The 71,521-nt window shown below is 47.3% G+C and overlaps 1 protein-coding gene across 1 annotated transcript; it reads right to left on the reverse strand.

Moving 5' to 3' along the window:
* Positions 1–2,469: 2,469 nt before the first annotated feature.
* On the reverse strand, positions 2,470–37,637 carry LOC134491076 (uncharacterized). The gene is made up of 7 exons (XM_063294588.1): positions 37,317–37,637; positions 18,279–18,560; positions 15,950–16,231; positions 12,522–12,776; positions 10,931–11,014; positions 7,669–7,751; positions 2,470–3,323 (listed from the first exon to the last, which is right to left on the reverse strand). Exons 1-6 carry the CDS (start codon positions 37,381–37,383, stop codon positions 7,687–7,689), a joined length of 1,035 nt encoding a protein of 344 aa, XP_063150658.1. The 5' UTR covers positions 37,384–37,637; the 3' UTR covers positions 2,470–3,323; positions 7,669–7,686.
* Between the last annotated feature and the right edge of the window lie 33,884 nt (positions 37,638–71,521).

A 71,521-nucleotide genomic window follows, 5' to 3' on the forward strand; every position in this document is an offset into this window, starting at 1 on the left:
TCAGTCTTTGCAAGACATTACGTACATGGGTTACATGAGTTGTAGCATCCTCAGAGAAAATTAATATGTCATCTAGATAAATGACCAGATACTTATCTAGTAAATCAGAGAAAACTTGATTCATAAATCTGGAAAATATGACTCCTGCATTAGACAAGCCAAAGGGCATAATGAGGTACTCAAATTTACCAAACCTGGTGTTGAAGGCAGTCAGATATTCGTGCCCCTCTTTCACCCGGATCAGATTGTACGCCCTCCTGAGATCCAACCTGGTAAAAATGCGTGCCTTCTGTAAGCGATCTAGCAGATCCGAGATTAAGGGCAGAGGATAGGATTCTCTTTTTATTTAAAAAACTGAAGTCGTGGACCACTCTCATGGGTGTCTCCTGGGTTGCAGGTGCCAACGGGTCAGGCTTCTTTGGTACGAAGAAGGTAGGAGCAGATGCTGGGGAAGTAGATGGTCGGATGAAACCCTTTTGGAGATTGGAGTCCAAGTAATCCTTTAAGGTGGCTAGTTCCTTGGGAGACATGGGATATTGTTTCCTTGCTGGAACCCTGGCTCCTGGTATCAACTCAATGGTGCAGTCACAGTCCCTATGGGGGGGTAGTGCTGTGGCCTCTTGTTCGCTGAAAATGTCTGCAAAATCTGCATACTTGGCTGGCAACTGGACCCCCCCTGCTTCCGTGACTGCGTTGGTTGCTGGAGAGCGTGGAGCGGCTTGAATCTTGTGGTGCTGGCATTCCTTAGCTGGGAAGGAGATTGCTCCTGTAGTCCAGTTCAGCAACGGGTTGTGGATCCTCAGCCAAGGTGTGCCTAGGATTACCGGCACATTAAGCGATGCAGTAACATAAAGCTGGATCCACTCAGTGTGGTCTCCCATTGTCAGTTGCACCGGTTCTGTGAGTCTTCTAATCGGTCCTGCCTTGAGGGGCTGGCCTTCAATGGTCTCCACTTCTATGGGGCATGGCAATTCTCTGGTCGGGATGTTGAAGTCTTGTACGGTCTGCACATCAATAAAATTTGTTGAAGCTCCAGAATCCACGATGGCCTCTAGCTTGACCTGGTGCTCTGGGCTGATGTGCATGATTACGGGTAAGTAGTAAAAGGCTTGCCTGGAATCCTCGGAATGAGCCCTCCTTAATTGATTGATGGTCTCCCTGCTGAGCTCTGTGGAGGGAGACCGACGGAGTTTCCCTGGTTGGAAGTAGAGGCGGAGATGGTTCCTGTTTCAGCTGCTTGCCTTGGGAGTCTTACTGGAGTTGCTTGGCCTCTCGCTGGGCAAGCTCTCACCATGTGCCCCTGGGCTCCGCAGTAGAAACACAGGGCTCTCTCTCTCCTTCTCTGCCTCTCAGCCTCGGAAATCAGTCTCCTGCTCGCCCCAATCTGCATTGGTTCCTCTTGTGCTGAGTGAGTGGATGCTACGGAGAGAGCTGGAAATCCTGGAAACGCTCTGAGGGTCCTGCTTCTCCCCGGTTGCATCTGCCTGAGCTCCTCTAGTCTGGCATCTATGACCACTGATAACTGATATAAGGCTTCTAGGGTAGCTGGTGTTCCCTGGCGCACTAATTCATTCTTAATTTCCTCATCCAGCCCCTGTTTGAATTGGTCTTTTAATGCACTCTCATTCCAGTCCAGATCTCCTGCTAACAACTTGAAATCAGCAATGTAGATTCCCACCCTCTTGTTAACTTGCTTGAGCTTCCGAATTTCCCGGCTGGCCGTGGCTTCTCTGATGGGGTCGTCAAAGTGTGCTCGGAACCCTGCCAAAAAGTTCTGGTAGTCATTGAGAATCGGGTCGTTGTTCTCCACCATGGGAATAGCCCATTTGGCTGCTGGGCCCTTTAGCAGGCTTAGGATGAAGGTGACTCTGGTTCTGTCTGTGGGAAACTCTGCGGGTCTGCTATCGAAGAACATAGTACACTGTGTGAGAAAGATTCTCAACTGTCCTGCTTCTCCTCCAAACTTCTCTGGTAGACTGCCCTGGGATCTCAAGACTACTGGCGGGCATGCTGCTGCTGCTGCTGGAGCCGGTTGTGGGTTAATCGGAACTGGTTGTTGTAACTGCTGTAGCCCAGCTGCTTGTAATGTGTTGATCTGGAGATCTACCTGTTGTTGGTGTTGCTGCAGGGCTGCTGCCAATTGTTGGATGGCGAGCTGCATTTCTTGGTTTTCTGAAGACATTTCCAAATGTCTCTCCTTAATTTCTTGTTCCTCCCTCTTTCGATGGGAGTAGGAGTGTTAGGATTGATGTCCTAACAGCCAGGAAACACGCTGAGACAAGGAACTGGTCTCTAATGTTTTATTGCTAGTACATAACAGGAATCCTAACAAACTGAAGAAGCGTGGGAAAAACCCAGCCATATAAACCCCAAAGGTTAAGGCGGGCCCGATCTGTGTCTCTTGGAATGGCTACCTAATTCCTCAGTGCTACGCATGCGCTTAACGGTCTGGATGGGAGCCCCCTGCTCGCCATCCTTACTCATGACACATACAGTCAGAAAAGTGCAACTGGAGTAAGCCCCTGAGTCAGGCAACTGGAAGAGAAGTATTTTGGAACATGGAGGGGCCTCAGCTGTGATGATGTCAACAAATGACACCATGCATGCAGTGGCATTATCACACTGCCAACATGTATTGTGACCAACATCTGATACAAGTACCTAAGCCATGGCATTTGCATGATAACTTCATCATTTGCCCCCCAGAGCAAGACCTCAATCTTAATACATTGAAAGAGAAATAGCACCCATTTTGCTTTTATTGTTGCTTTTACATTTAATTTAATTTAATTTAATTTAATAGTAACAAAAACCTAATTTACAGTGCAATATGTCAGAATTAACATTTTACAATTCTGCTCATTTAAGTTCTTTGAAAAGAAATACAACCTGTAGGAATCATCACATTGTTTTTCCTTCCATTTAGTGCAGATAAGAAATTAGTGCTGAATTTCTACTTCTTTTCTGTGTAAAAAATAAAATGTCCAGAGCAATGCACTAATTGCCTTCTATTCAGGTCTCCCTGATGAGATCATTTTGGGAACAAAACTGTGCTAGTTTTTGGTATCACAGACTTTTGATATGTTTTTGTTTGCACTTATGCATGCATGCACACACACACTTGTTTGTTCCTTTGCTCCTTCTATTAATAGTCCCAGAGTTAAGAAAAAAAATATTTGTTGGCTTTCTGGAATGGTTACTACTACTCATAGCCTTCCACAAAAACCTCATAAAAGCTAAAGATAGCTAATCCTGAAGTTCTTTGACTTCCTGTTTCCAAATCTTCATTCTGCACCCATGGGTATTTTTTCTGGTTCAGAACTCTATAATATAGAGAAGGAAAATAATATGTAGGAATAAGATTGTTGCCCATCAGACTAAAGACACAGACTTTATTCCCATTTCTCTGCCTTTGTCTAAGTATCCATTCTCACTCCAGAAATAAATTTCATACAGGAAATCTAGAATTTTGCATTTTAAATTCAAAATTATTGGAGATATATTCTACTATTACAACAGTCACTTAAATTTAGATTTCAGTCTTTTTTCATAGATTTAATAGCATTTATTATTTTCTAAAGATATATTATTTAAAATACTGTTAATTTCTTTCCCACTATTCTTTGACTCAGTATTATAAATTCAAGAACAAAAATAAAGCTTTGCTAATTGAGTAGGTCAGAATCATATATTTTGCCCTTAGAATCCTTAACAGTAGAACTGATATTACTTTATTATTGCTGCTTTTGCTGACAAGCCCTACCAGGATTTCCCTTGCTCTCTGATTCCATATTCCAAGTCCTGAAAAAGTTGTTCCGGGTGTGGTTTTTATCTATATGAATTCAATCCTCTGTAAATCACGAGAGCGCGCTTTTAAAGTGATAAGCAACTCCACAGTACTTTCTTCCCATGTACCTTTCTCTGCTACTTTCTCTTTCTCTTCTCTGAAATAACTTCAGTTTTGGGGTGTTCTTTCATATTAGTTGCAAGAAGTTGTTCCCCTTCAGAAGAACAGATGCTTCCCATTTTCTCTGTCTTCTTGACTTCAGACCCATAACTAATTATTGCAATAACTATGCAATAAGTTAAGTGAAGAAAGACAAAAAGAGTTTCCCACTTACTTATTAAGCAATACTATAGTCAAAAGTTGAGACCTCACTTAAAACTGGTGGAAGACCAAGTTAAACGCCACCATGCCAAATTGGCAATTGGCATCCATAAGCCAATGCAGCATGAGAGAGAGAAATTTGCATCCTACAGGGAACACTGTAGCAATACACTGGAAAATCATGTGGAGGGAAAGGGCAATGGCTGCCTAGATTATCACGGCATCTGAGCAGCAGAAATTCATCTTGGAGGTTTTTCCCATGACTACGAGAACTAGGAACCAGCTTTAAAAACACAAACGTTTTAAAAACCAAAGCTATCTGTGCTAATCAGTGGAGTGTTTATAAAGTAAAAAACATGTATCTCTGAGAAACTATCGGTTTTAGTAAAAAAAATATAATTGTTTTATCTCTGGCATACTTTATAATTCTTGAGAAAGTCATACCTCTGTGAACATCAGTGCAAACGTGTTTGAAGGAGGCATTGAATATGAAAAAGTATATTTAAAAGAGTCCCATCTTCAAAGTTTCATATACAGATTTAGTGCAAAGGGGTAAAGAAAACTTTTCAAGGCTATTAAGAACAGGCAGACAAAACCTGTATGAAGACTTATGGTATGGATTATGGCTTTTACAAAGTAATCCATATGTGGATGAAGAGCAAGAAAAATGCAGGGTGTTGTCCTGTAGAATTCTACAGCCTTCATGTCCGAATTCTTCTGCCTCTTAGAATTAAAACAGGCGATTTACTCTCCTCCATCGTGCCTCCTCAGACTTTGGATTTTTTCTTACAACCAACAATACTCAGTGGGACAAGTAGTCTTCATGCCGGTATTTATGGTTTCCTCTCTGTTTTGCTTTCTTCTGTATTGTCATGCGCTGCCTACCTCTGAATAATGCTCAGACACTGGTTCGATGGATCAGGCTCTGGTTTATTCACAGCGCGGGTACAGCATCGGAAAAAAGCTGAGAGTGACAGGAGCGCGCCGGTGCGGGGTTTAAATACCCCGCGCCGGTCAGCGCCCCCTCACTCGCGGTCACGTCACCCCCCTTTGTCCAACACGTTGACCTGCCGGTGGGTGAGGGGTTGCGAGGCCCCGCTGGCGTTCCGGGATCGCCCATCATCGGTTTCTCTATTCCTCCGGTGATTGCTGTCAGCTGGGCGATCTCCGTTGTATTAGCACTGATGGCTTGGGTGTGTTCCGTGATCCGTTTAGCTATTGTTTCTTGACCGTTAGTCGTTATGGGTTGATGGCTACTTATCTTGAGCCCCTTCCCCTGTTTCCTTGCTATTGTCATGTGTGCCATTGCGCTGATGACTTCAGCTCAACGGCACTCATGACATGTATACTTTGGCATTCCCCCTATCGTGAGAGTACCTCTTGTGGCTTTTGTCTGCTTTTCCGTTGGTGCTCATTACCCAAGTTCAAGGGAGGGAGAATCATGTGCTGCGACGTTCCTCCCCTTCCCCTTCTCTCTTCTTTTCTTCCACACTCTCCAATTCAAGCCTTGATTCAGTAAAAGACTTTCTTTCTTCTGGCAACTCAGAAATCTCTGTCAAATGGCAGGGGGCGGGGCGGGAGGGGGGGGGGAAGGAAACCATTTGAAACAACCCTAATCATACTTACTAAATTCATCACTACATTTATATTTATGTAGCAGTTCATCAAACACAACCAGTGTCATTGTTCAGGAACACATACACACAAATTAGAAAAGGGAATTTAGAAACAACAACGATCCTTTAAATTATTGACTACGCATACTTTCAAAAGCATTGATGTGCAAAAGGCTCTTCTGGTTAACAAAGGCACACATCTGCAGAAAACCAGACGTAAGGCCTTACTTGTGAGGTTGGACTTGAGTGACATGTTGGGATCGATGCTGTTCTGCTGCCAAGCTATATGCAGAGAGCAAGGGAGGTGACCTTGACAGAAATATGCAAGAACTGTTACCTGGCAAAGGAGGCTGAAATACCCTTTAAGTCCTGGGAAGCAAGATTATATTCAGAAGTGGCTCAGGCAGATACCTCACTGATCACTGGAGTATAAGGCAGAATGGAGGCACAGCACAAGCAGATTTGCAAGGTTCTACTACTGTAGCCAATGTCAATAAAAGTAGTTCTAGTCGTCCTGTAGAGTTGATTTGCTGAACTGGTCTACCTAGTGCAGCTGATACTACATCACTCTTTGAGTTGGTGGACCTCATGACTGGATTGATGATGGATTTCATGTGCTGGGAGACTTGAACTTATGCTGCGGAAGAGGTTAAAGGTAGTTTGTGAGTCCGTGGGCTATTACAGGCACGATGTAAAGCCACATATTGCATCTGGTTTTCATCTTAGAGCAAATGAGATCCAAAGGTGAGGGACATTAATGTCAGTCCTTGTCATGGTTAAATCATTCTTTGCTTTCCGTAGAGCTGACTGGTACCACCAACTCATACAGGGATCCATTCAGTTAATCTGCCTCAGATGTCTTATGGAATTCCTTGGTTTCCAGAGAATGCTTGAGTTTCCCAAGGACTTGATGGGCAGTTCTGTTGATCTCCTAGTTGAGTAGTCTTTCCCTATACAGGTAGTCCTCGTTTAGTGACCACAGTTGGGACCAGGATCTTGGTTGTTAAGCAAAGCAGTCGCTAAGTGAAACACAACTGTACTTATGATCTTACTCCAGCTTTCCTTTGCTTTACAGACCTGCGAAGGTCATAAATGTGAGGATTGGTTGCAAAGTTACTTTTTCATCACCATCATAACTGTGGTCACTATACAACAGTCACTAAATAAGGACTGCCTGTACAGCAATTGGGGGTGGGGAGGTGCCTCAGTATACTGAGGAATTCTTGAAAATGAAGTTTCTGCAGCAATGCTGGTGAACAATAAAGAGTGAATATGACCAAATATGGTACAAGCTCAGGTTCAATGTTTCACAGTGACAATTGGCAAGTGGCAAAACATATGTACTTTACATGTGTAGGTTACTATCCAGTAGCCTTCCCTAAGACGACCTGGACTCTTTTAGGGAAGGATGGGACAGAAGATTGGTTATTGTGATGAATTTGCAAAACATCTACAGGATAAAATCCCTTATATTCGTTTGAGCTGGACATTGGCTGGGCAAGTCCAATAGAGATGCAAAGGCAATGTCTTGTGGGGTCATAGGGGATCAATCACCTGTGAATTGGAACCCATGGAGATGACAAGGTTGCCTAGGAACAGTGGTTAATAGATCCTTGAGAAGCAGAGTGGTGCATCAGCCTTGAAGAACAGAGTAATTCGTCCCCTTCCTCAAGAAGAAGCCATTTCTTGACCCAATTATTTTGGATACTGGTCTCTCTCCAGTCTTTCCTTTTTAGGAGAGGTTATTCAGAGGATGCAGTTTGGATCATTAAGATGTCTTCCTTTTAGAAGATACTTAGAACCCTCCAATACAGTGAACAAATGAAAGTTAAAAAAGTAAGCATATCAAAACAAACTCTAAAGCGTATTTATGAAAGGAAAGGTTATTATGCAAAGTAAAATTCTATTCTATTCTATGAAATGCAACAGATACAATCTTATTACCTTCTTCATAATTTTCTCTTATAATCCTTGCTCCAGATTCTTATTAAGGGTCCTGCTTTCTTCATTTCTTCCTGGAATCTTCACTAACAGAAAACAAAAGGAGCCAATTCAGAATAAGCCATTGAATAGTATTTATTAAAGGGAATCCTGATGCTAAAAGACAGTAAATTTTTGCTCTTTAATTCACTTTTTAATATTGAAGTTTACATGTTTCAAATGTATTGGACTGAGGGAAAGAGAGAAATGTACTTACTTACTTAGAAATTAGTATGTTTCAATTCTAATGTCTCATGCACCCACCTTAAGTCATAAACATAATTTATGAATTGTGAATTGTGAATTCGGCTAGAGGCAAGAGCTGTCTCCACAGCTGATTTCCCACCCAAAGACATATGTGGCCATTACTTTTCCCCGATGAAGAAAAGCAGGTTGAATATGATTATACATTGCTGCAGGGGTCATTTAGGCTGTACTCCTGCTCAGTACAGAAATTAAAAATGAACACATCCCAGACAGATGTGAAATTTGGGGCAAACAGAAAAAAAGGAAAAAATTAAACAGAGTATTTGTACCCATCGCTTATTTTCTCTAAAGATCTTTCAATCAACACAGTCTCTGGAAATTGATCAGCAAGACAGAAAGTTAGTATTAGAATTTTCATGTAAATCAGTGTCTATATAAGCCATGTCTGCCACAGGCAGTATGAAAATTTGGTGACCAGTTCCTGGTCATATCTCAAAAACTAGTCACTGAAGGAATCAGATTAAGAGGGAGTGATTACTAATATTTACCTTCATCCCACCATCATTTTCACATCCCATCCATTCAGATTCCCCGAGTAATATGAAGACTTCAGGGGAATTTTGCAGCCTGGGTAACTCTACTGAAAAGATGCTCCTGCAAAACATAGGGCCAACTGCATTTCCAGTGGTGGCTGGAGGCAGGACATGCACTGAGGCTTGGCCCAAAGAATAGCGTGCTCTAGGGATGACGACACTTTGAATTGTGCTCAGAAATGATCTGGAGCTAATGCAGATTAAACAGCCTTATTCTTCTATAGCACCTGATATATTGAATTTCAGCACTGCAAACTGTACCGGTAGTCCTCGCTTAGCAACCGCAATTGGACCGGCAATTCCATTGCTAACTGCTGCAGTCTCTACGTGGAAAAATCACATGGCCATGACAGACTTGCAACATCACTTCTCATTCAGTTGCTAAGCAAGTCACAGTGGTCATTAGGCGAGACATCATGTGACTGTGACTTGGAATTTTACTTCCACATTCTCCATTAACTCTGCTTGTCAGAAGCCATGGAATTTAACTGCAATCGGTTGATGATCGCTGTCCTCCCTCACGTGAACTTGAATGTCTGAGAATAAGTTCGTTTTGTCTGTTGAGACACATATGTAATCCAAAACACTGCTAGCATTCCCAGCATGGAAGGTAAAGGGATATGTGAAGCCAGCTGCAAAGTAGGCACATGGGGATTGTGGGACTGCGGGATGTTGTGATGGCTGTAAATGCACACTGGTTGTGAAGCACCCAAATGGCGATCACATGACCATGGGACACTGCAACAGTTGTAAATGCAAGCTGTTTTTTTTAAACACTGTTGTAACTTTGAATGGTCGCTAAATGAGGCAGTTGGTAAGCGAGGACTATCTGTAGTTGCCAAATGCTTTCCAGAGGTAGCCTCACATAGAGCTGCCACATGGGTACATGAATAGGCTGGCAGCTGCCCGCAGATACTTGGGATACCTTTCTCGTAATCACTTTTCATTGGATACATTGGCTGGAATTTATAGTTGGAGTGTACTCTCCCCACTAGGAAGTCCATTCCCAAATACTTAAAATATTGTTTGACAAAACTGCCATCTAGTTATCACCTACATAATTTTGTTTTTTTTAAATGAATTTGTTCTTGTATATATACGGTGCTGCTCAATCTGACAGGAGGTATCTTGTCTTGTGGACTGATGTCACTTAGAAGATGGCTACAGCTTCTGCATATGATATGTAAGATTCTGCTGGCCAGCATGAGGACTGCTATTTCCATTATGCTTATGATTTTTTAAGAAACATCTTCTTGGGGGTAAGATTCTCATAAGAAACAATGGAAGGATTCATTAAATAGAAACAATCATGCTTTTTACGGCCTCCCTGCACAATGTTTTATTGAAAAAATCATCACCTTTTTCGGTCCCTGTTGTTGTAGATTAGGTGGTAGGTAGCACTCTACCTCCCTCCCTATTTTTATGATTCTAGGACAAAAAGTATGGAATTCAGAGACATGTTTTCCATTCTCATGGTTCCGTATAGTAGACCATTCTAAACATCTCAAGTTCCGTTCCACTGGAGCAAGGGGCAGTGGAAGGATGAACTGCCCTGAATCAGAAAAATGTTAAGGTCAAAGTTTTTTCTCTGTGGTGGTTTGACTGTCGCCTGCCCACTTAGCCAGATGGGCACTTGCAGAGACAAGGGGGGGGAAAGCTTAAAACGTCATAGAATCACCTGCAAGCTGGCACATACGGTAGGTTTCAAAAGAAAGAACTAAAAGCAGTCACAGCAGGTAGACAGAGGGAGAGGATGTTTCTTCTAGGTTTGGCAGGAGATGCTGCTGTAACAAGAGATGACCAGATGGGACATGTAGCAAAGGAGGCAGGAGCCAGACGATCCCTGGGCCCAGGGAGGAACCAAGAGGGAGCCCCAGGCAGCTGAAGCCAAAGAACCTGCAGAGAAGAGCCAGCAGAGCAACTCCAGGTGGTGGCAGAGTGAACTCCAAGTGGTTCAGGTGCTGGATAATTGGGCAAGAGAGTATTAAGGAGAGAAGTTAGTAGCATTCCTTAGCCTGCAGATAAGGAAGAGTGAGAGGGAGCGAAGCAGTGAAACATCCTTGCAGTAGAAGCAAAGCAGTAGAAATTTAAGTCATTTAGTTAAGTTCTAAGAACTAAGGTGTGTATTTATAGTACATACTATGTAGTACGTATTTATACTTAGTCACTATAGATAAATATGCATGTATATAAACACTTATATACATAAAGTCTTGTAAGAACACTTTGCGCTGTGTTTGTGTAGTATTAAGCAACATTGACTTCACTTGCTAGCTGCATATGTGTGTGGGGGGGCTTATGATGAAGGGTTTCAATTTTTTTTTCTTTGAGCTCAGAACAAAACTATGATTTCATGCACATTTCTAGAAATAGATACAGATTTTTCTAATAGATATAGAAAAATTAACTGCAAAAAATACACTTACCTTTTAGCCAGCAGATAAGTATTACTACAGGTGTGATTATTACTAGGATTAAATATATCCTATTTCTTGACTGATGACCAGGTTCTTAAAAAACAAATAAAAAAAATTAAAATTTAAAAAGCAAGTTTAAAAAGCAAAAGCTCCTATAATCATTGGGTCAGAAGGGGCTAATTAGGCTAATTGAGTCCTCCCCCTAGGAATCTAAATTAGTTCCACTGTCCTACAGCTCTCAGTATTTCTCTAACAATCAATCAAAATATGCCTTCCTGTAACCTAAATCCATGACTTCATGTCCATCCAGGACCAGACTGAGAGAGAACAGATATTGACTTCCTTTGAAGAATGCTATCAGATACCCCCTCAGTCATGTTGTTTCAAGGCTAAACCTATCCAGCTTCTTCTAGTTTCCTTCAGACTTGTTAGGTTCTAGTCCCCTGGTCATTCTCTGAACCTGCTTCAGTTTCTCTTTAAAATGCATTGCCTAGAACTGGACACAGTAACAAGTGGGGTCTAACCAAAGAAGAATAAACTGGAACAACTACATCCCATGATGTAGATATTATACTTTTGTTGATGCAGCCTAAAATTTCATTTGCCTTTTTTACAGCCACATCACACTGCTGTCTCATATTCAGTTTGCAGTCAACTACTTTTCCAAGTAGACTGCAAACTATTTTTACTTTTTACAAGTTACCTTTATCAACCAGGTATTCTACATCCTTACACTTATACCTTTTCACTACACTTATACCTTTCAACTACATTTCATTCGTTAATTTCCAGCCCACCTCTGTAACCTATAAACGATGTTTTGATTTTTATTTCTATCTATTCCATCCATTTTTTAGTTATCTGCAAATTGAATGAACACTTCCTCCATCTTTTCACCTGGTGTGTTGTTCCTGCTTGTGTAAAAACCCTGAAACCCTGACCTTTGGACTGGCTGACAATCCTGACTTGGCTCTCTCAACTGTGGTCTGGATTTTGACGTCTCTTCTGCGTGTTCCTTTTGAAAGCAAAACTACCGAGGCAAACTTTCTTTCCAGAAGACTCTGTTTCGATTTACATTCCTTTCGTTGTCTGTCATTATCCACTCAGCCCTGAGTAAATTGCTGTTCTCACTTAGCAGCTGTGAGTGTGTGTGTGTGAGAGAGAGAGAGTTTGAAACCTGCAACTTCCTGCCAGCTTCTCCTTTGACTTTGCTGGCAGGGAAGGTTGCAAATGGCAATCATATGACCGCAGCCACAATTATGTGACTGAAGCCCCTCCCCTTTTTATGTGCCCTTTCACTTTAGACTCTTTAATTCTTCATTCAAAATTATTTTTCCTTTAGCCTAAATAGCACCTTGTCTTTGCTATTGTGGGAAGTGAATGTTTAGTGACTGGACATCTCCATCATGTCAACCATTTATGTGAATCTTCTTTGAATAGGCAAGATACATCTCTAGCCTATTCAATGTCCTTCACCAACCCCCAAAACTAGAAACTGCCATGTTTCCGTGATACCAGTTAATCAGACTGCAACCTCCTTGTGTGGGTTTTAACCAACTTCCTGAAAAGGAACCATAGACTATATAATCCAAAAACCTACCTTCTGGAATACAGTCACTCAGATTGATGGATTTGCTAGCTGAAACCAAAGAACCAAAAGCTGAAATATAGCATGTAATTTTCTGAAAACGGTCCGAGTTCCTCCGAAGCTGAATAACTGACTGGTGGTTCTCATTGATAATTTCTTTATATCCGATGTAATCCCAAGAGTAAGACAAAGACAGACCCTGACTTGCCGATGTACAGCTTAATTGAATGGTATCATTGTTGACAGTGCAGTTTATATCAGGCAGTACTTGAGATTCAAGAGAAGGACAAAGAGATAAATAAAACAGAAGCTTGAGTTATTCAAGGGGTTTATATGAGAATATTTCCATGGCTTCATTTTAAATTACGTTTTGGGCCAAAAAAACAAACAAACCCTCACTTCTTTGAACAGATGTTCATTTTTCTATCCAATTAAAAATAATATACTGATTTATTCAAAACAGCTTTAAAATTCTACCATGGGAAAGCCACGTGCTATTAGGTTTGATTTTAACAGTTCAAATTTGAGCAGAAAACAGTACAAGTAACCACATGGAAAGCTATATAGAACTTGATTAGATAGTTCAATAAACAGAGGATTTTAAAAAATCAAAGGGGGGAGAGTTAAAACCCCCAAAGCGCTATTCAAAGACATTTGGGCCTTGCAGTCATTATTTAGAAACAAGTACGATGAAATCTCAGTGTAATGGGCCCTTATTTACAAGATTCCAGATGCGATGGACAAAATTTCCATCTGGGCAGCCCCCTGAAATAACAAACATTTACATCAATTTGCATCACTAGAGTAATGATGTCATTATCCAATTGATGTAAATATCTGTGATGAGGTTATGATACTGATTGGACTTTTGGGAAGAACAGAAGCCCTCCTCAGCAATGGTCCATCAAATCAAGTTTTCACTCAAATTTAGGAATGTCTTTGCTTTAAATCTATTCAAAGAGAATTGACATCATTCAGATCAGAAGCAGGTAGTGCCTGGACTAAAGGAAGTGGTGCCTGGTGCAGCCTTTCCCAAAGTTGATGTCCGTAGACCTGAAGGCATGTGAGAATTGCCACCCTATGTCATGACCTCGTTGCAAGGCACAAAGAGCCTCACAACATAGATCATGATCATTAAGAAATAGAGGAAGGAGATAATTAAACCAGGGATTAACACAAGCACCCAAAAGCACCCACACCCATGGACCCATAGACAGCTGAAAAGAAGGGTGTCGGAAGAACGGAGATAAGCCGCACCTGGTGCCCTGGAGGACACAACCGAATCCGGGGGACAAAGGAAGACACCGGGAAAACGCCCAGGCAGCCATCAAGGGTCCCATCAAGAGGGATCGGGACAATGCAGGGTGGAGGAGCCCGGGGCACCACAAGAGGGTATAAAAGGGGCACCTCCACATCACCACCCCCGTTCCCGTTTTTCGTTCTGTCAGCCATCATTCCAATAAACCAGAAATCCTTAATATCCATTAAGTGAGTCTGTGTCTTATTGCGAAGCGAGACTGACCCTGACACCCTATCACAAGTATCACCTTTTTTGAGCAAGATACATGGCAGAGTGGTGGCTGATCAGCCTCATGAGTTCTGGGAGGATTTGGATTATCTGGACTGGTTCCAGTCAAGTTTCAGACTTGTTTCTGGCACCCAAGCTGTCTTGTTTGCCCTGACAGACAGATGGTGTACAACTTGGTTGATCCTCCTGGATCTCTTGGCATCAACCATAGTGTGTAATGAGTTGACAATCTGATGTTGGAGTTTCCCCTCCCCTCCCCTCCCCTCCCCTTTTGTCTCTTTCTGATCTACTTTTGTTAATTTGATCACCTTTTTGTTTTTTGTCCCCCATTTTTTCAAGATGGGATTACCTGGACTAGTAATATTTTTCCTCAGGTCAGAAACCTCTTCTAAAAAGAAAATAAAACCTTGCTTCTTCTTGCTCTGCTCAGTTATGCTCTCCTCTTCTTCTCTTTCCAACTCCATGCAAAGCTAATGTCACCCAGGAAAATTTTAGGATTTTCACTCTCACTTGTAAGTTTTTTGTTTATTCCAGAGAGAAACCACTTTGAGACCTCTGAAGCCAAGCCCCACCCTGAATGGAACTGGAGCTCAACCAAGGTGAACCTCATATGGGTGGAGGTCCATCAGGATCCTCCACTGGGTTGGATTTGCAGTACAGCCCCAAGTAACTTGCTAGGCCTTACTGGAACTGAATTGACCCTTCTAACACATTGCCTTCTGAGAGGGCAAGCTTTCCTGGGAAGCAGCCTGGCTGAATGGGGGTTTCATAGCCTGGAAGAGCCAGCCACCTTCACCTGATCAGCTGCATCCAGAATCAGACAAAGAGGAGGTATGCCTGTACCCACCTCTTGAACTGAACTGAATTCTAGTTCCAGACAGCCATGGTTTCAGAAAGCCAAGGAGCATGATTAACCAACTCAGCCAAAAAGTACTGGCAAAGCAGTTACTGAAAGGGGTCCCATGTTTTCCTTCCAACTGTTTGAGGATCCATCTAATCCTTATCGTTGAAGATGAGAACTCTGTACCCAACTGCAAAAGAAAGATGATTCTCCATTCTTGATCCAGAAAGATTCTATTTTAATTTTTCATTTTCAAATGAAGAGGTATTTCTTAGCATTTGTGTATGAGCGAGACTGCTACATCCTATTGTTGTTGTTTTCTCTCTCTCTCTTGAGTGTGGTAATACAACTTTGGGTATTACTGACTGATCTGTACAGATCTGCTTCTGTCAGAACCCAAACCCATGAAAATGGCCTGAAACTGCCACCCAAATGTTGATTTCAGGCCTAGGTGAGTGGGTAAAGAATGGTGATGAGAGCAGTTTGTCCCCAGGAGTCTTCTGCTGATGTACCTTTCCATAAAATCCTGAAAAAAATGTCAAAAATATGCCAAATACCCATCCATGGCCGCTTTTAGATTTTGGGAGGTGAAAGGAATGGGAGGCCTCCTGCTCCCATTCTCATTCTCAATTTTGAATACCCCCCACACAAAAAAATCCCACTGCTTAAATCTGGCCACTTTGCTGCTGAATTTTGGTGATATAATCTTGACAGAAGTTTGCCGCTTCTGTGGATAATCAGCTGCATTGTTGAGAGGTACATATAGAAATCAGTAGAGACGTTCCAGATTTTGCTGTAGCTCAACTGACAGCAGTCCAATCTACCTTCCCCCACAAAGACTGGAACAGTAATTTCTATTTTAATTAACTTGGATTTTACAATTATGCCAAATATTCATTTCTATAGTTCTGACGTCGATTAGCACCATTATAACACAACAGTACAGAATATGGCATGTTACTTTACACTGTGACAATATAAGCATTCCCATAATGTACATTCAGAAGAAAAATAGAACTGTTCTGCCTATCTCTTACTCTTTAGTATATAATCCAGTGTACTGCTACTTACCTAGTACTTTCAGAACAAAACAAGTTTTCTTAATTCTCTCATTAATGAAAGCTTGTGCAGTGTAATTTCCAGAATCCTGCTGTGAAAGGTTTTTGAGAAACAAACGACCAGAGGAAGAGTCAAGACTGATTCTTTGTTTTTCCTTTCCAGTTGTAAACTTGGAGTCAGCCACTAGACTTTCTTCTTTCTTCCAAGAAATTCCTGTCAGACTGTCTATAACTAATGGTGACAAAACAATGTCTTCTCCTTCAATACCGACTACGGCTGTATAATTCTTGCAACCTACAATCAAAGAAACAGAAAAATAGAAAATAAGCTGCCTGTGATATTCTAAATACAGATTTGTCATATCCATCACATTACCCTTTTAGGGTAAGCAGTATTATACAAGTACAGAAAGGGAGTAAGAAGTTGTGTGTGTGAATCTGGGCATGTCCCTATGATATGACCAGCATAGACCAGAAATGGAAATATCTAACGGGTGAGATACTGAGAAGAGTCAGATCTGCATACTGCACTTCAGGAGAACAGAGTAGGTCAGTTCCAATGGCTTTAAATCCTGGAGATGGGAAAACCTATGAATCCTATGAGATACCGAAAGGACAATCGCTGCTGAATCTTAACAAGGGGTAAAAATAGGAGGAATGTACAGAGACCACCATGGATACACGCAGAACTCTCTGAAATGTTCAACATAAAAAGGGACATATATAAGAAATAGGAGAAGGGGCTCACAACCAAAGGAAAAAACAGGGGGATCTCTAGAAGCTATAGGACCTGTATCAGAAAGGCCATGTTCAGGCTGCAAAGAAGTGTTATTTGAGTACATTAGAAAGAAAAGGCCACAGAGGACTCAGGGGAATGTTGATGGGAAGAAGGCAGAGCTTCATAACTCCTGTTGATGGGAAGAAGGCAGAGCTTCCTGACTCCTGTCTTGCATCTATGTTCTTGCAGAAGCGAAACAGAACTTTAGCAGAAGGGAAACTTTAACTTTAACTTTGAATCAGCATTCAAAGGATGATAGGGCTTTTGTTGTTGTGGGGGGTGTTGCCTTTGAGTCCGTGTTGGCTCCTGGTGACTGCCTGAACAAGTCTCTGCAGTTTTCTTGGCAAGGTTTCAGAAGTGTTTTCTGCTACTTTCCCATTATTTAGAGGAACTAGACAAGGATGTCCCTTGCTTTTCGATATTTGCATGGAACCCTTGGCTTGTGCTGTTAGACAAGATGGGGGGATTCAGTTGAACATAAACTGGTTTTATTTGCAGATGACATTCTTTTGTTCATTTCTAAGCTTCATACTACTATTCCAATGTTGATGCAAATATTAGATGCCTTCAGTAAAAATTAACTAGTCCAAATCGGAGTTGATGCCAATAGGTGAAAATTTGGTCACCCATCCATTTAAGGAATATCAATTCCGAATTTCTACCGAATCCATTAAATATTTAGGTATGTGCATAGCAAAAGTTATAACTCAGTAACATGTAATATAAATAAAATAAAATAGGTAAGGATGTTCCTTCAGATATGGAGAGTTGGGAGTCATTAAACTTCACCTTCTGGGGAAAGATGAATGCTCTCAAAATGAATATTATTCCCAGATTAATTTATATTCTGAGAGGAATTCCTGTTCAAATACCTGGAAAACATTTTCAAAAACTAAATTCTTTGTTTAGAAAATTCTTATGGGGTTCTTCAATTCTGACAATATCTTTACAGAAAATGCAATTACCGAATAATTAGGAAGGATTCAGTTTTCCGCATCTGGAGCTACAGGTAGTTCTCACTTAACAACCATTTGTTTACTGATGGTTCAGACTTACAACAATTCTGAAAAACCGACTTACATCAGTCCTCACACTTACAACCGTTGCAGCGTCCCTGTGGTCATGTGGTCATGATTTGGGGCGCTTGACAACTGATTCACATTTATGACCATCACAGCATCCCGTAGTCACATGATTGCCATTTTCAACCTTCCCAGCCGGCTTCTGGCAAGCACACTCAATGGGGAACTGTGTGATTTGCTTAATGACCATGTGGTTTGCTTAATGCCTGCAGTGGTTCGCTTAATGACTACCACAAAAAACGTTGTAAAATCGGGTTGGATTTGCTTCAGTTGCTTCGCTTAGCAACCAAAACTCCGGTCCCAATTGGGAACATTAAGTGAGGACTACCTGTATATCATCAAGCTTAATGTAGCTTAAATAGTACAGAATACTTTACACTGTGACAATATAAGCATTCCTATAATGTACATTCAGAATGAAAATAGAACTGTTCTGCCTATCTCTTACTCTTTAGTATATAATCCAATGTACTGCTACTTACCTAGTACTTTCAGAACAAAACAAGTTTCCATAATTCTCTCATTAATGAAAGCTTGTGCAGTGTAATTTCCAGAATCCTGCTGTGAAAGGTTTTTGAGAAACAAACGACCAGAGGAAGAGTCAAGACTGATTCTTTGTTTTTCCTTTCCAGTTGTAAACTTGGAGTCAGCCACTAGATTTTCTTCTTTCTTCCAAGAAATTCCTGTCAGACTGCCTATAACTAATGGTGACAAAACAATGTCTTCTCCTTCAATACCGACTACGGCTGTATAATTCTTGCAACCTACAATCAAAGAAACAGAAAAATAGAAAATAAGCTGCCTGTGATATTCTAAATACAGATCTGTCATATCCATCACATTACCTGTAATGATTGCCTATTCCAATAAAAGGAGTCTCATCAGTAGTTACTATAGAAAACTAATTTATTGAATGAATAGTATGCAAAGTACGAAGAAAGCTGAGAATGAGCAAAAGCGCGCCAAATACAAACTTAAAAAGCCTTGCTCCTGTTGCGAACCTTCCCCTCAGGCTAGCATAGCAACCACCCACCCCAGATGCTAGCAACCGTTAGAATCGGCCTGAGAAAGTAACCTTGAACAGCAGAGATAACCCAAACATACATTCCAGAAGATCACAAGTCAGCACAAAGGAAATTTACCAGCGTGGCCAGGCAGGCACGCAACTGCAGATATGACATGTGAAACGTTACGAGGAACCATAAACATCGGAACGGAAACATGACATTACCCTTTTAGGGTAAGCAGTATTATACAAATACAGAAAGGGAGTAAGAAGTTGTGTGTGTGAATCTGGGCATGTCCCTATGATATGACCAGCATAGACCAGAAATGGAAATATCTAACGGGTGAGATACTGAGAAGAGTCAGATCTGCATACTGCACTTCAGGAGAACAGAGTAGGTCAGTTCCAATGGCTTTAAATCCTGGAGATGGGAAAACCTATGAATCCTATGAGATACCGAAAGGACAATCGCTGCTGAATCTTAACAAGGGGTAAAAATAGGAGGAATGTACAGAGACCACCATGGATACACGCAGAACTCTCTGAAATGTTCAACATAAAAAGGGACATATATAAGAAATAGGAGAAGGGGCTCACAACCAAAGGAAAAAACAGGGGGATCTCTAGAAGCTATAGGACCTGTATCAGAAAGGCCATGTTCAGGCTGCAAAGAAGTGTTATTTGAGTACATTAGAAAGAAAAGGCCACAGAGGACTCAGGGGAATGTTGATGGGAAGAAGGCAGAGCTTCATAACTCCTGTTGATGGGAAGAAGGCAGAGCTTCCTGACTCCTGTCTTGCATCTATGTTCTTGCAGAAGCGAAACAGAACTTTAGCAGAAGGGAAACTTTAACTTTAACTTTGAATCAGCATTCAAAGGATGATAGAGCTTTTGTTGTTGTGGGGGGTGTTGCCTTTGAGTCCGTGTTGGCTCCTGGTGACTGCCTGAACAAGTCTCTGCAGTTTTCTTGGCAAGGTTTCAGAAGTGTTTTCTGCTACTTTCCCATTATTTAGAGGAACTAGACAAGGATGTCCCTTGCTTTTCGATATTTGCATGGAACCCTTGGCTTGTGCTGTTAGACAAGATGGGGGGATTCAGTTGAACATAAACTGGTTTTATTTGCAGATGACATTCTTTTGTTCATTTCTAAGCTTCATACTACTATTCCAATGTTGATGCAAATATTAGATGCCTTCAGTAAAAATTAACTAGTCCAAATCGGAGTTGATGCCAATAGGTGAAAATTTGGTCACCCATCCATTTAAGGAATATCAATTCCGAATTTCTACCGAATCCATTAAATATTTAGGTATGTGCATAAAAAAAGATCCCCTTCCTGGATCACTGCCTTGTCGTGGCGAAGGGGCTTGTGCCACTCAATGAAGCCATGAGCTATGCCGTGCAGGGCCACCCAAGATGGACAGGTCATGGGGGAGAATTCCGACAAAATGTGGTCCACTGGAGAAGGAAATGGCAACCCACTCCAGTATCCTTGCCAAGAAAACCCCATGGACAGTATCAAAAAGCTAAAAGATATGACACCGGAAGATGAGCCCCTCAGGTCGGAAAGTGTCCAATATGCTGCTGGGGAAGAGCAGAGGGCAATTACAAGTAGCTCCAGAAAGCGTGAAGCGGCTGGGCCAAAGCTGAAAGGACGCTCAGTTGTGGACGTGTCTGGAAGTGGAAGTGAAAGGAAGGTCTGATGCTGTAAAGAACAATATTGCATAGGAACCTGGAATGTAAAATATACATTCTGAAGCTACAAGTAGTCCTCGCTTAACAACCATTCGTTTAGTGATGGTTCAGGCAATGGTGCTGAAAAACCGACTTATGATCGGTCCTCACATTTACAACCGTTGCAGCATCTTCATGGTCTTGTGATCACAATTTGGGCACTTGGCAACTGGTTCACATTTATGACCATCACAGCGTCCCATAGTCACATGATTGCCATTTTCGACCTTCCCAGCCGGCTTCTGGCAAGCACACTCAATGGGGAACTGTGTGATTTACTTAATGACCATGTGGTTTGCTTAATGCCTGCAGTGGTTCGCTTAATGACTACCACAAAAAAGGTTGTAAAATTGGGTTGGATTCGCTTTTGGTTGCTTCACTAGCAACCAAAATTCTGGTCCCAATTGGGAACATTAAGTGAGGATTAACTGTATATCATCAAGCTTAATACTGTCAAGTATTAAATACTGGAAGCTAACAATTGGTGTTAACTTTCCAATTTGGGCTACTTTGGAATATACACATATAGCACCTTTGGTTGGATGGGTAGTATTAGATTTCAGAAGTGATTAGATTGCCTCGTTTCCAGGGCTGAGAGAGAGCGACTGGCCCAAGGTCACCCAGCCGGCTTTCATGCCTGAGGTGGGACTAGAACTCACAGCCTCCGGTTTCTAGCCTGCTGCCTTAACCACTAGACCAACCTGGCTCGAGATGGAGCACAGCAAATACTTTTATTGCCTAATCACCTATTTTGAGATTAGCTGTCTCCCTGCCTACAATACAACCATGGACCCACCCTAAAAGCTGTAGCTAATTGTGTAGCTGTGGCAGGAAAAGCCCTGCAGGGGCCAGCATGACCTCTTTCCTTCTGTTTGTTTTTTCCCCTCGGACTTTAAGGCAGCCTGAGGAGCACCGGACCACACCCTGTTTCCAATTATAAAGGGAAAACACTGATAGCACCTAAGTGCTGGTGTGTTGGAGGAAGATTTGCCTCCTGTGGGAGAGCAGAGGGGAAGAACTGGCAGCCAAGGGAGCAGAGCAGCTTAACAGGCAACTGAGGGTGAAGGAGGAGCAGGCTTGGATGCTGAGCGCCTAGGGCTGGCCAGCAGCTGATAAGACACCTTTCTTTCCCCACCTCCCAGCACAAACTGAGAAACTGTCCAAAGCCAATGCTTTCAGCAGCAGTTCAGAGCAGCTGGCAGCATCAGAAGCCAACTAATTTTGTCGTAAACTCAGGCACCAAAGGACAACAGAAACGTCCACAGAACAGTTTAGGACAGGGTTTCTCAACCAGAGTTCTGTGGAAGCCTAGGGTTCCGCGAGAGCTCACTAGGGGTTCCCTGGGAGATCACAATTCATTTAAAAAATTATTTCAAATTCGGGCAACTTCACATTAAAGAGGTAAGTTTCATTCTTTATTTTTAGCTTAAGAACACTGTTAGTGCGTATCTACAGGCCTACACAGGAAACAAATATAACAACTTTGTAACATCTGGCCTATATTTGAGCCTGAATGTGCAGGGGTTCCCTGAGGCCTGAAAAATATTTCAAGGGTTCCTCCAGGGTCAAAAAGTTAAGAAAGGCTGGGTTAGGAACTAGATAAACACAGACATAGACATTAGTGTAAGTATAATGTAATATAGCACAGGTTTCGGGGTAAATGTTAATTTAGAGATTAGGAAGTTTGTTATACTAAAAGCCTCTCTAGAAACACAGGGAAGATGACAACAGTCTCTTTGTTGGTGGTGTGTACCATTTCTCAAAAGAGCCGCCTTGCAGTAGCTATTGCTAAATTCTCCAAACCAAGGCCATAGATCAGACTTAGCTTGCAACCTCTCCCAGCTAGTGCAACCTTAATCTTCTTTTTATTGCCTCCTTCTCCCTCCCTATCCTCCCCTCTGCATGGTAGACCCATCCCAGGCCATATCACTCCCTTCTATGTATCAATTACTTTGTCAACTCCTCTTCAGTGACCTTGGATCATGCATCTCTTCAGCAGCCCAAGACTGTTGAATTCAGTCTTGCTTTGGTAGCCTTTTTTCTTCTTCCTGCTCTTGCCAGCCTCCTAGCCCATTTCAACGTCTCTCTTCCTGTAAGAGGCCCTCTGTGTATAATACTCCTTCCCTCGGCTATTTCTCAAACTCAGATTATCAGCAACAAAGTACAATTTGTAAGTCTCGGTGGGTACATAACAGGGTGGCGGATATCAGTTACTTCTCCATTTTCTCCTATAACCTGTCATGATCACCGTTGCGATGTTTGTGACATCGCAACGGCTCGCGTGACAATATAGGGATATGGGTCCTGAGCTGATAAGGCAAGGGCAATAGAGTTACACAAAAGAAGTAAGGGGTTTAAGGAAACTAAGTAACGACCGAGTCCGGCAGCCCAGGAAGCAACAATAAAAGGAAACTGACATGAAATTGAATAACGACTGAACAGGCGAGGTTCGGAAGGGCGCGCCCGGGCTTTCGAGGAATTAGAAGCCTGATCGCCCGGCAATGGATCATCACCGCACAGGAAGGCGATCGAGGCGATGCCCGGGGCGCAGGGGGCTGGACGACCTCTCATCTGACAAGGACGAACTGTTGGGACTCATGAGGCGCACCTGGGGTAATGTGGGGTGGAGCGCTGACCAGCACGGGCTATTTAAATCCCGTTCCGGCGCGCTCCCCTCACTCTCAGCTTTCTAAGGGCATGCATTCTATTCCCAAATAAAACCAGAACCTAAAGTCTACTCTAGCGTCTGTGTTTTTATTGGGTCTCAGGCAGAGCCTGACATAACCCTTCTTTTGGAGAAGGGTTGGGGCGTGTTCTCCCAGCCTTCCATTGGATTTATTGATATTTGTTTTGTGGATAGCAATCTCTGAGTCAGTTTCCTATCAAAAGAGAAAACCATCAACTTTTGTTCCCTGACGGGTTTCGAATTACAAACTTGTATGGCTGTAGTATAAGATATCAATGGGTGAGTCTCCAGTTAGTGTTTTCAATATAAAGTATGTTTATATTGTTTATATTTTTCCATATACAGTAATGGTTGGTAGTCTATGACTATAGTAACCTCCTGCTCCAGAACATAGGCCTTCTTTTCTGTTTATTTTTTCTTAAGGTAAGAGCTTTTTTAAAAAAAAAAATACAGAATTGAATATCCTCCACCTCAAAGTGTTGCAACCAGATTTCTCCCAATCCCACATCAGATACATCAATACATAGAAAAGCAGTGGAAGATTAAAATCCAGTACTTTTAACACAAGATGACTACACAAAGCAGTTTTTAACTCTTAGAAGACTTTGGCATTCAGGAATCCAAGGAACTTTCTGAGGTTCACTCCTTTTAATTAAGAATTTGAGAACTTTTCCTTTAGTGGAAAAATGAGATATAAACCATCCATAGTACCCAAAGTCCTAAGAATAATCTTACATCTTTCTTAACCATTAGAGGTTAATCTGTTGATTAGCTTGCACCTTTTTCTTTTCTAGTTAAACTTCTTGTTGACCAATTGTATAGCCCAAATAATGCAGCTCAGAATAACCTAGATGATTTGGCTGAATTAATGGTGAAGCCAGCTTCTTTGTGACTGGAAATGAAATGACGTTCTTTAATTGCTGCAAATGTTTCTTAAAGATAATACTGTAAATTACAACATCATTCAGATAAGCTCCACAGTACTTCCTGCCCAGAAGAATTATGTCCATTAGCTTCTAAAAGGCTGCTAGTGCACCATGACAATCAAAATTCTTTTTTTGTAGACTGGACTACTAGAGTTTTTGCAAAGGATCAGATTTTGTTACCTGATTGAGACATCTTTATACAAAGTCTCACTTCCCTATTAGGTTGTACCACTAAAACTGCAGAGGAAGTCTTTTTGCTGAGTTATGGTTCAATAACAGCTATCCGTATCATGTTTTGAATTTTCTCTTCCCATGTGTATCTGGCTTTTTCTGGAATACAGTAAAGTTTTTGACTTATTGGCCTTGCACTTCCAGAGTCCATTCTACGATCTACCACTGCAGTAGTACCTGAGCTGCGTGCAAACACTTCTTTGGATACCTATGAGAGTCTTTCTAAGGGTGCTTTCAGTTGCGGAGACAAGTTTGGACCTATTTGTATCTTAGTGTGATTTATTTTTGTGGTTAGCTGACAGTTATAGGTTTCCTCTGCAAAATCTTCCCTGTGTGCTCCCAACACTATTGTTGGGTTCTTGTCAATTCATTTTCTTAGTAGGTTTTACATGACAGAGTCTGATTTTCCTATATCCCAACTCTGTTTTGTAATTGACAGCCCCCACTTTCTGTACCAAAGTAAAAAGCCTTGCCACCTGTCCTACAATCTGCATTTTTAAATTATTATTACTATTGAAGCTTTTAAACAAGAAGATAAAAACCAACACAAACTAACATAAAGTAAGAAAGAAAAAGCAAAAAGAAAGGAATCAAAGAAAAAGCAAAAAGTGCAAGAAAAGGAAAAAAGTTGAGGAAAAATAGAAAAGAAAAGAAAAAAGACATAAAGAAGTAGCTTCTGATTTTCTTCACAGCAGTTATAAGTACAATATATTTTAAACACTCTCTCTAATGGTACATCATATTACTCTTCTTTCCATAATCTATCCTGTCTAATCATCAAAACCATAAATCACAAGTTCATTTTTTTCATTTTTATGCAAAAAGTCCATAAGAGGCTTCCAGTCACCAATAAATGTAGATAGTGTCTTTTCTCTAATCAAAAAAGTCCATTTATCCATTTCAGCATAATCTGTCAACTTCACCAACCATTCCTCCATAGTGGTTAGTGTCAAATCTTTCCATCTCTGTGCATATAGTAATCTCACAGCAGTAATTCTATACTGAAACAGTCTTCCATGCCTTTTTTCTAACCGTTTGTTCATTAATCCTAAAAGGAAAAGTTCTGGCTTCAACTGAATATACATCTTTAAAATCCTCTGTATCAAACTATGTATTTGAATCCATTTTTTTTTAGCTTTTTTACATGTCCACCAAGCATGATAAAATGTGCCTTCATGCTGTTCACATTTCCAACATTCATTTGAAGTGCCTTTATACATTATAGATAATTTCTCTGGCATCATGTACCAGCGACACATCATTTGAAACTTTTGTGTCCATTCTTCTTTTACCAAATGCACCCCCTCCCCAGATTTCTTCCATATAACAAAAGACTGAATCTTATGAAAATTCAAGGTATTTCTCTATATGCTAAAAATAGATAGGGAAGCCAAACGCCCCTTTGCTTTCTTTTTAGCATGTTTTTCAGCAACTGGTTAAGAGCCCCTGCCAGCCCATTTTTTCTATGGATGAGGGGGACTTGTTTTGATTCCAGATATGCTCAAGTCTGCATACAACTACTTCAGGGGTGAAGATTAAACGTTTGGGGTTTGATAGAATCATATGAGTGTCTTTCACCAACAATATCAGTAATAAAGAAAGGTTCCAAATTGTTACACTCAAGATTGGAAATAATAGGAGAATTGGCAGCCTTTTTTAAAAAAAATATTCCAAGGCTAATATTGACAAAGCTACTATGAATAAATATATTGAAAAATTGGTTATCAAAGAATTAAATGATCAACATAGGCAAATATTAAGTACACCTATAACTGTTCAAGAAGCAAAAAAAGCAATAAAACAAATCAAATTGGGAAAAGTACCAGGCCCAAATAGACTGATAACACGATACTACAAAGAATTCAAAGAAGAATTATCATCAAAACCATTGACAAATATGATGAATGAAATCAAAGAAACAAAGGTAATACCACCAACATGGAAAGAGGCATATATAACTTTGATTTATAAAGAAGAGATCGATCCAGAAAAATCATAATCATATAGACCAATTTCCTTGCTGAATGTAGATTATAAGATTTTCACTACAGTATTAGCTAACAGACCGAAGAAATATGTTTCAGATGTTATACATATTGACCAAACTGGCTTTATCCCAAAGAGAAATATAAAGGATAACAGTAGGTTCATAATCAACACAATAGAACACATAAATAAAAAAGGAAGAAAGCTGTACTATTCTTGGATGTGGAAAAAGCCTTTGAGTGCAGTGGCAATTCATGCTGGCAGTATTGAATAAAATGAACCCAGGAGAAAAATTTCAAGCTTGGGTTAAAAGTGTATGTCAACACCAAAAAGCAAAAATTAGCCATAATTTTTGATCCTGTAGATCATCAAATCAGTAAAGAAACAAGGCAAGGACGTCCACTCTCTCCTTTATTATTTATCATCATGTTAGAAATACTGGCAGAAAAAAAATCTGAAGTGACAAACAAATAACAGGTCTCAAAATTTGTGGAGAACATAAGCTTAAATGCCATGCAGATGATGTAGTATTAACTATCATAGAACTACAAAAGGCTTATGAACATAACCCATAATGAACATAAATATGTAAATATTTCACATCTTTGGTATCCCTTGCCAAATGAATTGGTCTTTAAACTTTATTAGAGATTTTTCTTACCCCATGTGATCTACTAAAGAGTTTTCATGTGCAAGTTTCAGTAAGCCTTTCCTAAACCTCCATGGAACTACTACTTGCTCTACCTTTCATCCACCAACAGGGTCCTCTGAGACAATCAAGGATTCCCTCCTTCTTCACAAAGACAGGGTGAGCCACCCATTCCTCGTCCTCTGACACCATCGCCTTCCTGCAACCTTCTAAGGAAGGTTCTCTCTCCTGGAAGGGACTTAAATCCACTTCCCATTTGTGCTGCATAGGCTACCCTCTTGCTTTTTCATCTTGCCAGACAGCCTTATTTAATAATTTTCTTTAAGAGCCTGCTTTCCAAAAACAATGGAATCAGGGTGGGAAAGGAGAATTACAGATAACCCTTTCTCCTCAATTTTCTCCAACTGCTTTTGCAACTTTTCTGCCTGGGCTATGTAACTCCAGCTACCTTCCTTTCCTGCTGGGGTTGCAGTGTAGTGTCCTTGACTACTGGCTGCCCACATGTTGGCATGCTGGTTGCAATAACTATCTTGTATGACAACATTTTCATAATGCCCACAATGTCTGTATCTGACTTGAGTAGGCTTCAACTAATGGGACCTTTCCACTTTGCCTGAAAATACTAGCAATGGCCTCCAGATCATTTTTAGCTAGGTAAGTTCTCTCACTGCCAGTATCCAAGAGCCCCTCTACCTCCTGGTCATTGACTTCTGTGGTCATTATTTCCATTCTTCAGTCAGGACTGTGCAAGGAAGCTAAGGTCATGGCTTTTGACAAATGTTAGCCCAATGTCGCACTGTACCACAAATATAACAAACATGTTTGTCTACTATGGCCTTTTCACTCTCCTTTCCTCTCTTTGGGGTTTCTCACCCCCTTACGGGTTTTTCCATTTTAAACTTGGAGTTACACTTCCTCTTCTGGGACTTCTACCAAACTCAGAAACTCCTAGCATACAGCTTCTGCTTTCCAAGAAGGCGTAATATTTCCCCCATTTGCCAACCAAGGAATCCTAATGTGATAGGAAACTTCACTAGTGACAGGGCTAGCATCTGGCGAAGGTAGTTCCTCCCCTCTCCCCATTTTCACTTCCCCATTTTCCCAACTTTATAGCTTGGACTGACTTCTGTTCTCCCTTTCACAAAACCAGTATTTTGGATTCCTATGTCTATTTTCTTCTTGCATCAACTGGCATCCTTTCCTCCAGTTGCTACTTAAGCATTTCTTGCAAAAACCTTCATCCAGTCCACCCAGCCTTCTCACACAGCTGGGTTTACAAACTGAGGAACAACTATGAGTTTCCCTCCTCCCTTGTTTACAACAGGATCAAGTATTTTGTAAGCCTTGTTCTAGTGTTTTATCAGCCTTGGGCATCTCTCCCACCCAATCAGCTGCAGGAAGGGTCAGCCATGGGCATAACCCTGGGTCCATCACATTCTGCCCAAGTATGCCTTTGACTCTACCAAACCTTCTTTTGTCATTGGCCTATCAGCTAATTTTTTTGCTAAAGCATGCATGAGTGGCCTTGTCTCTGATTCCAGGGCTTGCAAGATCCTCTCCATTTCAGCAGGACCACTCAGTCTAAACTTTCTCCTTTTCTTTTCCCTATCATGCTTTTTCATTTACAAGAGAGCCAGTCTGGTCTAGTGGTTAAGGTTCTGGGCTAGAAACCAGGACTTTGTGAGCTCTAGTCCCACCTTAGGCGTGAAAGCCGGCTGGGTGACCTTGGGCCAGTCACTTTCTCTCAGCCCAACCCGGTGCAATGCAGACTAGCCTCCTCGTGGTGCACCCTGGGCAACGTGACTTGTCATGGCTAAATAGTCTACACATCTGGCTGCTGGACCTCACAAGGATTTCCCAGCAAGAAAAAGCAGCATGAGCATTTAACTGCTATGCCATACGATTAAAAAAATAAAATAAAATAACAAGGTAGGGAAGATCTGGCTTGGCAGTAGTACATGTGAAAGTTATCTGTCTGTCCCTGTCAGCCACAAGTTAAACACGAAGCAGCATGTGATACAGCTCCTAAAAAGACAAATGGTCTCTTGGTGTGCATTAACAGGAACACAGAATCCAGATCACAGAATGTAATTCCTCTATTCTAACCTGATCAGTTCCCACATGGAATGCTGTGTCCAGTTCTGGGCATCATAGTTCAAAAAGTACAGTGACAAATGGAGTAAGTTCAAACAATGGCTACCAAGTTGGTGAGGGTTCTGGAAACTGTCCTATGAGAAACAGTTAAAGGATCTGAATATGGTTGGCCCACAAGATATGAAATATCTGAAGGGTTATCTCACAGCAGACAGTTGACTTACTCTCTGTTACCCAAGAGAACAGAATTAGAACAAGAGAGTTAAAAATACACAGAAGAAGGCCCAGGCTAGACAGCAGGAAGAAATTCCCAACTGTATAAGCTGTCAACTAATGGAACAGGCTGCCACATGAAGAGGTGAGTTGTCCTTTATGGGAGGCCTTCAAACAGAGACAGCATCTCTGTCATCTGTCAGAGATACTCGAGTGGATCCAGCACTGACCAGGGATGGGATTAGATCTTTAAAATCACTTCCAACTCTGTGTTTCCATAAAATGAAAGGCATGACATAAGAAAAGGAGATATAGCTAAATCTCAACCCTATTCACCATACCAACCCACATCATTTTATATTTGCAAATGGTTCTTGCTTCCACCACATCATACCCCTTTGTCTTTAATTTCTCCCCTCTTTCTTTTGAAAAACCTCTTCAGTTGCATCCAACTATGACTTCCTTGGTGGTCTTCCCTGCAGCCCATTCATTCTCCATTTAATCCTCATTCATTTTTTTATAAAAGATCAAATGACCACATTGTTTGTTGTACTGATCACTTTCTTTTGTACTCAATCTACAATGCTTCAATCCTTACCCACTCTGTTCTTATTTCATCATACATACTTCAAATATCCCATTCTTACGGCATTCAGCTCTTTTCTTCTGGCATACCCAACATTCACTTCTACATGTGAAAGGTGAAAGGTCCCCTGTGCAAGCACCGAGTCATGTCTGACCCTTTGGGAGGACGTTTCCTTGGCAGAGTATAGTGGGGTGGTTTGCCTTTGCCTTCCCCAGTTGTCACCTTCCCCAGCAAGCTGGGTATTCACTTTACCGACCTCGGAAGGGTGGAAGGCTGAGTCAATCTGAGCTGGCTACCCAAGAGTCCAGCTTCCGCTGGGATTGAACTCGGGTCATGGGGAGAGTTTCAGTTGCAATATTGCTGCCTACCACTCTGCGCCACACGAGGCTGTTCCCACTTCTACATAGTGCTATGTAAATTAGAATAAAAATAAATAAATAAATAAATAGCAGAGGGGGCAAAAGCACACTATTACACACAGCCATTTTCATTTTTTCAACAAATATTCTTTCTTCAAATCAGCTACATACTACCCACTATCCTTCTACCTGCATCTACTGTACATCTTAAATTTTATCTAGATATGCAGTATGTAAATTATTCACTCCATTTTCCCTGGCAAATATCCTGGTTTTTCATACATTAATTTCTGTATCATCCTCCTTGCATCTTACATTAACTGCAACTCAACCCGGTTCTCTGAGCCCAAAACATGGCATCATCTACATGCAAACAACAGATTCCCAACCACCTCAGTCCCAACCATTTTTATTCCATACACTCTGCTGGAGGCTACTTATTTTGCACTCTTCACTCACTTACCTTTTTTAAAAATTTCCATCTAAATCACTGCTTGTTCTTTGCCTTTATTAGTCATTCCTTTCTCTTTGACTACATTTTTTGCAAGTATCTTCTTCTCACCATATAAAAATTCCCTTCTCACCCCTATGGGTGATATGTGTCTTCCTCAGTCTTGGGTCCAGAGGCCTGGGAGTTTGAGGGTTCTGCATAGGATCTCAGCTGTTCCTAGCACTGCACTCTTCTGGACAGAGAGCTCTGATGTTGTTCCTGGGATCTATTGGAGCCACCCTCCCAGTATGGGGGTCAGCCCCAAGTGCCCCTACCAGCACTGGGACCACTTTGGCCTTCACTTTCCACATCCTCTCTAGTTCCTCCTTCAGGCCCTGGTACTTCTCCAGCTTCTCATACCCCTTCCTGATGTTGCTGTCACTTGGCACCACTACATCTATCACCACCACTGTCTTCTGGTCCTTGTCTACTACCATGATGTCCGGTTGATTGGCCAGTACCTGCCTGTCTGTCTGGATCAGGAAGTCCCACAGGATCTTAGCCCTGTCATTCTCCACAACCTTCTGTGGAATCTCCCATAGGGACTTGGGAGGGTCTAGCCCATACACTGTGCAGATGTTCCTGTACACAATGCCAGCTACTTGATTGTGCCATTCAGTGTGTGCTGTTCCTGCCCACATCTTACACCCTGCCACTATGTGTTGGACTGTCTCTGAGGCCTCTTAGCACAGTCTGCACCTCAGGTCCTGTCTAGTGTGGTAGACCCCTGCTTCTATGGATCTGGCGCTTAGTGGCCGTTCTTGTGCTGCTATGATCAGTGCCTCAGTGCTGCTTTTAGTCCAGCCCTTCCCAGCCACTGGTAGGATTTCCCAATGTCAGACACCTCAGCTATCTGTCGATGGTACATCCCATGCAGGGTCTAGTCTTGCCATGGCACTTCCTCTGCTTGATCTTCCTTCCATGTCTGCTGCTGCCTCAGGCATTCTCTCAACAGCTCATCTTTTGGTGCCATCTTACTGATGTACTCCTGGATGCTCTGGGTCTCATCCAGGACAGTGGCTTTGACACTCACCAGACCCTGCCCTCCCTCTTTCCACCTGGTATACAGTCTCTGGGTGTTGGACTTGGGGTGGAAACCTCTGTACATTGTGAGGAACTTCTGGGTCTTCACATCAGCAGCCTCCATGACCTCCTTTGGCCAGCTCACTATACTGGCAGGGTATCTGATGACTGGCAGGTCATACAAATTGATAGCGTGGATCTTGTTCTTCCCATTGAGCTGGCTCTTCAGGACCTGTCTTATCCTTGGTTGTTGCTGTCTTCCTTGCCTCCTCATCGTGGTTCCCATGTGTCTGTGGGATACCAAGGTACTTGTCTGTATGTCTGCTATGTGGCCTGCTGGTAGTTCCACCCCATCAGTCTTAACTACCTTCCCTCTCTTTACTACCATCCGGCCACACTTCTCCAGTCCGAATGACATCCCAATGTCCTCACTGTAGATCCATGTCAAGTAGATCAGTGACTCGATGTCTCGTTCACTCTTAGCATACAGCTTGATATCATCCATGTAGAGGAGGTGGCTGATGGTAGTTCCACTCTTGAACTTGTATCCATATCCAGTTCTTGTGATTATCTGGCTGAGGGAGTCAAACCCATGCAGAACAGCAGTGGGGACAGTGCATCACCTTGGTATATGCCACACTTGATGGCCACTTGTGCAAGCTGCCTTGAGTTGACTTCCAATATTGTCTTCCACAGTCTCACTGAGTTCTTGAGGATGGTCCTGAGTGTCCTGTTGACTCTGTGTAGTGCCAGGCGTTCACAGATCCATGTGTGGGGCATTGAGTCATAGGCTTTCCTGTAGTCAATCCAGGCTGTGCTCAGATTGGTCTGTCTAGACCTTAAGTCTCAGGTGATTGCCCTATCTATGAGCAGCTGGTGTTCGGAGCCTCTGGTGTTGTTCCCAATGCCCTTCTGAGCCATGCTCATGTACTGGCCTATATGGTCCTGCAGCTTGGTGGCTATGATGCCTGATAGGACTTTCCATGTTGTGGGGAGGCAGGTTATTGGCCAGTAGTTGGACAGTGCTGTTCCCTTGTGGGGGTCTTTCATGATCAGCACTGTTCTACCTTGTGATAGCCAGTCTGGGTGGGAACCTGCTGCTAGCAGCTGATTCATCTGTGTTGCTAGGCGTTCATGCACTGCTGTTAGTTTCTTCAGCCAGTAGGTGTGGATCATGTCTGGGCCAAGTGCTGTCCAGCTCTTCATGTTCTTGACCTGCTGTTGGATGTCTGCTACTGTGATGATGACTGGCTCCTGATCTGGGAGATTGCTGTGGTCTGCTCTCAGGTCCTACAGCCACTTTGCACTGGTGTTATGTGTCTTCTCTTTCTCCCATATGTTCCTCCAGTACTGTTCATTTTCTGCTGTTGGTGGCTCTGCTGTTACTGTGTTGTACACCTTGGATGGTTCTTTGGCAAACAGGGCATTTATCTGCTTGGCCTCTGCTTCTCTAGTGTATCTCCTTAGCCTGGTAGCCAGTGCTGTGAGCCTTTGTTTAGCAGTCTCTAAGGCTTCAGATGGAGTCAGGCCCTTGTATTTTTTCAGTAGCCGAGTCTTATCCTTAATCTCCACACCCTTCTGTAGTTCCACCAGCTGACTAACTTCTCTCCGAGTTGCCTTGATCTTAGCCTCCAACCTCATTTTCTGGGGGGGCGGGGGAGGGTATGTACTCCTGTTCTTCTTGATCATGTAGCCAAGCATCTTCAGGATTACAGTGGCTGTAGAGTATACTAGTCCATTGGTTTGAGTTATACTGGTAGTAGGGATTGTCGTGAGGGCTCTGTTGGCATCTTCTAGCATACTATCTGAGGGTACTTCTCCACTGAGCCTTGGTAATCAGTCTTGAGAGTTGACTGTAGCCAGTTTATCCATGATCTTTTGCCTCATATCAGCTGCTGTGCTCTGTAATGGAGGGGGTGGCAGTGATGTTCCAGCTTGTGATGTTCCAGCTTCAGGTGTTGGCTGCACCTCCAGTTGGTCTTCCGGGTCTTCTTGAGTCCTGGATGTAATGTATAGTTGGTCTATCTCAAGTTGTGAGAGCAGCTTCCTCTTCACTATGGTGAAGTGTTGGGTAAGTAGCTGTTTCTCAGTCAGTGTGGATGCAGGTCTTCCGGCCATCCATAGTTCCCTCATGTGTTTCATATATCCCCTCTCATTAGGTCTGCTGTTGTAGTAGCATTCCATCAATTCCAGGTTCTCTTGTTTCGTCCATGCATGGTTTGTTCCAGTCGCCCACTTATCGTCAGATTGTCCTGGTTCCCCAACATCTGACATGGACCTTGTTAATCCGGGCAATGTCTGAGCTGGCATCACTTTCTTGGTTCGTGTCACTCTCATATTTTTGAGGTAGGCAGGTGAAGCGTTAGGGGGTCTTTGCCCAATGACCCCTACTGGTAAGGTAGGTACAGCCAGGATTTGAACCCCAGTCTCCAGCTCCAAAGGCGATGTTCTAACCACTACGCTATCCAGCCGCTTAAACACACACACACACACACACACACACACACACAGTATGTATGTATGTATGTATGTATGTATGTATGTATGTATATATATATATATTCTCTTTCATCATCATTTTCTGCAGCAATCACTATTTTATATACATTTTTTCTCATCTCCAGACTCTCCAAATCCTTTCCCCCCCCTTACATTGACTTTCCATTCAGTTTGTGGGGAGATTAACTGTTTTGTTATATTTTTCACACAGGACATGCTTTCTCTCCCTGCAGTTGTTCTACCTTCACTCTCATTTCTTCACTAATTTCTTTTTCTTCCATATGCATTTGTTCTTACTTGACACTACCGAAAGAATGCTTTGTGCCACATTTGGAATCTTGCACTGCCCTTGTATCCTTCACTAATTCTCTCAGTCTTTTATCCTAAACAATCACATAAATCATGCTTTTGGATTTATTCATTCCTTTCCACATTCATGTATGAACAGACTTTTACTTCCTCTCCCTAGGAGAAACATTGTTCTCCATATTACAGCAATACCTTTATTACTAAGCCAATTAAAGGTATCCAAAATAATGTTCAAACTTTCCAGCTTTAAAGGCTAGACAAACCAGAAAAAGCAATCCTGCAGTTACACTACACAAACATTATTCTAGTACTACCTTGAAACCAAAACATTAATCTGGAGCAAGTTGGGGAAGTCCTACCCTCTCAAATGCTGTAGCACTTTCGGTAAATGCTGACTTCTGGGTGATGAAGAAAGAGGAGAATGTGCTAGAAAAGCCTGAACTCAGTTCACCTAAACCAAATGGCTCCAGTACAGACGGGATGTCTTTTCAGACTTACAGTAACAATATCTTGGACCACAACAAACATGCCTATACCATGTTAAAGTCTTATGAAGTGTTCTGCTTAGCGAGTTGAGCCCTTGCTTCTAAGTTTTAGGCTGGGGGGGGCCTCCACAAAGTGGGCAGTATCAACTATCCAAGGGGTCTATCCAAGGGATCATTAAATGGTTGAGGGGTCAAAAGGGGGTCGGTAAATGGTGGAAGGTCAACTGGGGTCAATTAATCTTTGGGGGTCTCTGTAGCACTCCACACCAGTCCCTAGCCCTGTAGGTAAAGTTTATCTATTATCTATTATTATCGTTGTTGTTATTCATAGTATTATTTGTTAAAGTAGCATTTATTAAATTATTTTCATATAATAAATGCTTGGGGATCGATGAACAAACTGAAACTTCATGAAGGGGTCGATGAGCTGAAGAGTTTGGGGACCCCTGTTCTAGGCAATTAGTTTTCAAGCAAGTAATCTAATTTAGCAGCTTAAAGCAGAAATCGCCAAACAGTCAATTTACAACTTACCTTTAATAATACATAAAACATGTGGACATCATAACTTAACTTTTTTTTAGTTATGTACTTTGAGAGTATAATAGTTGTATTTAACTATTTGAATTATTGTAAAAGCCACTTGACATGCATCAGAAACAGAAGTGTTTTTTTGTTGTTACATATTTTTGTTATTTTGATTTCAATGAATCCAACCTTTGTCCACCAGACTCTGAATAAAGTTTCCATCATAAGAATTATTAAAATTATTTTTTTTCATCACAAATAAAATGTGAAGTTCTCAATTGCAGCAAATGGAGGAAGGATTTTCCTCATTTTAATGTTCCTTTCAGTAAAAATACACATTATAGGTGTAAAACTAGCCCAGACCATTTTATTTAAGTTGATTTTTAACATAAAATGGAAGAACTGGTGTGGTGGTGAAGGTGCTGATCTAGAACTGGGAAGAGCCAGGTCCTAATCCACCCTGAGCCATGGAAGGTCAGAGTGACTTGCTGCTCACCACTCTCTTACCCCAACCTACCTCACAGGGTGGTTGTGGGGAAAAGTAGGAGGAGGGAGTGCTATGAATGTTCCTGAGTGAAAGGCAGGATATAAATATGAAAATAATGCCAAATTACTTGATGTAGCATGCCTTACGTATCAGCTGTTGGGGGACAATGGCAGAAAGAGGAGTATGTACACTGGTGTAGGCTTTCAGGCCTGGTATCTGTTGGGCAGTGTTGAGCTTCAGAATTTAGTGACTGTGGCCAAACAACAGATTTCCCGGTGTCACTAAACCCTGAAGCCCAATAATGCCCAACGGTGGAAAGAGGGTTATTGCTCTCTGGAACTTACCAAATGCATTTGGCTGGACATGCTGTGATCCAGCAGGGTTCCTCTTACCTAAATTGCCCTCAAAAAGGGTATTAATGTTTGCTCTAAATCCGTGAGCCCTGAAGCTCACTGGGTAGCCTGGAATCAGTAACTTATTTGCCGCCACCCTACAGCTCCGGCTGGTTATTCCCACAGGAGGGGAGAGAAAGCAGTACCGCGGCAGCTAAAGAAGTGGCGGACTGGTAGCCGCATGGCAAACTAACATCTTAACCTGAAGGGTGGGGTGAATCCAGCCAATGTGGGCAATTTAGGGTTCAAGTGTCATGAAAAGTAAATAAACGACAACTACATTAACGGCGTGTGCTATTAACACAAGCCGTAAGCGTTTCCGCGGAAGTTTCGGCAAAGGAAAGAGAAGCGCGCGAAAGGCCACTTGCAGTGAAGTCGCAATCCTGTCCCGGTCTCCGCCCTTGCTCGGAGGGCCGTGCCTGAGAAAGGAGACGCTCGGTCTTTCGTAGCGCTTCTACTCCTCAAGTAACGGAAAGACGCGAGGTTTGCCCTGTCGCCAGTGGCGGCCCTAAACTGGCAGCAGCGACTTAGCGCCCCAGATCAATCCCTACAACCAATCTGAATTTCTTTTTCCTTGAAAGTTTGCGCCCTACTTAACCTGGCACCCGAGGAGACCGCCTAGTTGGCCTATATGGACGGAACCCCCCTCCTCCCCGCAAGTCGAACAACCTCTGCTGTAATGGGGAGGCGCAAGTTTGTGAGAAAGCCCGCTGGAGCCCGTCTAAATTCAGGCCCGCCGTGCCAGCGTAAAGGGGCGCTCCGATCTGAGGCAAGATCCACGTCTGGAGGCGGAGAATAGCGGCGCGGGGAGGGGGCCGAGCAGAAGGAGAACCTCCTTACCTTTCGCAATACAAAGCGCAGTGGCTGCCCACAGGAACGGCAACCGGAGTCGTTCCCAGACGGCCATATTCTGAATATGTCGAAAACGAAACCGGGTGAATCGACTTTTCTCAGACGAAACTGTCTGGTTATCTCTTCCGGTTTTCTACCAACGCCCGATCGTTCAGGAAACTTTTCATCTCGGTCCTTTATTCCGTGACTGCGCCCCTTGCCAGTCCCCTCTTTCAGAGTAGGGAGAGAAGGCCGGCAAAGAGCAGCCCCGATCTGCTTGAAAAGCGGTCAGTCCGGTTTGTCACCTGTTCTCATTTGTTAGTTAAAACGAGCTGTCATCTCAGCCTGCTCGTCAGTAGGGCTTTCCCTCAATGCTGAAGCAATCGGCCGTGTACTGCCCAGCTTGCCCGCCCCACCTCCGCGTGCTTATTCATTCAATTTATGTGGCTGCCCATGTGACGCTGGGAATTAACAATAAATACATGCATAAATGACTTGCAAAAATCTGACCGTGGAACAAAACCTAAAATTTTCAAAGGATAATAATTCTTTTGAACTACAGTATATACATACATACATATCCAGTTGCATCATCTGCTTCTGTAGCCTTACCATTTTTCAACACATCCATGGAATGATTTCTTTTCATTCAATTTTTCCTTGGAAAAGAAGCCTAACAAGAAATAAAAATAAACGTCCAGGAGGTTTCCCCATTTGAGATGAGAGATTTACAGCATGCATTTGAAACTAATAAGTCCTTGGCCAGCAGAGTTGCACCTGTTCTGGTCCTACCAGAGGTCATCCACTAGTTCAATCAATGTTGCCTCAGCACTAGAGCTGGGCCTGAAAGCTAGCCAAAAAGGGCCCAGATAATCCAGTGCTCCTGGAGCCTTCTGGAATGCAGGCCCACCACCTTCTCCACCATCTTATCAAAATGGAAAGGTTGGAGATAGATTGGATGTTATCCAACAGTCTTAATCTAGCTGTGGCTTCTTGAGGACAGGACGCAAGACGGTGGGACCACCCAGTCCGTCAAGGATGAATTTCCCACAGCTTAGACAACTCCAGGTCACGTCCTGGGTGGACTTACTCAGCCAGGAGGGACGTGGATCTAACATGTGAACAACTGCACTGACAGCCCTGAGACTCTTTTCTGCTTCTTAAAGAATCACAGACTCAAACTCTTTCCTGGCAACCGAGCAAGACCCTGCCTCACCCAGAGTCTAACTTAGGGTGGATCCAAGTGATTTTATCAATCAGATGCAAAGAATAGTTCTTACAGCAGCCCTTGAGATGACCATTGCATCTATATACTCCTAAAACTCTCCTGTTTGTGTGTAACCTTTAACTGGGCGAAACGGTGCATCATAGGGCAACAATTTTTGAACCAAGGCACCTCAAATGGGTTAACGCTTCCAAAATCCGGGACCCATGACTCCTGTGGAATTGCAATTTGGCAAATTTTATAAAACATTTCATGACATAAAATTGATCATAAAACATCTTATGGCATGCTACATAACGTCATAAAACATTTCCTGTGGTCAACTCCTGATGTTGAACTGAGCTATACAGTTCAATATAGATGGCCATTTTCAAGCCAGAGGCATCTCTGAATTTTCAAGAACTTTTCCAGTGAAGGCAGTACATTAGAAGCTCTGCCACTGTTGAAGGCATTGAGGAATCTGGTAAGGAAATATCTCTGAAACAATGACCCAACAGGTCACAGGTTGTCTAGTTTAAAATAAAAATTTAAAGTTAAATTTAATTTTAGTTTAATTAAATAAAGTCAGTGTAGTTGTTCCCCATACTGACTATTTTTTCTCCTTCTCTCACATTAAAATATCAAATTATTCAGAACGGTGGGGAGATGCTAGGGAGATGCGACACCCATGCTACATGCAGCCACACTCTCATTTACAACCAGTTGCCAAGTGCCCCTCGATCACGTCATCACCATTTTCAATCTTCTCTGCTGGCTGCCCCAGAAAGTCAATGGGGAAGCCGACAAGGAAGGTTGGAAGTGGAGGGAACGAAGGGGACGGAGAGGATGGGAAACCTTTGGCAGGCTGTAGGAACGAAGCCCAAGTCCTGAAGATTTGAGCTTCGCTCCTGCAGCCACACAAAGGAGTTCATGGGGGGAGGAGAGGGGACATGGTTCAGCAGGTTACAGGAACGGAGCCCAAATCCTGAAGATTTGAGCTTTGCTCCTGCAGCCCTACGAAGGAGTTCCCCTCCATGCGGGGAGGGGAGGGGACATGGGTGGACAGGCTGCAGGAACGAAGCCCAAATCCTGAAGATTTGAGCTTCGCTCCTGCAGCCCCACGGAGTTCCCCTCCATGCAGGGAGGGGAGAGGACACCCTTTGTCAGGCTGCAGGAACAGAGCCCAAATCCTGGAGATTTGAGCTTTGCTCCTGCAGCCCCACGAAGGAGTGCCCCTCCATGTGGGGAGGGGAGGGGACACCCTTTGTCAGGCTGCAGGAACAGAGCCCAAATCCTGGAGATTTGAGCTTCGCTCCTGCAGCCCCACGAAGTAGTTCCCCTCCATGTGGGGAGGGGAGGGGACACCCTTTGTCGGGCTGCAGGAACAGAACCCAAATCCTGGAGATTTGAGCTTTGCTCCTGCAGCCCCACGAAGGAGTGCCCCTCCATGTGGGGAGGGGAGGGGACACCCTTTGTCAGGCTGCAGGAACAGAGCCCAAATCCTGGAGATTTGAGCTTCGCTCCTGCAGTGCCACCATGGATTTATCTTCCCCTCCATCCCCTCTGCTTCCAACCTATGCTGTCACCTTCCCCACTGACTTTCTGGGGAAGCCGGCAGAGAAGATTGCAAATGGCGACCACATGATCGTGGGGCACTTGGCAACTGGTCATAAATGCAAGCCGGTTGTTAAGCACCCGATATACAATCACATGACCGGCGGCGGGATGTTTTATGGTGGCTGGAAGTGCTTAACAGGCATGTAAAGCACCCTTTCCAAGGCTATTGCAACTTTGAATGGTCCTTAAGTGAGAGATCATTAAGCGAGGACTACCTGTATATACCGTTTACATGGTTTACCTGACCACTAGTTCTGTTAGGATGTTGTAAGTTTCCATTAGGACTACGCACATAGGAACAAGGTGGTTGAATGCTGGCCAGCTTGTAGTAGCACCACCACTATGGCCACATCAAAAGCATCAGTTTCTACAATGAAGGGTTGTGCAGGGACTGGACGCCACAGGATGGGTTCTGATGCGCAAGCTGTCTTTAAGTCTTCAAAAGCCTGTTGTGTATCTTCATCCAAAACGAAAGGTGTTTTCTTTCACAATAGGTGAGTCAAAGGCCAGTATAAAAGTTCTATAATAATTGACGAAGCCCAGCAAACCCGGAACATCCTTCGTTCTGCGTGGTGGTTGCCAAGTCAGAAGTGCTTTCACTTTATCAGGATCCATGGTGACGCCATCTGAAGAAATGCGCTGACCCAAGAAATCAATAGTCTTCTTCTCAAATTCACATGTGTCAAGTTTGGCAAAAATGATTTTCCCTGAGGCACTGTAATACCATACTGACATACTTCTCATGGTCAGAGAGAGAAGAGAAGAGGAGAATGTGTATTCAAAGTGGCCATAGTGGGTGCCAAAGGAGGTCTTCTATTCCTCACCACTCTGGATATGCACTAGGTTGTAAGCTCCACAGAGGTCGAGCTTGGTAAAAACTTTGGGGCCACGTAACCTCTCTAAGAGCTCGGAAAGGAGAGGCGGGGGGTAGCGATTCCTGATGGTGATCTGGTTTAGCAGCTGGTAGTCATTAGACATCCTGAGCTCCCCTGATTTTTTTCTTGACAACCAAGGCAGGAGCAGCTGCAGGTGAGGAAGAAGCCCTTAGAAACCTCCTCTTCAGATTTTTCTCAATGAAGTCCTGCAACGTTGATCACTCTGGCTCTGAAAGTGGGTAAATCCAGGCGACTGGAATCTTGGCACCAGCCACCAGGTCAATGGGGCACTCAAGATTTCTGTTGCCACTTGGCTGGTAGTTATTTCCTCTCCTGGGGCAACTGGGGGTTCACCTTCCAAGGAATCAGAGCTGGCCTTGACACTTCAGTCTTAGTCGCAGTCGTCGTCTCTGCTGTTTTGGAGACGTCTTCGCTCGCCATTCTTCACCCAGAAGCTCGCACATATCAGCGTTCTGGTCACTAGACAGATGGCAAGAGACAAATGAGGGGAAGGGCCTTCACAGGCGGTCCCTGTGTCTGTTTCCCACTGGCTCAATTGTTAGTTAAATGACTCTCTCTCTCTCTCTCTCGTGCTTCCCTCTCTTCAAGATTGAGTTTATGTAGAAACTGGTTTTCTTAAAAAATAAAACCTAACTTTCACTTCAAATACAAAGAGTACCAGCTAGCATTCATTAATAGCTGGACTAAGCAAGCTATCTACATTCTATACAGCTATATTGTGAGCATTTCTTTTATTTCTTTAAAGGGTTGTTCTGCTACTTAATTACTCAGTATTCTTTTAGCACTCTCTTCACGTTCAGGAGGATATCCTCTTACAAGTGTTCCTGCTCAGTTCAATTCTACAACACTAGGGCTCCTGAGTGGGAAGCAGATGAGCTTTCTCATTTGCCCATAATGATTCCCATTGGCTATTTGAGATGCCAAATACCTCTTTTATACAAACAGGAAAATCAGGAGGGTGCATCTTCTTCTGGGCGGGTGACAAAAGCTGCCATCCTCTCTTCTCCATGGCTCAAAGCCTGCTGCATCTGGTCTCAAGTCCTTTGCCTGCTCTGGCCTGGCTCCTTCTCCTTTCAAAACCATCCCAACGACCGATACGAATGAAAGGTGCTCTAAAGTGAGAGAGGGAGAAAGGGCTCCGTGTGAGCAGGGCGAGAGGAAATGGTCCCTGGGTCTTCTGATAGGAACCTGCGTGATCCCCCCTGTCCACTGGGAAGGGGGGAAGAGGACTCACCGTCCCAACGCGGGTGGATTTGCTCCTCGGCTCCAGGCCTGCCTCCCAATGGACTGACATACAGAGCAGCACTGATTTCTCTTCCTTCTCCACTCTTGGCAGTATTTCAACACCAATGCTCTTGACGATTTTTATAACATTTTTACTCTTTGGTCACTGATGAAGAAACAGAATGGAGCAAGCACAGGAGATAACTTAAGCGACATGGTCAAAAGCAGCATTTCTCTATTTCCTGAACAACTGTAATACATCAACAGCCAACTTAGGATGACTGTTACTACAGGGAAGGCAAGAAGCCCACTGGCCAATTCCAGCGGCATTTTATGGGCAAAATTCCTTCCCAGCCCCATCACCCGGCAACTGACTTTTGTGCATAGCAAGGGGATGGTATGGCACCCTAGCTGCCTTTCTCTGCGGTGCCGCAAGATGTTCCCTGGTGCGGGAGGAAGTGCTCAAATTCCTGAAAAGACACAGACGTATCAGGCAGTCGGTTTCTCTGCTCGCAAGCCTTGCCTCAAGCTTAACTGGGAGGAAGCCCGTCAGGGGACATTCCTCCCTCCATGGGAAGGTCCTCTGCTTTTGGCCCCACCCTAAGAGAGCCGACTCAGGCCACGGCAAGTCCCATCCCGTCAGAGGAAAACCCTGCCCCTCGTCCCCTGCTTTCCCTCCGTTAGCCTGCATCTGACACCTGGGCAGCTGCTGCCCAGCTTCCCTCACCGGTCCATCAGATGGAAAGGCCGTCACATTCGGGGGGGTATCGTTGCCGCCTACAGCCTGCTGCCAAGCGCCGGATGGCAGCCACCAGCCCATCTGCAGAGTGGAGGGAGAAGGCCTTTTCCACCAAAGCTTTCGTTCTCTGGGCGACTCGCCTGACTGCAGGGTCCTGGTCACCCAGAAGCTTTTCCAGATCTGCAAAGAAAAAATTTAGACCAGAGTGTCAAAATGCATCCTGCACAATCCTTCGCTCCCTCCTTCCCTTCCCCACACTGCAAACCCAAAGCTGTTCCTCTTATCACTTTGCACAGCCATTACTTACAAGCAAGGTAGGTGGGAACTGTCCCTTCCGTGAGGAGGCTGCCATTCAGATGAAGCAGGTGACCTGTAGAGGAAAAGAGGGAGAAAAACACACCACTGTCTCTTTCAAAGCCCAATTCTCAACTGATTGCAGCCGTAACTCCAGAACTCCCCAGGCCTTTGATCCCAGGGGAAATGAGAAGCTCAGCAAGAGGACTACAGGCTCATGCCTTGCCTGGGCTAAAGGAAGGTCCATGGCCCAAACAGGAAGTTTATGTCTATGGAAGCCTGCAGGGGGGCGTGCTTTTTTGGCTGAAACGTGGCTATTCCTGGGCAGGAGAAACCCTGAACCTGGGGGATGAGACCTCCCGCCTGATTGCCCACAAAGAGGCTTCTCTTTCCATTACCAATGAACATGGCAGCCGTTCTCCTCACTGAAGCCGGCTTGCTCTTAAAGTACGAAAGGCAGGTGAACACCTCCATCCCCAACTGCCCCTCCGAGATGGGGAACCGAATCGAGGAGAAGAGGCAGAAGAGACAGAGGTGGGAGATCGCCAAGTGCTGCGTGCCCCACCCATGCCTCTCACTCTAGAGGGGAACGGGAGCCAGAGAAGGGCTCTTACCAGGCGCTTGGCGATTTGATGCAGAAGCTCCTGCAGGCTGTAAGTCCTCCCCGCCAGGAGGGTGCCCCCAAGGTGCCAATGGAGAGCCTCTGCCAGGTGCTGCAGGGTATCTTTTGCTCCCTTCAAGAACAGAGGAGAGAAAAAAGCTGGGGCCATTCTTCTACTGCTTTCCTCGAGTGAGTCAGCTAGCCAAGCTGCAACCCTCTTTTCCCAGGCAAGCTGGGCCCTCACCTTCGCCACCTTCTCCTCAACATCCTCCACGTGCATCAGCACCGCAATGAGGGTGTGGATGGCTGCTGTCCCCTCAAGATCTTTCCGGTGCTGCAGAAGAGGCCAGATATACTTCAAGGCTGCCCATCAAATGGTTGCTGCTTCCTGTGAAGGACCAAGGAAAAGACTTTTTTTTTCTTGTCCTGCAAGGAATGGGTCCCGTGTAGACTCCCAGTTAAGGTTTCCGTTAACTTTTTCCTCCTCTTCCAAGCAAGGGGGAGCTGAGGACTCACGTGGTGGAAGAGCGAGCAGTACTGGGCAGCCAAGGAGGCGTCCAAACATCCTCCTGTGTCTGGAGGCCGAGCTGCTCTGCCAAGTCCAAGAACTGCAAGGTGATGGCAGGGCTGGAACTGCAGAGCCCACCGAGGACAGCATGGCACAGCTCCTCGGGCCTCATGATCTGCAGAGGAAATGGGAGATTGGAAAAACTCTCCTCCAAGGAAAGAGAGAAGAGAAACCTAACCTTTTCTGATCACAGTTGGGTATCTTAGCTAGCAACCTACTCTCAGCTCTGAGAGAGATCGAAGTGAAGATGGAACGTGAGAGCAGCAAGCCATCCTCATCCCCAGGACTGAGTAAAAGGAAGATCTGCCACCTCCCCACGCGCTCCATCTTGCCTAGACTAGGGGGTTAGATCTCATCCTGGGGTAAGAAGGCCCACTGGCTAAATCTGTCCAGGCCAGCAACATTATTGCTGCAATTCTAAAGTGAAGGTGCTTCCTGGAAGGAAGCATCCTCTACAGTTGTGTCCGAAGAGGAGAAGCTCCGCATTTGTCTGTCCCCTGTGGGTGAGGGCCACTTACCATCTTGTAGTTCTCGCAGAGATGGAGAAGACCCTTCCTGCTCAGTTGGCGAACGGTCCGGCTGGGGTGTTCCAGCCGAGCCATGAGCAGCTTCCAGGTCTTCTCCATGGGGGCTTGGCCCCTGTAGTTAGTCAGCAGCTGAAAGAGAGCAGAGCGGTCGAAGGCCCGTCAGTGGCCAGAGGAGGAAAAGGAAGGAGTGAGCAGCTTCACTGGGGAGAAGGTGCCCAAAGGGCCCCCAGGGAAGATGCTTCACCCTTGCTCTTTGGGGAAGCAGGAACATGCCTCTAGGCTCTCCTTGAGCGGCAGGGAAAGCAAGAGAGATGGGTTTTGGAGCTTGATCCCTGCCTAAAGGTGGCCTGGGGCAACCCCCGTTTTCTCCTCTGCATCACCCTGCTCAGCCAACTCCCATTGCCTCCCTGGATCGATCCAAGAGACTGGGGCGGGGGGGATTTTCCCACCTCAATAAAGAAGGCCAGCGCTGCAGCTGAATGCTCCTTTGCCTCTTCCTTCTCCAGGACAGAACTGAGATGTCTCTGGAGGCTGCACATGGCAGGACAAGAGGTCTCCACGAGGGCCCTGCAACACACCAAAGCTCTTTTGAGAAAAAGCCATCAGACGGACAGGCCAGGCTGGGCTGGAAGGGGAGAAGAAAGTTTCTCTTTGGGGAGAAAAGCTGCCCTTTGCCCTCTGTCTTACGTCACCAACACGGCCACGCCCTGGAGGCAGCAGCTGGGGCGGCACAACAGCTCCCCGCAGGTCTCCCTCAGGGTCAGGTGTGCCTCCCTGGCCAGCAGCACCTGGATGGTGCCAACCGTCTCCCTGCAGAGGAAAGAAGGCCAGAGTCACCAAGGCATGATCCCGTAGTCTGAGGGGCAAAAGAAACCCTTTGCGTGATGCCCACAGGGAAGCTTCCCTCCGCAGCTTCTCTCCCTCCTTTCCCTGGAACGCCACGAGAAGAGCAAAGAGGGAGGGAGCTCCAGAGGGGCTTTCCTTCTCCCTTGCAGCCGTTCACCACCAAATGGGATTTGCTGCATCTGCGTGAGTTGGTCCCTCCACCCAAGCGCAAGGGTGCTCCAGAAACATCACGGAGGCCACAGATTGCATTTTCTTTCTTTTCCTCAAAGCTTCAGGACAGACCTCATGAGAAAAGCAAGGCAGCCAAGCTGGGAGCACTACGTGCTGGAGAGCTTTTTTTCCTGGGGCCTATGCAACACCCGGCCTATCTGAGGAGAGGACTTGCAGGGCCAGGGGGATATTGCTAAACCAGAAGTGTCGCTTGGATGTGGGAGCCCAAGAAGGAGAAGGAGGTTTCTCCTTCCCAGTGCCGCTGCTTACTCCAGAGGCAGATGGTCCTCTCCTTCAGCTGATATATTCTGCTGCCTGGCGCCTTTGATGATGATATCCACCAGGCAGAGGAGAGAAGGCCTGAGGAGAGAAGGAGCGTCTGCTTTACCCACAGAGCTCCTAAGGAAAGTTGGCTAATGGAGCCCACGCTGACTCTTGGTAGAATCGCTCTCTCTGTCGACCCTCACCACCCAAAGGGCCTTCCCTCCCTCCCAAGCAGGATTCGAGAAGTGTCTTCTCGTTTGCCTGTTGGGAGCCCACAGACACAGGGACACGATGGCATCTCCAAGAGGGAGGTTGAAGTCTGGGCATACAAAAGGACCACCTACTTCCGAGCTCTAGCCCTTACCGGAGTGGCAGGAAGAGGATGGGTGGACTGTTCCTCTCCCTGAGGCAGCCAAGGGACCTCCTTCACCTTTGCCAGGAGAAGGGACAGGACCTTATCCCCGCTGCCGTATGATGAGGCGATGACGGCCCAGAGCAGCTCACCGCAGGTGCTGGGAAGAAAATCAGGCGGCAACCATGTCAGACCCTTCTGCCCATCCCAGGTCCACAGGGAGGAACACAGAAGAGTCAGCCTGATGTTGGACTTCCCTGCAACTCAAGGGAGGAAGAACCTGCACCCCTGCCTACCTCCACGGCAGCTCTAAGGGGCGCTGCGTGACCAGTTGCATGTTCTTCCGGGCCACGACATGTAGGGAGGGCACGACCTGGCTCAGTCCAACGGAGCAAGTGGAGGCCAGGCGGCAGATCTTATCCGGCGCTTTCTGCATAGGCAAGAGAGAAAGGAAGAGGAAACGGAAGTGATGGTGAAAGGCCGATTCCTCCAGGGGAGGGCTGAACTGGAGGTTGCAGGAAGAGGTCTTTCTCTGGGGAAGCCCTCAGTTTAACCCTGAGTGACAAGCCTTACTTGACATGCCCGCGAGGTGGTTGACCGGGTCCGGGTCCGAGTCTGGGTCCGAGCTGTACATTTCTTCCCCTGACCCGCTGTTGAGAGGAGGGATATGGGATGATTAGACCTAGATTAGGGGTCAGTTTGTCATCTGGAAGGGAGTCATCTGAAACTAAGCTTCTGGAGGAGGACAGAGAAGTACAGCTGAGACGGAACGGTGCAGGATCCGACCAAGGGCCCCTCTGTTCCCTGGACAGGTCCCTCCGCCATCAAGTGGCCGGGTGACATTTTGTCTCACGCCCTCAGACCACCAGCTTCCCAGTAGGTCCTTCACTCCATTGGGAGAAAAGAGAAGCATTTCTATCTGCAGTAGCCACCATCTTGCAAGGCTTCCACCAAACACTGTTTAAAATAAATGAGCGGGAAAGGCCTCATGCCTTTCCGCCAAGTATTGTGGGGAAGGGGTGGCAGTTCCTCAATGGTTGTACCGCTGAAAAATAGGGCACCTGTCTGAACTGAGACTGGGGTCCCAGGCCTCCTCCTGCAGGCTGCTGACATCGTCCAAGGTCTCTTGGCCTTCGTCAGGGGAATCCTGTGAATGACAATGATTCCTCTGTGGCCACAAAGGGGGAAGTGCCTCAGAATTGCGATTTTCATGGGTCTTGGGGATTCTAGAATAAAGGGAAGGCCTATCAAATGCAGGATGCCTGGCCAGAACGGTGCTTCTGCTGCATGATACGTCTCCCAAGTTGGAGGAATCCACTGCCCCGCCCCACCCATCCCCCGGAAAAGTACGCTTTTCCTGTTAAAGCCCTGCCTGGAAGCAGCAGGGCGCTGGAGAGGATGAAGCAGAGAAAGGAAAGGCGTGGGCAGGGGGTCGCATCCTTTTAGGCCACCAGTCAGGGCAAGTTGCCCCAAGGGCCCAGCACCCCCCAGCACCCCTGCATGGTACACTCGGGGTGGGAGACCTGAACAGAGGGAGCCCCTCCCCGTGGCCCTGCCCAACAGAAAACAGCTCGCCCTTCTTTACCCAGGGGCTGGAAGAGATGTGGGCCTCCAGTGCCTCCTCTGCAGTCTGTCCCTTTTCGCTCCTAGGAGAAAGGACACAAAAGAGGGCAGAATGGGAGGAGGGATCTGCTATCCCAGCCTCTCAGAAACAAATCATCAGCCTGTGCAGGCCTCAAAGCCTTTGAACCCTCCCCCTTAGGGAGGCTGCCACAACATCTTCACCCTCCGAGGTGCTGCCTACCTCGATGGATTGGGACGTGTTTCCCACTGCACGTCCCCCAGGCTGCCGGTCTTGCCTGAGGGCAGGGGTTCTTCTGAGGACTCCTAAAATGACAACCCAAATGTTCTTCAACTGAATACAGGGCTAAAGGGGGTTAGTCCCCGCTTGGGAAAATAAGAGAGGATTTGGGGTTCTCAGTTTCAGTTCGTCGAATGAGGGCTGGCCATCTTGACTAAGGGAGGCAACTCAAGGTCAGGGGCATCTGGCAACCGGTTTGGAAAGAAGATTGCACCAATTGGCAGATGCAACTGTCCTCGCTTTACCCACATGGAGTTTTCAGTAGAAAAAGGAGCAGCGAGGACACTTTCTTTGCCAACAGCTTTTCCAAACCCCTCCGTGAGCTCAATCCCAGCCCTGCAGAGTTCCCCATCTATCTTGACTGGTTGGAACGGCCAGGTATCTGGCAGCACTGGGCGATGCAAAGCAGCAGAGGGAGCTTGAAGGAGAAAAGGAGGGAGCAGGAGCACGCTTCTGATGGGTAGCCTGTCCTTGCAGAGCGTGTCCATAAATAGCACCTCGGCCTCCAGCGCCGTTCCATCTGCTGACCTATCTTCAAACCCGCAGAGACAGGGCTTCTGCCGTTGCAAGGGTGAGGAGCTGGTCACAACTTACTGATGGGGTGGAGACCTCCTCTATCGTGTAGAGCCCCTGCCTCTTCTGCTCCGGTTCATCATCACTGGGGAGAGATTGAAGGGCCCAGAGATCAGAACTAGCTGTGGGCCCTCTTTCAAGAGCGGCCACATGGATGCTCTAAGGAGCCTGTCGGCTGGCCTGCCAAGGGGGTTGACCTGAGTCCTCCTTTCTTTTATCAGAAGCAGATGCTGAGAAGGAAAGGAGGTGAACCTCCCTTATGTGGCAGCTCAAACAGGCTTTGGGCCCTCCCCAGTCAGCCAAGCAGCAGCCCTTGCGACCGGCTGGGCCAGAGGGTGGGATGGGAGGGTCCTTGTTTTCCTTTCCCCACCCCTCCCTTTTCCTTTTGGGCTGTCTCCTGTAACGTTAGGCTTTGGACAATCAGAAGCTTGCTTACTTTCCTGTGCTTTAAGCATGCACTCCCTGCCCAGGTGCCTTCATCGTCTGGTCCCCCTTTTGCCCCAAATGGCCCCCCATCCCATTAAGGAGAGAAGAGAAAGGCTTCCTGTCCAGGGGGTTGAGCGTGCATCCCATAGAAATCTATCCCTCCCCTCAGCAGACATTTCTCATAGCCTTTTTTCTGTGGGACGGTACTGCAGCCTCTTCTTGGGGGCTTCAGAATCAGCTGAGAGCAGGTACCTTGCCAAATCGGAGACGGAGTCCACATCTTCCAGGCTCTGGGTCCTCGAGGCCCACTGGACTTCCATTGAATCCTGCAAATGACATTTGTTTCTATTCAGGCATAATCAAAGACTGTTCCACCATTTGGAAGTCGCATCCCTCCCTCCTTCACCTTGGAGGGGGTCAAGAAAAGGGGGATGCTTATGCACTCAGCCCCTTCCTTGAGCACCATTTTCTCAATGGATGTCCTTCAACCAGCTGTGACCTGACATCTGGCAGCTCCTTGACAAACCACCCATCTGGAAACTTGCACTGAGGGCGGGAAGAAGCCAAGCACAGAGGTCGAAGTAGAAGCAGATGGGCCCACTGCCGGACCCTGCCCTCAGATGCCATTTCCAGATGGCGGGGAAAATGGAGGAAGACGCAGGACCATTGAGGAAGAGGCTCCTCAACTCAGGAAGGGGGGTCAGTCTCAGGAGGAGGTTCAGAGCAGCTGTGCCTTCATTGTACCAGGGAGAATTACGTGACTAGGGCAGGAGGATTGTTTGGAAAGGCCCTCCAAAGGATGTTCCTTCGCCTTCGAAGCCGTAAAGGTCTTTCCAGGAATCCAAGGGTGTGTTGTCCTGGAGTTTGCCAGCCTGGCCAGGCTGCCCAGGTGACAATTCCTCCCCGGCCCCCAGGCCTTCAGGCATGAACTGCCACCAGCCACGTTGGCAAACCCTCCTTACCGCTGAGGTAGAAGCAGTGACCCCATCGTGAGAGCTCTCCTGCTCCTTGACCATTCTCTGTGTCTCTTGGGACCTGACCGGAGGAAGAAGTGAGACATGAAAGAACATCCAGCTAGCTCTCCCTCCCCGTTCCAAGACCAGCCAGTCAGTCAGTTGGCCTTTTTTCGCCCCGCAAGCCCCTTGTGGGCAGGCAGCGGTCTTGGGCTCCTGCAGACTCTTGTGGCCCGTCAAAGGTGCCCCGCCGAGTCTGGGTTTTGGGAGAAGGACTTGGTCTTCTTGGGGCTTCAGAATCAGCTGAGAGCAGGTACCTTGCCAAGTTGAGAATGGACTCCACATCCTCCAGGCTCTGGTTCCTGGAGGCCCCCTGGACTTCCATCGAATCCTGTAAATGACATTTGTTCTTATTGAGGCATAAATCCAAAGCTCTCTGTATCCCAATTGGATGGCTAAAGCCTAGGGCGCAATTTCAGCCCCCTAGGAAGAGGTCTTCAGAGGCCTTAGGTTAAGAGGATGCTGCTTCCAGAATAAGGACCTGCTGTTCTCCAAACAGGCTATACTCATGGCTGGGCACTTGGCAACTGTTCACAAAGTCTTTGACACTGTTTGGAAGATGCATCCCTCTCTCCTTTTGCCTCAGAGGGGGTAAGGAAAAGGGCGATGCTTAGGCACTCAGCCCCTTCCTCGTTCACCATTTTGTCACTGGATGTCCCTCCACCTGCTGTGACCTGACATCTGGCAGCTACCTTACAAACCACACATCTGAAATCTTGCACCAGGGGCAGGGAGAAGCCAGGAACGGAGGGCAGAGTAGAGGCAGAAGGGTCCGCTGCCGGTCCCTGCCCTCGGATGCCCTTTGCAGATGGTGGGGACAATAGAGGAGGAAAAAGTGGGACCATTGAGGAAGAGGCTCCTCAACCCAGGAGGGCAGGATCGTCAGGAGGAGGTTCAGAGCGGCTGCGCCTCAATTGTGCCCGGGAGAATTTCACGAGTGGGGCGGGAGGATTGCTTGGAAAGGCTCTCCAAAGCTTGTTCCTTTGTCCTTCAAGCCGTAAAGGTCTTCCCAGGAATCCAAGGGTCTGTTGTCCTGGAGTTTGCCAGCCTGGCCAGGCTGCCCAGGTGACAATTCCTCCCCGGCCCCCAGGCCTTCAGGCATGAACTGCCACCAGCCACGTTGGCAAACCCTCCTTACCGCTGAGGTAGAAGCAGTGATCCCATCGTGAGAGCTCTCCTGCTCCTTGACCATTCTCTGTGTCTCTTGGGACCTGACCGGAGGAAGAAGTGAGACATGAAAGAACATCCAGCTAGCTCTCCCTCCACGTTCCAAGACCAGACAGTCAGTCAGTTGGCCTTTTTTCCCCCCGCAAGCCCCTTGTGGGCAGGCAGCGGTCTTGGGCTCCTGCAGACTCTTGTGGCCCGTCAAAGGTGCCCCGCCGAGTCTGGGTTTTGGGAGAAGGACTTGGTCTTCTTGGGGCTTCAGAATCAGCTGAGAGCAGGTACCTTGCCAAGTTGAGAATGGACTCCACATCCTCCAGGCTCTGGTTCCTGGAGGCCCCCTGGACTTCCATCGAATCCTGTAAATGACATTTGTTCTTATTGAGGCATAAATCCAAAGCTCTCTGTATCCCAATTGGATGGCTAAAGCCTAGGGTGCAATTTCAGCCCCCTAGGAAGAGGTCTTCAGAGGCCTTAGGTTAAGAGGATGCTGCTTCCAGAATAAGGACCTGCTGTTCTCCAAACAGGCTATACTCATGGCTGGGCACTTGGCAACTGTTCACAAAGTCTTTGACACTGTTTGGAAGATGCATCCCTCTCTCCTTTTGCCTCAGAGGGGGTAAGGAAAAGGGCGATGCTTAGACACTCAGCCCCTTCCTCGTTCACCATTTTGTCACTGGATGTCCCTCAGCCTGCTGTGACCTGACATCTGGCAGCTACCTTACAAACCACCCATCTGAAATCTTGCACCAGGGGCAGGGAGAAGCCAGGAACGGAGGGCAGAGTAGAGGCAGAAGGGTCCGCTGCCGGTCCCTGCCCTCGGATGCCCTTTGCAGATGGCGGGGACAATAGAGGAGGAAAAAGTGGGACCATTGAGGAAGAGGCTCCTCAACACAGGAGGGCAGGATCGTCAGGAGGAGGTTCAGAGCGGCTGCGCCTCAATTGTGCCCGGGAGACTTTCGCGAGTGGGGCGGGAGGATTGCTTGGAAAGGCTCTCCAAAGCTTGTTCCTTTGTCCTTCAAGCCGTAAAGGTCTTCCCAGGAATCCAAGGGTCTGTTGTCCTGGAGTTTGCCAGCCTGGCCAGGCTGCCTAGGTGACAATTCCTCCCCGGCCCCCAGGCCTTCAGGCATGAACTGCCACCAGCCACGTTGGCAAACCCTCCTTACCGCTGAGGTAGAAGCAGTGACCCCATCGTGAGAGCTCTCCTGCTCCTTGACCATTCTCTGTGTCTCTTGGGACCTGACCGGAGGAAGAAGTGAGACATGAAAGAACATCCAGCTAGCTCTCCCTCCCCGTTCCAAGACCAGCCAGTCAGTCAGTTGGCCTTTTTTCCCCCCGCAAGCCCCTTGTGGGCAGGCAGCGGTCTTGGGCTCCTGCAGACTCTTGTGGCCCGTCAAAGGTGCCCCGCCGAGTCTGGGTTTTGGGAGAAGGACTTGGTCTTCTTGGGGCTTCAGAATCAGCTGAGAGCAGGTACCTTGCCAAGTTGAGAATGGACTCCACATCCTCCAGGCTCTGGGTCCTGGAGGCCCCCTGGACTTCCATCGAATCCTGTAAATGACATTTGTTCTTACTGAGGGATAAATCCAAAGCTCTCGGTATCCCAATTGGATGGCTAAAGCCTAGGGTGCAATTTCAGCCCCCTAGGAAGAGGTCTTCAGAGGCCTTAGGTTAAGAGGATGCTGCTTCCAGAATAAGGACCTGCTGTTCTCCAAACAGGCTATACTCATGGCTGGGCACTTGGCAACTGTTCACAAAGTCTTTGACACTGTTTGGAAGATGCATCCCTCTCTCCTTTTGCCTCAGAGGGGGTAAGGAAAAGGGCGATGCTTAGGCACTCAGCCCCTTCCTCGTTCACCATTTTGTCACTGGATGTCCCTCAGCCTGCTGTGACCTGACATCTGGCAGCTACCTTACAAACCACCCATCTGAAATCTTGCACCAGGGGCAGGGAGAAGCCAGGAACGGAGGGCAGAGTAGAGGCAGAAGGGTCCGCTGCCGGTCCCTGCCCTCGGATGCCCTTTGCAGATGGCGGGGACAATAGAGGAGGAAAAAGTGGGACCATTGAGGAAGAGGCTCCTCAACCCAGGAGGGCAGGATCGTCAGGAGGAGGTTCAGAGCGGCTGTGCCTCAATTGTGCCCGGGAGAATTTCGCGAGTGGGGCGGGAGGATTGCTTGGAAAGGCTCTCCAAAGCTTGTTCCTTTGTCCTTCAAGCCGTAAAGGTCTTCCCAGGAATCCAAGGGTCTGTTGTCCTGGAGTTTGCCAGCCTGGCCAGGCTGCCCAGGTGACAATTCCTCCCCGGCCCCCAGGCCTTCAGGCATGAACTGCCACCAGCCATGTTGGCAAACCCTCCTTACCCCTGAGGTAGAAGCAGTGACCCCATCGTGAGAGCTCTCCTGCTCCTTGACCATTCTCTGTGTCTCTTGGGACCTGACCGGAGGAAGAAGTGAGACATGAAAGAACATCCAGCTAGCTCTCCCTCCCCGTTCCAAGACCAGCCAGTCAGTCAGTTGGGCTTTTTTCCCCCCGCATGCCCCTTGTGGGCAGGCAGCGGTCTTGGGCTCCTGCAGACTCTTGTGGCCCGTCAAAGGTGCCCCGCCGAGTCTGGGTTTTGGGAGAAGGACTTGGTCTTCTTGGGGCTTCAGAATCAGCTGAGAGCAGGTACCTTGCCAAGTTGAGAATGGACTCCACATCCTCCAGGCTCTGGTTCCTGGAGGCCCCCTGGACTTCCATCGAATCCTGTAAATGACATTTGTTCTTATTGAGGCATAAATCCAAAGCTCTCTGTATCCCAATTGGATGGCTAAAGCCTAGGGCGCAATTTCAGCCCCCTAGGAAGAGGTCTTCAGAGGCCTTAGGTTAAGAGGATGCTGCTTCCAGAATAAGGACCTGCTGTTCTCCAAACAGGCTATACTCATGGCTGGGCACTTGGCAACTGTTCACAAAGTCTTTGACACTGTTTGGAAGATGCATCCCTCTCTCCTTTTGCCTCAGAGGGGGTAAGGAAAAGGGCGATGCTTAGGCACTCAGCCCCTTCCTCGTTCACCATTTTGTCACTGGATGTCCCTCCACCTGCTGTGACCTGACATCTGGCAGCTACCGTACAAACCACCCATCTGAAATCTTGCACCAGGGGCAGGGAGAAGCCAGGAACGGAGGGCAGAGCAGAGGCAGAAGGGTCCGCTGCCGGTCCCTGCCCTCGGATGCCCTTTGCAGATGGCGGGGACAATAGAGGAGGAAAAAGTGGGACCATTGAGGAAGAGGCTCCTCAACCCAGGAGGGGGGGAGCGTCAGGAGCAGGTTCAGAGCGCCTGCGCCTCAATTTTGCCCGGGAGAATTTTGCGAGTGGGGCGGGAGGAATGCCTGGAAAGGCTCCCCAAAGGTTGTTCCTTGCCCTCCAAGCCGTAAAGGTTTTTCCAGGAATCCAAGGGTCTGTTGTCCTCGAGTTTGCCAGCCTGGCTGGGCTGCCCAGGCAGGAATTCCTCCCGCCCCCCAAGATTTGAGGCATGAAGTCCCACCGGCCACGTTGCCAAACCCTCCTTACCCCTGAGGTGGAAGCGGTGACCCTATCATGAGAGCTTTCCCGCTCGATTTGTCTCTGTGCCACTTGAGTCCTGTCCGGAGGAAGAAGGTGAGACATGAAAGAACATCCAGCTACCTCTGCCTCCCCTTTCCAAGACCAGCCAGTCAGTCAGTCGGCCATTTTTTCCCCTGCAAGCCCCTTGTGGGCAGGCAGCGCTCTTGGGCTCCTGCAGACTCTTGTGGCCTGTCAATGGTGCCCCGCCGAGTCTGGGTTTTGGGAGAAGGACCCGGTACCTGGCAGGTGGCACAGGAAGGTCTTCCACCGTGTTCCTCGCACAACATGAAAACGGACAGCTTTTCAAGATGTTCTGTATGGAGAGGGGAGCAGAGAAAGAGGCTTGAGCCAGGGGGAGAGGTTCGAGGCCCGTGACTTTCTCCCCCTTTCCAGTTTCTTGGGGGCCCTGCGGGCCTCGCTTACTCTGAATAGCCTCCGTAGCGCCATAGCAGAGGCTGGATGGCTCTGCAGGGAAAGAGATTCGTGGTGCAACAATTGGCAACCAGCAAGCCAGGTCCAGAGTAGTGTCTGCCAGCTGGCAGGCAAAGCCACAATGGGAATGAGCAGCCTGGGGGTTGGCCTGTGGCTTTAAAGGTTTGCTGAGTCTTGTTCCCTTGGCAACCGGGAAAACATCCCCATTGGCCACCTTTTGTACCTACCCAAGAATGGCTGCTGTCTCGTGGCCAGGAGTGGCCGGGCAGCCCAGTGGCTGACTCTCTTGGTGGCCTTTGGCCTCTGCCTTTCGTGTGGCAAGCTGTCTGTTCGTGTGCAGCGCAAAAGCACAATCACGCGTGGCACAAAGCACAGAGAGGGGCCAGAGATGCCGCCTTGCTTCTCTGCTGGGCCTCTTGGGCAATCTGACCTTCCTTTCCCCTTCGGGCCAGCACAGCCTGCTATCCCTTGCCCACCACTTAGCGGGGTCCGAGTCCTGTCTGCTCAGGGGAGAATTCTCTTCTTTTTCCCTGCGCGGGGGCCTGGGGTTGAACAGTTTGGGTGGGCATACAAGAGGAACAGGGCGGCCTCTCTCATGTCATTCAAAGCCACCTCCCCTCTCCGCCAGCCAGCCTGGATGTTGGTGGTGATGTATGAAGCCCAAGAAGGCCACCAGTGGCTCATCTGAGATGCAGAGTAATGGCAGGAGTGGGGGCTGCCATGACAAAAGCTGCCATCCTCTCTCTTCCATGACTCAAAGCCTGCTGCATCCGCCTGTTCTGGCCTGTCTGCCTCTCCTTTCAAAAGAAGCCTAACAAGAAATAGAAATAAACGACCAGGAGGTTTCCCCATTTGAGATGAGAGATTTACAGTATGCATTTGAAACTAATAAGTCCTTGGCCAGCAGGGTTGCCCCTGTTCTGGTCCTACCAGAGGTCATCCACTACTTCAATCAATGCTGCCTCAGCACTAGAGCTGGGCCTGAAAGCTAGCCAAAAAGGGCCCAGATAATCCAATGCTCCCGGGGCCTTCTGGAATGCAGGCCCACCACCTTCTCCACCATCTTACCAAAATGGAAAGGTTGGAGATAGATTGGATGTTATCCAACAGTCTTAATCTAGCTTTGGCTTCTTGAGGACAGGACGCAAGATTTGCGGAGAACCACAGGGCGGCGCAGCCAAACTTCAAATTGGGAGATAAGGTCTACCTCTCCACTAAGCTCATTAAGTCTCCGCAGCCCTCTAAGAAGTTGGCCCCCAAGTTCATTTGCCCATTCCCAATCATAGAGATAATCAACCCGGTAACTTTCAAATTAGATTTACCCCACAACCTAAAACGCATACACCCAGTGTTCCATTGTGCATTACTGAAACCGGTTACCTCGTCAAAATGGCACAATGACCCCCCCCCCCGCCTCCGCCCAACACGATAGATGGACAACAACATTTCGAAATCAAGGAAGTACTGGACTCCAGAAGGCTACGGGGCACCCTCCAGTACCTGGTCCGCTGGAGACATTTCCCCCACCCCGAGTGGGTACAGGCTCGGGATGTCTCAGTGCAGCGGCTTGTCAAACGCTTCCACGAAGCATATCCTGACAAACCGGCGCCTTGAAGTTTTCGTGGGGGGGCAGTATGTCATGACCCCCGTTGCAATGCATGCACGCATCACAACGGGGAACATGCCTTTCAGGAAAAGGGGAAGGAAGGAGGAAGGAATCATCCTAATCCCTTAAACACTCAAACACAAACGCAATCATAAGGACAAAGGGGACACACCTTTGCCCTGACCAGAGAAGGCATCAGCATATCGCCCAGACATCCCTGCATTACCCCGGGGGACACACCTGCGCCGGACATGGGAAGGAGACAGAGGAGACCAGCGATAATCTTCCTGATCGCCCATCAAGACCCCGGTATCGCACCCCCGATCGCCCATCAAGAAACAGGATCCGGACTGTGGGACAATGGGGGGTGGAGAAGGGCCAGGTCCGCGCCAGGGGTATTTACGGGGTACCCCGCACGCCATGTGCTCATTCCCGTCTCTTTGTGTGTATGCATTCTGTTCTCAGTAAACAGGATATCCTTAGCCCCATCTAAGTGAGTCCGTGTCTTTCTGAGCGCAAGGCAGCCATTACACATATCCAGTTGCGGCATCTGCTTCTATAGCCTTACCATTTTTCAACACATTCATGGAATGGTTTCTTTTCATTCAATTTTGCCTTGGACTCTTAACACTTACCAGTTTCATTTCAATTCTACTTGTCATCACATCGCTATGATTCCTATATAAAATACTCCTTCCAGAAATCAGTTTTGCCACATTTTGGCTTGTATGGCACAACCAAAGCCCAGTTTTACCCCAAGCGTGTTCCCATCAGGCCCGTATCACCCCATGAAGGAGGAACGTCTAATTCTCTACGCACTTAAGTCCTTCAGGCACTCTTGGGTCAAACTATTATAAACACTTGAATTAAGCCTTATTTTTTGACAAGTTTTTTAACAAAGAGACCATAGGTGCCAGGCCAACATTTACCAAAGCTGTTTTACAATACTTTTTCTGAAATCAGAAGGCAACCAGGTGATAAATGCCATTTGTCTTGCGCCAGCATCTTTCCTGTGACATAATTACAGTTGTATGAACAATAAAATGACTACTGCTGCTGCTTCCTGCTTGCATCTGTAGAGCGCTTTCCCACTCTTCTAGCCTCCTTTTGTTGCCTTAAGAAACTAGCCAGCCATCAGGGAGTATCGCCAACAACTCTGAGACAGCCGAGTTCTGCCAATGATCGGGGGGCCTTCCCAGGAGAGGCCAGTGTTGGGACTAGCTATGCCAACTGCAGAACTGAATATGTGAAACCGTTTCTTTCTCACAGAAGGCCTTCTGCTGACCATTATTGTGCAATAACAGTGTGGTTGTAAAACAACATTTGTAGTGAGAAGGCATCCTAGCACCAAACCAAAGGCAAAGGTGTTAAGAGAACTAAAAGGCAAACAAACAAACAAACAAACAAACAAACAAACAAACAAGTCAATCTGTTCACATGTAATTGAAAGAAGGAAATTGGCACACAGTTTCAGTATCTAAAGGGTAATCATCCAAATGCAAACCTGCTCGGGCTGATTCATTGACTTCAGTGCCATCTGTGTGCTTGTGAAAAGAAATGGTGAGTACGCACCTTTCATATAAAAGGAAGAAATGAAGCTGCTTGTCATGTTTACCGTTCCGGTGTTTGTCTACATCGTAACGGTTCGCTTGCCAAGGTGCTGATAGGTGTTCGGGCTGGGAGGGTGCTGCTGAGAGCCTTGTACAGGAGACGCGCTGGACTGTGCCAGGAGGAATGTCTTTAGGCTATCTCTGAAATGTCAAGGTCTTTTTGCCCGTTGATCAGCAGAGCTCGTTAGGAGCACCTGGGAATGTGGGGCGAACTGTATGTGAGGGAGGGGGTGGGGTGTTGTTTGCAAAGACGCTATTTAGTTTGAGTTTAGGCGCGCTTTCCTCATTCTCAGCTTTTTAGCTGTTTGCACTCTTTTCTAAATAAATCCAGAACCTGAATTGACATTTTGAGTCTGAGAGTTTTATTTAGAGTAAGGCAATCATCACACTGCTATCTAGTGAGAGGAAGTAGTCTTGAGTGTCTGCTTTTTCATACCAAATCTAAAGGGCATTGGAGGTGCTGTAGAGAACAACTTTTAGTGGTTGAGTGGTATTAACCAACTACAATGTTGACATTTTCTGTACAGTTTAGGGTGCTCCAAGCCAGTCTTACTAGTGGGAATCTTCCTGTGCATGGGGCAAAGGAGGCCATCTTTTACTATCAGCAAGTAGCCACGACTAGAGAAATTGCCTGGCAGACCAGAAAGGAAACCAGAGCACCAATGCATTCTTTGGAAGGGAAGGACTGAGCGAGAATGTGACCTGAGACCTTTGGGCTTCACTCTGGCCTTAGTTCACTTGAATAGCTCTGAGGCCCCTTCGAGTTGGGTGCCTGGCTTTGAAGAACACCACAGAAGGAAATTTGGGGGACCAACAGGAACACTGTGAGAGACTCCTCCTAATCTTTTTGAAGGTGCCAAGATTGTTGCCGAAGGCACCAAAACGTGCTCCGCCGTGGATGAGAGCATAATGGCTCCCTTCACCTCCCAGTGCTCAAACCCATGAGAAACCGCTGTCCTGGGGTCTCCTCGCATGGAGCAGCCATCCAGAGCAGAAGTGGGTGATCTCCCATCCTCTCCTTATCCGGAGAGGTTCTGTGGGACCGGACTACTCGCTGGTCCTTCATGTCCGGTCCCGGCCCGTGGAAATCACTGACACGCAGGTAAGTTTTATAGATTTACTAAAAAGGCTTTTAAACAGAACTCTAGTGGCAAAAAGCTTTGACCAAACAATCGTAGTCCCTCACACCCAAAATATCCAGCCCACCAAAGCTCAACCAGCTTAACTTAGAGGCTCTTTCAGCTGAATCCCCTCAGGCTGATGACTCTTCTGTAACTCCTCGTCATCTTCCAAGGAGTCTGAGCTGGCCATGACACTATCCCCCACCTCAGGGCCCTCCTCTCCTGCAGATTGAGGCCTGGGCTTCTCCGGGTACTGTTACTGGAACAGGTGTGTGAGGCAGGGAGCATAAACATCATCATCTTCCCAGGAACGCTCCTATGGTCCATAGCCCTTCCAATCCACCAGATACTGGAGGTGGTCCCGAAGGACCCGTGAGTTCAGAATGTGGGCTACCTCATATTCAGGTTCCCTTTCCACCACAATGGGTGGTGGGGCCAGTGTGGAGGAACAATGAGGGTTGGGAGGTGCAGCAGGAACCAACAAAGAACAATGGAATACAGGATGAACACAGAAACTGGAGGGTAGCTTAAGCCAGAAAGCAACTGGGTTGATGACAGCTTCCACTTGGAATGGTCCCAGGAAGCGGTGATCCAATTTCTTTGGCGGCTGACGAGTAGCAAGCTTCTTAAATGAAAACCACACTAAGTCCCCCATGGCTATCAGTAGACCTGCCTGGCAGTGATGCTCAGCAAACCATTGATAATCATCCTTGGCCTTTTGTAACTGATCTTGGAGAACTTGATGAGTTGCTTGCAGTTCCTGCAAGAGCTGATCCAAGGCTGGAACAGAAGAAGCTGGTGAACTCAGTGGAAAGAATAGGAGGTGCAAGCTACAGTTAGCCATGAATGGCATCATTTAGCTGGAGGTATGCCGAGCACTGTTATAAGCAAACTCTGGCTGTGCTAGGAGGTCTACCCAGTTGTCTTGCTGGTAGGTAAAAAAACATCTGAGATATTGCTCCAGAATCTGATTCACCTGTTCCATCTGTCTCTCCAAATACACAGAAGATACACAGAAGATAAGTTGATCTCAACCTCTAGACCTTAGGAAAGTTCTTGCCAAAACTTAGCAATGAATTGTGGGCCACGATCTGAAACCGTGGTCAGGTAAACCATGTAAACGGTAGATACAGGTAATCCTCGCTTATAAATTGGTCACTGAACAACCATTCAACATTATGATAGCCTTGGAAAGGGTGCTTTACATGCCCGTTAAGCACTTCTGGCCATCATAAAACATCTCACACACACACACACACACACACACACACACAGACACACCGTGGTCATGTCATTGTATTTCGGGTCCTTGGCAACTGGCTCTCATTTACAACCAGTTGCCAAGTGCCCCTCGATCACGTCATCACCATTTTCAATCTTCTCTGCTGGCTGCCCCAGAAAGTCAATGGGGAAGCCGACAAGGAAGGTTGGAAGTGGAGGGAACGAAGGGGACGGAGAGGATGGGAAACCTTTGGCAGGCTGTAGGAACGAAGCCCAAGTCCTGAAGATTTGAGCTTCGCTCCTGCAGCCACACAAAGGAGTTCATGGGGGGAGGAGAGGGGACATGGTTCAGCAGGTTACAGGAACGGAGCCCAAATCCTGAAGATTTGAGCTTTGCTCCTGCAGCCCTACGAAGGAGTTCCCCTCCATGCGGGGAGGGGAGGGGACATGGGTGGACAGGCTGCAGGAACGAAGCCCAAATCCTGAAGATTTGAGCTTCGCTCCTGCAGCCCCACGGAGTTCCCCTCCATGCAGGGAGGGGAGAGGACACCCTTTGTCAGGCTGCAGGAACAGAGCCCAAATCCTGGAGATTTGAGCTTTGCTCCTGCAGCCCCACGAAGGAGTGCCCCTCCATGTGGGGAGGGGAGGGGACACCCTTTGTCAGGCTGCAGGAACAGAGCCCAAATCCTGGAGATTTGAGCTTCGCTCCTGCAGCCCCACGAAGTAGTTCCCCTCCATGTGGGGAGGGGAGGGGACACCCTTTGTCGGGCTGCAGGAACAGAACCCAAATCCTGGAGATTTGAGCTTTGCTCCTGCAGCCCCACGAAGGAGTGCCCCTCCATGTGGGGAGGGGAGGGGACACCCTTTGTCAGGCTGCAGGAACAGAGCCCAAATCCTGGAGATTTGAGCTTCGCTCCTGCAGTGCCACCATGGATTTATCTTCCCCTCCATCCCCTCTGCTTCCAACCTATGCTGTCACCTTCCCCACTGACTTTCTGGGGAAGCCGGCAGAGAAGATTGCAAATGGCGACCACATGATCGTGGGGCACTTGGCAACTGGTCATAAATGCAAGCCGGTTGTTAAGCACCCGATATACAATCACATGACCGGCGGCGGGATGTTTTATGGTGGCTGGAAGTGCTTAACAGGCATGTAAAGCACCCTTTCCAAGGCTATTGCAACTTTGAATGGTCCTTAAGTGAGAGATCATTAAGCGAGGACTACCTGTATATACCGTTTACATGGTTTACCTGACCACTAGTTCTGTTAGGATGTTGTAAGTTTCCATTAGGACTACGCACATAGGAACAAGGTGGTTGAATGCTGGCCAGCTTGTAGTAGCACCACCACTATGGCCACATCAAAAGCATCAGTTTCTACAATGAAGGGTTGTGCAGGGACTGGACGCCACAGGATGGGTTCTGATGCGCAAGCTGTCTTTAAGTCTTCAAAAGCCTGTTGTGTATCTTCATCCAAAACGAAAGGTGTTTTCTTTCACAATAGGTGAGTCAAAGGCCAGTATAAAAGTTCTATAATAATTGACGAAGCCCAGCAAACCCGGAACATCCTTCGTTCTGCGTGGTGGTTGCCAAGTCAGAAGTGCTTTCACTTTATCAGGATCCATGGTGACGCCATCTGAAGAAATGCGCTGACCCAAGAAATCAATAGTCTTCTTCTCAAATTCACATGTGTCAAGTTTGGCAAAAATGATTTTCCCTGAGGCACTGTAATACCATACTGACATACTTCTCATGGTCAGAGAGAGAAGAGAAGAGGAGAATGTGTATTCAAAGTGGCCATAGTGGGTGCCAAAGGAGGTCTTCTATTCCTCACCACTCTGGATATGCACTAGGTTGTAAGCTCCACAGAGGTCGAGCTTGGTAAAAACTTTGGGGCCATGTAACCTCTCTAAGAGCTCGGAAAGGAGAGGCGGGGGGTAGCGATTCCTGATGGTGATCTGGTTTAGCAGCTGGTAGTCATTACACATCCTGAGCTCCCCTGATTTTTTTCTTGACAACCAAGGCAGGAGCAGCTGCAGGTGAGGAAGAAGCCCTTAGAAACCTCCTCTTCAGATTTTTCTCAATGAAGTCCTGCAACGTTGATCACTCTGGCTCTGAAAGTGGGTAAATCCAGGCGACTGGAATCTTGGCACCAGCCACCAGGTCAATGGGGCACTCAAGATTTCTGTTGCCACTTGGCTGGTAGTTATTTCCTCTCCTGGGGCAACTGGGGGTTCACCTTCCAAGGAATCAGAGCTGGCCTTGACACTTCAGTCTTAGTCGCAGTCGTCGTCTCTGCTGTTTTGGAGACGTCTTCGCTCGCCATTCTTCACCCAGAAGCTCGCACATATCAGCGTTCTGGTCACTAGACAGATGGCAAGAGACAAATGAGGGGAAGGGCCTTCACAGGCGGTCCCTGTGTCTGTTTCCCACTGGCTCAATTGTTAGTTAAATGACTCTCTCTCTCTCTCTCTCGTGCTTCCCTCTCTTCAAGATTGAGTTTATGTAGAAACTGGTTTTCTTAAAAAATAAAACCTAACTTTCACTTCAAATACAAAGAGTACCAGCTAGCATTCATTAATAGCTGGACTAAGCAAGCTATCTACATTCTATACAGCTATATTGTGAGCATTTCTTTTATTTCTTTAAAGGGTTGTTCTGCTACTTAATTACTCAGTATTCTTTTAGCACTCTCTTCACGTTCAGGAGGATATCCTCTTACAAGTGTTCCTGCTCAGTTCAATTCTACAACACTAGGGCTCCTGAGTGGGAAGCAGATGAGCTTTCTCATTTGCCCATAATGATTCCCATTGGCTATTTGAGATGCCAAATACCTCTTTTATACAAACAGGAAAATCAGGAGGGTGCATCTTCTTCTGGGCGGGTGACAAAAGCTGCCATCCTCTCTTCTCCATGGCTCAAAGCCTGCTGCATCTGGTCTCAAGTCCTTTGCCTGCTCTGGCCTGGCTCCTTCTCCTTTCAAAACCATCCCAACGACCGATACGAATGAAAGGTGCTCTAAAGTGAGAGAGGGAGAAAGGGCTCCGTGTGAGCAGGGCGAGAGGAAACGGTCCCTGGGTCTTCTGATAGGAACCTGCGTGATCCCCCCTGTCCACTGGGAAGGGGGGAAGAGGACTCACCGTCCCAACGCGGGTGGATTTGCTCCTCGGCTCCAGGCCTGCCTCCCAATGGACTGACATACAGAGCAGCACTGATTTCTCTTCCTTCTCCACTCTTGGCAGTATTTCAACACCAATGCTCTTGACGATTTTTATAACATTTTTACTCTTTGGTCACTGATGAAGAAACAGAATGGAGCAAGCACAGGAGATAACTTAAGCGACATGGTCAAAAGCAGCATTTCTCTATTTCCTGAACAACTGTAATACATCAACAGCCAACTTAGGATGACTGTTACTACAGGGAAGGCAAGAAGCCCACTGGCCAATTCCAGCGGCATTTTATGGGCAAAATTCCTTCCCAGCCCCATCACCCGGCAACTGACTTTTGTGCATAGCAAGGGGATGGTATGGCACCCTAGCTGCCTTTCTCTGCGGTGCCGCAAGATGTTCCCTGGTGCGGGAGGAAGTGCTCAAATTCCTGAAAAGACACAGACGTATCAGGCAGTCGGTTTCTCTGCTCGCAAGCCTTGCCTCAAGCTTAACTGGGAGGAAGCCCGTCAGGGGACATTCCTCCCTCCATGGGAAGGTCCTCTGCTTTTGGCCCCACCCTAAGAGAGCCGACTCAGGCCACGGCAAGTCCCATCCCGTCAGAGGAAAACCCTGCCCCTCGTCCCCTGCTTTCCCTCCGTTAGCCTGCATCTGACACCTGGGCAGCTGCTGCCCAGCTTCCCTCACCGGTCCATCAGATGGAAAGGCCGTCACATTCGGGGGGGTATTGTTGCCGCCTACAGCCTGCTGCCAAGCGCTGGATGGCAGCCACCAGCCCATCTGCAGAGTGGAGGGAGAAGGCCTTTTCCACCAAAGCTTTCGTTCTCTGGGCGACTCGCCTGACTGCAGGGTCCTGGTCACCCAGAAGCTTTTCCAGATCTGCAAAGAAAAAATTTAGACCAGAGCGTCAAAATGCATCCTGCACAATCCTTCGCTCCCTCCTTCCCTTCCCCACACTGCAAACCCAAAGCTGTTCCTCTTATCACTTTGCACAGCCATTACTTACAAGCAAGGTAGGTGGGAACTGTCCCTTCCGTGAGGAGGCTGCCATTCAGATGAAGCAGGTGACCTGTAGAGGAAAAGAGGGAGAAAAACACACCACTGTCTCTTTCAAAGCCCAATTCTCAACTGATTGCAGCCGTAACTCCAGAACTCCCCAGGCCTTTGATCCCAGGGGAAATGAGAAGCTCAGCAAGAGGACTACAGGCTCATGCCTTGCCTGGGCTAAAGGAAGGTCCATGGCCCAAACAGGAAGTTTATGTCTATGGAAGCCTGCAGGGGGGCGTGCTTTTTTGGCTGAAACGTGGCTATTCCTGGGCAGGAGAAACCCTGAACCTGGGGGATGAGACCTCCCGCCTGATTGCCCACAAAGAGGCTTCTCTTTCCATTACCAATGAACATGGCAGCCGTTCTCCTCACTGAAGCCGGCTTGCTCTTAAAGTACGAAAGGCAGGTGAACACCTCCATCCCCAACTGCCCCTCCGAGATGGGGAACCGAATCGAGGAGAAGAGGCAGAAGAGACAGAGGTGGGAGATCGCCAAGTGCTGCGTGCCCCACCCATGCCTCTCACTCTAGAGGGGAACGGGAGCCAGAGAAGGGCTCTTACCAGGCGCTTGGCGATTTGATGCAGAAGCTCCTGCAGGCTGTAAGTCCTCCCCGCCAGGAGGGTGCCCCCAAGGTGCCAATGGAGAGCCTCTGCCAGGTGCTGCAGGGTATCTTTTGCTCCCTTCAAGAACAGAGGAGAGAAAAAAGCTGGGGCCATTCTTCTACTGCTTTCCTCGAGTGAGTCAGCTAGCCAAGCTGCAACCCTCTTTTCCCAGGCAAGCTGGGCCCTCACCTTCGCCACCTTCTCCTCAACATCCTCCACGTGCATCAGCACCGCAATGAGGGTGTGGATGGCTGCTGTCCCCTCAAGATCTTTCCGGTGCTGCAGAAGAGGCCAGATATACTTCAAGGCTGCCCATCAAATGGTTGCTGCTTCCTGTGAAGGACCAAGGAAAAGACTTTTTTTTTCTTGTCCTGCAAGGAATGGGTCCCGTGTAGACTCCCAGTTAAGGTTTCCGTTAACTTTTTCCTCCTCTTCCAAGCAAGGGGGAGCTGAGGACTCACGTGGTGGAAGAGCGAGCAGTACTGGGCAGCCAAGGAGGCGTCCAAACATCCTCCTGTGTCTGGAGGCCGAGGTGCTCTGCCAAGTCCAAGAACTGCAAGGTGATGGCAGGGCTGGAACTGCAGAGCCCACCGAGGACAGCATGGCACAGCTCCTCGGGCCTCATGATCTGCAGAGGAAATGGGAGATTGGAAAAACTCTCCTCCAAGGAAAGAGAGAAGAGAAACCTAACCTTTTCTGATCACAGTTGGGTATCTTAGCTAGCAACCTACTCTCAGCTCTGAGAGAGATCGAAGTGAAGATGGAACGTGAGAGCAGCAAGCCATCCTCATCCCCAGGACTGAGTAAAAGGAAGATCTGCCACCTCCCCACGCGCTCCATCTTGCCTAGACTAGGGGGTTAGATCTCATCCTGGGGTAAGAAGGCCCACTGGCTAAATCTGTCCAGGCCAGCAACATTATTGCTGCAATTCTAAAGTGAAGGTGCTTCCTGGAAGGAAGCATCCTCTACAGTTGTGTCCGAAGAGGAGAAGCTCCGCATTTGTCTGTCCCCTGTGGGTGAGGGCCACTTACCATCTTGTAGTTCTCGCAGAGATGGAGAAGACCCTTCCTGCTCAGTTGGCGAACGGTCCGGCTGGGGTGTTCCAGCCGAGCCATGAGCAGCTTCCAGGTCTTCTCCATGGGGGCTTGGCCCCTGTAGTTAGTCAGCAGCTGAAAGAGAGCAGAGCGGTCGAAGGCCCGTCAGTGGCCAGAGGAGGAAAAGGAAGGAGTGAGCAGCTTCACTGGGGAGAAGGTGCCCAAAGGGCCCCCAGGGAAGATGCTTCACCCTTGCTCTTTGGGGAAGCAGGAACATGCCTCTAGGCTCTCCTTGAGCGGCAGGGAAAGCAAGAGAGATGGGTTTTGGAGCTTGATCCCTGCCTAAAGGTGGCCTGGGGCAACCCCCGTTTTCTCCTCTGCATCACCCTGCTCAGCCAACTCCCATTGCCTCCCTGGATCGATCCAAGAGACTGGGGCGGGGGGGATTTTCCCACCTCAATAAAGAAGGCCAGCGCTGCAGCTGAATGCTCCTTTGCCTCTTCCTTCTCCAGGACAGAACTGAGATGTCTCTGGAGGCTGCACATGGCAGGACAAGAGGTCTCCACGAGGGCCCTGCAACACACCAAAGCTCTTTTGAGAAAAAGCCATCAGACGGACAGGCCAGGCTGGGCTGGAAGGGGAGAAGAAAGTTTCTCTTTGGGGAGAAAAGCTGCCCTTTGCCCTCTGTCTTACGTCACCAACACGGCCACGCCCTGGAGGCAGCAGCTGGGGCGGCACAACAGCTCCCCGCAGGTCTCCCTCAGGGTCAGGTGTGCCTCCCTGGCCAGCAGCACCTGGATGGTGCCAACCGTCTCCCTGCAGAGGAAAGAAGGCCAGAGTCACCAAGGCATGATCCCGTAGTCTGAGGGGCAAAAGAAACCCTTTGCGTGATGCCCACAGGGAAGCTTCCCTCCGCAGCTTCTCTCCCTCCTTTCCCTGGAACGCCACGAGAAGAGCAAAGAGGGAGGGAGCTCCAGAGGGGCTTTCCTTCTCCCTTGCAGCCGTTCACCACCAAATGGGATTTGCTGCATCTGCGTGAGTTGGTCCCTCCACCCAAGCGCAAGGGTGCTCCAGAAACATCACGGAGGCCACAGATTGCATTTTCTTTCTTTTCCTCAAAGCTTCAGGACAGACCTCATGAGAAAAGCAAGGCAGCCAAGCTGGGAGCACTACGTGCTGGAGAGCTTTTTTTCCTGGGGCCTATGCAACACCCGGCCTATCTGAGGAGAGGACTTGCAGGGCCAGGGGGGTATTGCTAAACCAGAAGTGTCGCTTGGATGTGGGAGCCCAAGAAGGAGAAGGAGGTTTCTCCTTCCCAGTGCCGCTGCTTACTCCAGAGGCAGATGGTCCTCTCCTTCAGCTGATATATTCTGCTGCCTGGCGCCTTTGATGATGATATCCACCAGGCAGAGGAGAGAAGGCCTGAGGAGAGAAGGAGCGTCTGCTTTACCCACAGAGCTCCTAAGGAAAGTTGGCTAATGGAGCCCATGCTGACTCTTGGTAGAATCGCTCTCTCTGTCGACCCTCACCACCCAAAGGGCCTTCCCTCCCTCCCAAGCAGGATTCGAGAAGTGTCTTCTCGTTTGCCTGTTGGGAGCCCACAGACACAGGGACACGATGGCATCTCCAAGAGGGAGGTTGAAGTCTGGGCATACAAAAGGACCACCTACTTCCGAGCTCTAGCCCTTACCGGAGTGGCAGGAAGAGGATGGGTGGACTGTTCCTCTCCCTGAGGCAGCCAAGGGACCTCCTTCACCTTTGCCAGGAGAAGGGACAGGACCTTATCCCCGCTGCCGTATGATGAGGCGATGACGGCCCAGAGCAGCTCACCGCAGGTGCTGGGAAGAAAATCAGGCGGCAACCATGTCAGACCCTTCTGCCCATCCCAGGTCCACAGGGAGGAACACAGAAGAGTCAGCCTGATGTTGGACTTCCCTGCAACTCAAGGGAGGAAGAACCTGCACCCCTGCCTACCTCCACGGCAGCTCTAAGGGGCGCTGCGTGACCAGTTGCATGTTCTTCCGGGCCACGACATGTAGGGAGGGCACGACCTGGCTCAGTCCAACGGAGCAAGTGGAGGCCAGGCGGCAGATCTTATCCGGCGCTTTCTGCATAGGCAAGAGAGAAAGGAAGAGGAAACGGAAGTGATGGTGAAAGGCCGATTCCTCCAGGGGAGGGCTGAACTGGAGGTTGCAGGAAGAGGTCTTTCTCTGGGGAAGCCCTCAGTTTAACCCTGAGTGACAAGCCTTACTTGACATGCCCGCGAGGTGGTTGACCGGGTCCGGGTCCGAGTCTGGGTCCGAGCTGTACATTTCTTCCCCTGACCCGCTGTTGAGAGGAGGGATATGGGATGATTAGACCTAGATTAGGGGTCAGTTTGTCATCTGGAAGGGAGTCATCTGAAACTAAGCTTCTGGAGGAGGACAGAGAAGTACAGCTGAGACGGAACGGTGCAGGATCCGACCAAGGGCCCCTCTGTTCCCTGGACAGGTCCCTCCGCCATCAAGTGGCCGGGTGACATTTTGTCTCACGCCCTCAGACCACCAGCTTCCCAGTAGGTCCTTCACTCCATTGGGAGAAAAGAGAAGCATTTCTATCTGCAGTAGCCACCATCTTGCAAGGCTTCCACCAAACACTGTTTAAAATAAATGAGCGGGAAAGGCCTCATGCCTTTCCGCCAAGTATTGTGGGGAAGGGGTGGCAGTTCCTCAATGGTTGTACCGCTGAAAAATAGGGCACCTGTCTGAACTGAGACTGGGGTCCCAGGCCTCCTCCTGCAGGCTGCTGACATCGTCCAAGGTCTCTTGGCCTTCGTCAGGGGAATCCTGTGAATGACAATGATTCCTCTGTGGCCACAAAGGGGCAAGTGCCTCAGAATTGCGATTTTCATGGGTCTTGGGGATTCTAGAATAAAGGGAAGGCCTATCAAATGCAGGATGCCTGGCCAGAACGGTGCTTCTGCTGCATGATACGTCTCCCAAGTTGGAGGAATCCACTGCCCCGCCCCACCCATCCCCCGGAAAAGTACGCTTTTCCTGTTAAAGCCCTGCCTGGAAGCAGCAGGGCGCTGGAGAGGATGAAGCAGAGAAAGGAAAGGCGTGGGCAGGGGGTCGCATCCTTTTAGGCCACCAGTCAGGGCAAGTTGCCCCAAGGGCCCAGCACCCCCCAGCACCCCTGCATGGTACACTCGGGGTGGGAGACCTGAACAGAGGGAGCCCCTCCCCGTGGCCCTGCCCAACAGAAAACAGCTCGCCCTTCTTTACCCAGGGGCTGGAAGAGATGTGGGCCTCCAGTGCCTCCTCTGCAGTCTGTCCCTTTTCGCTCCTAGGAGAAAGGACACAAAAGAGGGCAGAATGGGAGGAGGGATCTGCTATCCCAGCCTCTCAGAAACAAATCATCAGCCTGTGCAGGCCTCAAAGCCTTTGAACCCTCCCCCTTAGGGAGGCTGCCACAACATCTTCACCCTCCGAGGTGCTGCCTACCTCGATGGATTGGGACGTGTTTCCCACTGCACGTCCCCCAGGCTGCCGGTCTTGCCTGAGGGCAGGGGTTCTTCTGAGGACTCCTAAAATGACAACCCAAATGTTCTTCAACTGAATACAGGGCTAAAGGGGGTTAGTCCCCGCTTGGGAAAATAAGAGAGGATTTGGGGTTCTCAGTTTCAGTTCGTCGAATGAGGGCTGGCCATCTTGACTAAGGGAGGCAACTCAAGGTCAGGGGCATCTGGCAACCGGTTTGGAAAGAAGATTGCACCAATTGGCAGATGCAACTGTCCTCGCTTTACCCACATGGAGTTTTCAGTAGAAAAAGGAGCAGCGAGGACACTTTCTTTGCCAACAGCTTTTCCAAACCCCTCCGTGAGCTCAATCCCAGCCCTGCAGAGTTCCCCATCTATCTTGACTGGTTGGAACGGCCAGGTATCTGGCAGCACTGGGCGATGCAAAGCAGCAGAGGGAGGTTGAAGGAGAAAAGGAGGAAGCAGGAGCACGCTTCTGATGGGTAGCCTGTCCTTGCAGAGCGTGTCCATAAATAGCACCTCGGCCTCCAGCGCCGTTCCATCTGCTGACCTATCTTCAAACCCGCAGAGACAGGGCTTCTGCCGTTGCAAGGGTGAGGAGCTGGTCACAACTTACTGATGGGGTGGAGACCTCCTCCATCGTGTAGAGCCCCTGCCTCTTCTGCTCCGGTTCGTCATCACTGGGGAGAGATTGAAGGGCCCAGAGATCAAAACTAGCTGTGGGCCCTCTTTCAAGAGCGGCCACATGGATGCTCTAAGGAGCCTGTCGGCTGGCCTGCCAAGGGGGTTGACCTGAGTCCTCCTTCCTTTTATCAGAAGCAGATGCTGAGAAGGAAAGGAGGTGAACCTCCCTTATGTGGCAGCTCAAACAGGCTTTGGCCCCTCCCCATTCAGCCAAGCAGC

The sequence above is a fragment of the Candoia aspera genome, chromosome 2 (assembly GCF_035149785.1).
Source record: "Candoia aspera isolate rCanAsp1 chromosome 2, rCanAsp1.hap2, whole genome shotgun sequence".
Classification (NCBI taxonomy): Eukaryota; Metazoa; Chordata; class Lepidosauria; order Squamata; family Boidae; genus Candoia; species Candoia aspera.

Excerpts from the sequence above, each read along its gene's own strand:
- LOC134491076 (XM_063294588.1), bottom strand. The coding sequence starts at position 37,383 with ATGGCCGTCTGGGAACGACTCCGGTTGCCGTTCCTGTGGGCAGCCACT. Across the intron at positions 16,232-18,278 it reads TTTTGTTCTGAAAGTACTAG|GTTGCAAGAATTATACAGCC; the intron begins GTAAGTAGCAGT and ends CTTTGATTGTAG. Across the intron at positions 7,752-10,930 it reads ACTTATCTGCTGGCTAAAAG|TGAAGATTCCAGGAAGAAAT; the intron begins GTAAGTGTATTT and ends GTTTTCTGTTAG.